General features: G+C 51.2%; 4 protein-coding genes and 1 pseudogene across 9 annotated transcripts in view; 4 read left to right on the top strand and 1 right to left on the bottom strand.

The window, feature by feature from the left end:
* Positions 1-230, bottom strand: part of LOC110595826 — an 8,136-nt pseudogene extending 7,906 nt beyond the window's left edge. The window contains exon 1 of the transcript XR_002482094.1: positions 130-230. The product of XR_002482094.1 is annotated as a 60S ribosomal protein L12 pseudogene (transcript). The remainder of the gene's footprint in view (positions 1-129) is intronic.
* KRT78 (keratin 78) overlaps positions 1-7,797 on the top strand; it is a 74,033-nt gene extending 66,236 nt beyond the window's left edge. For both annotated transcript variants that reach the window (XM_008060391.1, XM_021713550.1), the window contains exons 7-9: positions 6,625-6,845; positions 7,422-7,456; positions 7,538-7,797. In XM_008060391.1, the coding sequence (XP_008058582.1) occupies positions 6,625-6,845; positions 7,422-7,456; positions 7,538-7,797 (516 nt within the window). The remainder of the gene's footprint in view (positions 1-6,624; positions 6,846-7,421; positions 7,457-7,537) is intronic.
* A 7,831-nt stretch (positions 7,798-15,628) lies between these two features.
* Positions 15,629-27,547, top strand: KRT79 (keratin 79). Its single transcript, XM_008060390.2, has 9 exons — positions 15,629-16,144; positions 18,648-18,868; positions 20,181-20,241; positions 20,360-20,455; positions 24,331-24,495; positions 24,702-24,827; positions 25,802-26,022; positions 26,942-26,976; positions 27,247-27,547. Exons 1-9 carry the CDS (start codon positions 15,659-15,661, stop codon positions 27,444-27,446), a joined length of 1,611 nt encoding a protein of 536 aa, XP_008058581.1. The 5' UTR covers positions 15,629-15,658; the 3' UTR covers positions 27,447-27,547.
* A 6,832-nt stretch (positions 27,548-34,379) lies between these two features.
* KRT4 (keratin 4) lies at positions 34,380-40,830 on the top strand. Of its 2 annotated transcripts, XM_021713558.1 has the most exons (10): positions 34,380-34,622; positions 34,680-34,898; positions 36,297-36,511; positions 37,963-38,023; positions 38,391-38,486; positions 38,996-39,160; positions 39,394-39,519; positions 39,937-40,157; positions 40,409-40,443; positions 40,553-40,830. In XM_021713558.1, the coding sequence occupies exons 1-10, from the start codon at positions 34,380-34,382 to the stop codon at positions 40,738-40,740; spliced, it is 1,569 nt and encodes a 522-aa protein (XP_021569233.1). In that variant the 3' UTR covers positions 40,741-40,830. The 2 variants fall into 2 exon arrangements, with proteins under 2 accessions (XP_021569233.1, XP_008058597.1); XM_008060406.2 differs by having other exon boundaries at positions 34,380-34,898.
* A 12,493-nt stretch (positions 40,831-53,323) lies between these two features.
* KRT3 (keratin 3) lies at positions 53,324-59,449 on the top strand. Of its 3 annotated transcripts, none has more exons than XM_021713552.1 (10): positions 53,324-53,734; positions 53,777-54,075; positions 55,052-55,272; positions 55,818-55,878; positions 56,220-56,315; positions 56,591-56,755; positions 57,142-57,267; positions 57,707-57,927; positions 58,281-58,315; positions 59,103-59,449. In XM_021713552.1, exons 1-10 carry the CDS (start codon positions 53,398-53,400, stop codon positions 59,447-59,449), a joined length of 1,908 nt encoding a protein of 635 aa, XP_021569227.1. In that variant the 5' UTR covers positions 53,324-53,397. The 3 variants fall into 3 exon arrangements, with proteins under 3 accessions (XP_021569227.1, XP_008058580.1, XP_008058579.1); XM_008060389.1 differs by having other exon boundaries at positions 53,398-53,734; positions 53,813-54,075; XM_008060388.1 differs by having other exon boundaries at positions 53,398-54,075.
* Positions 59,450-68,604: the final 9,155 nt, after the last annotated feature.

The raw sequence follows: 68,604 nt of genomic DNA, 5'->3' as shown, positions 1-68,604 counted from the left end.
AGGTGACATTGACAAAGTTTTTTCCTCAAGAAGATCTGGTCTTTCTTCAATCATTGAAAAATGACTTTGATTGAAAAACCTTGTGAAACAGTTGACCACCCTGGCAACTTGAATCAGTCTTCTGTTCACCAGTTCTCCTCTCCTTCCATCTCACCTTCTAGAGTACCATGGACTCTATTAAATACATTTGTGACAAAGCATACCAATGCCACTCCTGCCTTGATGACCATTATGAAAATTATATTCATTTTCCTTTGATAGGTATGTGTTGCCATTTGACATTTGACATTTCAGAATCTCATCATTCTCAATATGAGAGATACCTGTTTCATACAGTATCTCTTAGTGTTATTGGACATTACAGTAGGCAAGCATATACCTTCCTAAAGATGCTGTATTATGCCATACTTTTTTTTTTAACAGTGCATTCCTAATTGCCTTAATAAAGAGACTTTAGTTTTGGCTCCTCCAAGAAATATAGATTAATAATGAGCACATGCTATGGAATGAATTGTGTCCCCCACAAACCTCACATGCTGAAATCATAATCTCGAATACTTCAGAATGTGGCTGTATTATTTAATTACCGTCTATTTTTAAGTAATATTATGCCATAGGGTATTTAAAGAGGTAACCAAGTTTAAAATGAGATGGTTAGGGTGGACCAAATTTTAATATTACTGATGCCCTTCTAAAGAGAGGTAATTTGAACATAGATATTTACAAATGGAAAACCATAGAGAAAAGATAGCCATCTTTAAGCCAAGAAAAGAAGCCTCAGGAGAAATCAACTCTTCTAACACCTTCTTGTTGAAATTTTAGCCTCTAGAAATGTGAGAAATAAATTTCTTTTGTTCAAACTTTTCAATCTGTGCTTCTTTCTTACGGTAGCCTAGAAAATAATGACAGGATACATGTTTCAGTTAGAAATCTATTCTAAGGGATTCATGTATATTGCATCTATGCACATTTGACCCCAAATATCTCTTCATTTAGCTCCAGAATCATACACCCAATTGCAAATTCAGTGACTTTTCAGAAGTTTAGTAGTTTCTTAAATTTAACACAGAAAACCTGAGCTCCTTATAGTTCATGAAACTGACATCATTGAAGTCACACAGTCTAAATTATTGACATAACACTTCCAGTTGCTTTACCAAAAATCTCTGTTGTCAAACTTGACTACATTTTGGTTGTAGTAAAGTGAATAACAGGAACTAAAGTCCAAAATGCAGTTGTAGGTTACTGCAAGACTATATCTTGAAATTCATAAGCATGTGTGGTATGACCTGATTTTAATTTTAAGTCAATACATTTTAAGTACATTTATTTAACTGTGTAATTATCACATTTTTTCTGGTTTCAAACTTCTTTTGTTTATCATCCCAGAAAAATGTCAATTAAGTAAAAGTACTATGTTAATCTCCATTTTTCCTTCCCTGCACTTTTTGGCAACCATGAATCTTCTTTCTGTCTCTATGATTTGCCTGATTTCAAATAAAAGAAAACATTCAATTTTTGACTTTTGTTTCAGGCTTCTTCTGCTTAGCAAGTATTTAAAAATATTCCTCCCTGTTTTATAATGCACAAGTACTTCATTCATTATATCTGAATAATATTTATATGTATATATAAATATTACTCTCTGTTTATCTATCCATTCATTCATGGGTTTTTTTTCACTTTCTAGCTGTCATGACTTTTACTGATGTTAACACTGTGAACTAGTATATGATTACCTAGTTTCAATTCTTTGTGAAATCATATGATTATTCTTCATTTTACTTTTTGAGGAATCACAAGTTGTGTTATACAGTGGCCACTCCAGTGGTCATTGGCAGTGGATGAGGGTTTCCATTTCTCCACATCGTCACCAAAACTTGTCCTTTTCATCTTAATTTTTACTATGTCTATCCTAGTGGGTGTAAATAAAAACCATCTTATTTTTTACTATGTCTATCCTGGTGGGTATAAATCAAAACTTCATTGTGGTCTTGATTTACATTTTTCTAATAACCAATGATATTGAGCACCTTTTTAAGTGTTAGTTGTTCATTTGTATGTCTTCTTTAGGAGACTATTCAAGTCCTTTGTCTTGATTTAGGCAAATGTTAGTCTTTCTGTTGTAGAGTTGTAGGGGGTTCTTTATTTTGAATATGAAAGAGTGATCAGAAATATGATCTGTAAATATTTTCTCCTATTCTGAAGGTTTTTCACTACATTGATAATGTCCTTTAATGGCAAAAAATTTTTTTAGTGAAATTCAATTTTTTGTTTTTATTTTTGCTGCTCATGATTTTGTCGAATAATTACTTGACAAATCCAAGTTTATGAACCTTTGCTTCTTTTCTTAAAATAATTTTTGCAGTTGTATTATTATGCTTAGGCTGTTGATCTCGTTAAAATTAATGGTATATATGGAATGAGGTAGTAACTCAGCTTCCTTCTTTTTCCATGTGATTATTCAGTTATGGCAGAAGCACAGTGTTACTCAGTTATAATAATTACTATTACTGAAATTCTGCTTGGTATTACTATTAATTTCTATGATATTAAGAATTAAAATCTGCAACTATAGTTTTGGATTTTTCTGGTATAATTTTGTTGTTTTTACTATATTATTAATAACTCATATTTAGAGTTACTATGATTTCTTGCTAATTTCACCTTTTGTTTATATGTGATATATCTTTTATTCTGATGTCTATTTTGTTTCCTATTAATATAACTACATTAATTTTTTAAAAATTAATGTTGACAAGGTATATCTTTTGTCATTCTTTTATTTTTATCTTTATTTGTCTTTATATTTTAAATGATTCTCAGGTACACAACAAATATTTGTCTTGCTTTGTTTCTAATCTGTCAATAATTTTTTTACTGAAATATTTAAGCCATTTAAACATAATCATGGATATAATTAGTTTCAAATATACTATCTTGCTTGCTGTCTTCTGTGTCTTCTTTGTTTGTGAAGAGTATAAGGTTCAAAAACTAGACTGCATCTTATAAAACCTATATGTTCCCATGTCCTAAAGATTTTAATTTCTTAAGGTTTTTTATTATAATTTGGGAAATAGTGCTAACAATAGTATTTTGATCATATAATTTTTGTAAGAAATTCAATACACATTATTTGTTGAAGGTAACACAATTTCTAGCAAAATATATATGGTAAATATTCATTACATAATTATTATATTGTTCTGATATGATTTAAACAGAACTTATCTACTACTTAAGTAATTTCCTCAAATATGTTTTATATCTTTGAACTTTTCTGGGTTTGGCAAGATTTGGTTTTGCTAACTCATGTTTGATGGGTGGTATATTGAACTTTTTTCTACTGCAGTTAGCTGATAGCTGGTTATTGGATAAAAGAACTTTTGATACAATTTCCTAAAAATAATTTTCTTTTTCTAGCTCCCACGGATGAAGAAAGAAACATAATTCCAGTTAAATTATGTTTTTGTTAGTGTTCGGCTGTTCTTGAAATCTGATTTCTTTTTTGTTTTTGTGGGTTTTTTGGGGTGTTCAGAGAAATAATTCATATGTACCTAAACATGTAACTTTGTGTAATATTTTATTTAATTTTTCTGTTATGCCTATTTGTTTCCAACTATTTCATGACACATTTTCTATTAAATTTTAAAATTTTGTAAGTAGAATTAAGTGGTTACATACACTTTATATGCATAATTAATTTATCAGATACAAGTCATGAAATTAGTTTTCAATGATTTAAGATGGCAACATTAGTGGAGTCATTCTTCTACCAAGTCCATCTTAGGTTATTTATTCTGTAAATAATTATTGATTAACTCTATGTATCAGGCTTTGTGCTAGATGAAGTCTTACGTATTGAAAAATCACAGCCTTCAATAACTGTTAACCTATATGCATACCCATGAGTAGTAGAAGTTGAAGGAAGTAGAAAAAGCAAAGGGATGTAAGTGTGGCTATAATGTGGCTTTAGGAGACCATAGTATTTGTTCACACTATTTTTTATAATGCTTAGTAAAATTTTAAGCATACATCATTCTCTAAATTTAGAGGAAGTTAAGGCTAGGTTGTGTATGTGTGTATGTGATTGTATTCTTGTGTTTGTTGTGCCTTTTGTTCTATGGGTTCTTTTTAAACATGTGAAAAATATTTTGGTACATTTACAACCATTTAACTGCAAATTGTGTAGTTTATAGAAGGTAAGTATAACTCAAAAATATGTGTTCTCTCATTCCTTGATAGATGTGGAGGTATAAAATTTGATAACATAAGATACATCTTTTTATGGCTGGAACAAAAATTCAATTTTACTGGTCAGTGGTACTATTAGCTTATGTTATTGGAAATAGATGCAAATTTAGCTTTCATTCACTTTGACTGCTTTAAACACTACCATACAATTGGATGAGTTACAGTTTTATATTGACTTGTACGTTTTCTAATTTTTTATTGCAAATTATGTTTATAAAAATATATTATGTGTACTAAGCCAATTCGCCTGTAAATTAAGATTAGTAGCAAATAAGTATGATGACAGTAGGTCCTAATTCAAGAAGCATTTCATTTAACACAGTGACTCTTGGCAGGCAACTACATTTAGAATAAGCTATAGAGATTGTTCTAATTTATAACTTATTTATTTTTATTTTGTCATGAAATAATAATCACAGGCATAAGAAGTAATTATTTCCAATTCTGCCATTTCCTGTCTTCTTCCTACAATTCAAAACTAAGTGCAAAACTTAACCACAAACTTGTCCTTCAGTTTGGTTTGTCTATTTCATAATTAACTTTATATTCTTGATCATTCTCAGATCTGTCCAAATATTCCAAGTGATTTATAAAGCTTTTGTGATACATAGTGTATATTGTGTGTGTACACACACACACACACACACACACACACACACACACACACAATTTGAAAATGCATTAACTGATAGTGAAAATATAATATTAAGTATATAAACATTGTTTTATTAAATATAATATTTAAGTTATTTTTTCCAAATATACAAGGTTGGTAAAGCAAGAATAATAATAATGTCAGTTTTGTCATATAAGCTTTAATTCTCCAGCTATAAATTGTTTTTCCTATATTAGATCATGCATTTCACATTGTTTTCTTTTATTCATTACAGGAAAATATATTTGCTAGCTTATTTACACTTGATCAACAATTCTTTTTTGTGTGTGTGTTGGAGTCTCACTCTGTCACACAGGCTGGAGTGCAGTGGCCGCTCCCGACCACTGCAGCCTCGCCTGCTGGGCTCCGGCAATCCTTCCGCCTCAGCCTTCCGAGTAGCCGGAATTGCAGGCGTGCGCGACCACGCCCGGCTGATTTTTTGATTTATTGTAGAGATGAGGTCTCGCTGCCCAGGCGGGTCTCGAACCCGCGGGCTCAGGCAATCCACTCACCTCAGCCTCCCAAAGGCGCGGGATTACAGGCTGAGCCACCGAGCCCGGCCGCGCTTGGTGTTTTAAAGCAACAGACATGCACTCTCTCATGGTTCTAGAGCCTTGAAGTCTGGGATGGAGGTGTAGGCAGGGCACTGCTGGGTTTGAAGGTGGCGGGGAGACCCCCTTGCCTCCTCCTGGTGGTCCCAGGAGTTCCTTGGCCTTCCTTGCCTTGTGGTTGCATCACTGTGATCTCTGCCTCTGCCTTCTCATGGCCTCTTCTCTCTGTCTCTCTGTGTCCTCTCTCCTACTTGTAAGGACACAGTCATTGGGTTCAGGGCTCACCCTAACTGCAGTATGACATCATCAGGAGACCTTTAACTAATTATGTCTGTAAAGACCCTACTCCAAATATCATTCTGAGGTTCTGGGTGGACATGACCGACATGAGGGACACTATGCAACCCACCGTAGAAGGTCAAGAAGCGATGGAGCAAGATCTTCCCTTAGAACGAGAGGCAGGAACCCGTCTGGGCAACAAAACAAGACCCGTTTCTATGAAAAAAAGAAATGAAACTGTGATGCCACGTGCCTGCAGTCCTAACTACTTGGGAGGCTGATGAGGGAGGATCTCTTGAGCCCAGGAGTTCGAGGTAGTGGTGGGCCATGATTTGTGCCACTTTGCTTCAGCCTGGGTGACAGAGTGAGACTCTGACTCGTAAAAACAAAACAAAACAACAACAAAAAAACTGGACGTCGTGGCTCAGCCTGTAATCCCAGCCCTTTGGGAGGCTGAGGCGAGAGGATTGCCTGAGCCCACAGGGTCGAGACCAGCCTAGGCAACTTGGTGAGACCTTGTATTTACAATAAATCACAAAAGCTAGCCGGGCATGGTGGCATGTGTCTGTAGTTCCAGCCACTCGGAAGGCTGAGGAGGATCACCTGAGCCCAGCAGGTCGAGGCTGCAGTGGCTGTGAGCATGCCACTGCACTCCAGCCTGGGCAACAAGAGTAAGACTCCAACTCAAAAAAATAAAATAAAATAAAAGATACTAAAAAATGAATAAGAGGTGTGGTAGGAGGAGGGGAAGCTGGTGGCCATGGATAACTCTGAGCTCATGAGATGATGATCCGCCCCAGCCCTCAAGTGAGAGCCACGGTGAGTGCTTTGAGAGACTGTGCTGGGCTTACAGACACTTTCTCCCTCCTTTCTACCCCCTTCCAGAACGCCAACCTGCAGTCAGCCATTGCAGATGCTGAGCAGCGTGGGGGGCTGGCCCTCAAGGATGCCAAGAACAAGCTGGATGAGCTGGAGGCTGCGCTGAGAGCAGCCAAGCAGGACATGGCGCGGCAGCTGCGTGAGTACCAGGAGCTGATGAGCACCAAGCTGTCCTTGGATGTGGAGATCGCCACCTACCGCAGGCTGCTGGAGGTCGAGGAGTGCAGGTGAGTAGGTTGGAGGGACTGGGAGCATGGAGCTGGGATGGAGAGGGGGATGGGATGCCAACACGGTACTCTCCTTGCTGAAGGGGATTCTGAGGGAGCTTCTGACACTGAGTCACTAAGGGCAACCAACTCTGTAGGGAGGGATTTTAAGTTGGAAATGGTGGATTTTAAAAAAATGTCAGAGTCTCACTGTTGCTCAGGCTGGAGTGCAGTGGCACGCTCACAGCCACCACAGCTTCGACATGCTGGGCCCAGGCAATCCTTCCGCCTCAGCCTTCCAAGTGGCTGGAACCACAGGCATGTGCCACCACACCCAGGTGATTTTTTTGATTTATTGTAGAGATAAGGTCTCGCCATGTTGCTTAGGCTTGTCTCGAACTCCTGAGCTCAGGTCACCCTCTCTCCTCTGCCTCCTTAAGTGCTGGGATTGCAGGTGTGAGCCACCACTCCTGGCTGGGACTGTGGATTTTATCTGCTGAGATTTTACCTGACCCGCTCTGACAGGCAGAAAAGCACATGGGGATGCGTTTTTTGCAGCCTCTTTAGCATGCGCTCCTCCTATTCTTTCTCTTCTAGGATGTCTGGGGAGTGCACCAGCCAGGTCACTATCTGTGAGTACCAGGGCCCTTTGGGAGTGGGTTCGCCACGGGATGCCGAGGACCCTGCTGTGACCCTGGTGTGTTTCTCGGCAGCCACGGTAGGAGGCAGCGCTGTCGTGTCTGGAGGAGTTGATGGAGGCTTGGCGGGCACTTGCGGACTCAGAGGCCGGAAAGGCGGCTTTGGGTCCTGCTGCTCCAGCATCGTGACTGGAGGCTCCAATGTCACCCTGGGATCTGGGAAGGGCCCTGAACTGGGTTCCTGCTCTGTGTCTGGCTCTGGCTCTAGCTCCAGCTGCCATACCATCCTGAAGAAGACGGTTGAGTCAAGTCTGAGGACATCTGTCACGTACTGAGTGACCCAGCACCCACCTGCTTCCTGAGCCCTTTCACTGTTCCTCCCCCTCCCAACCTTTCATCATGACCAAACTTGTGTCCGCTGCCCACAGCCCAACCCAGTCCGCAGGGGATTTTGCAAAGTCAATAAAACTCTCCACCTGATGTTCGCCCCGTGTGGCCTTGCTCTGCATACTGGTGGCATCTCATGTGTTTGCTGCCCACCCCAAGCCAAGTTGCATGGCGTCCCATGCTCCAGCCAGCCAACTTCATTTCTGCCTCTCCACAGCCTGCAGGCTGAACTGGAGAAACTCTTGCTTGGACGTGGCAGACTGCACCCCCATTCCAAATATTGCCCTTTAATGGGAGAGGGGAGAGGCCTGGAGCCCACTGACCAGGTCCTGGATGCTGGGGCCAAGAGCTTTGCCCTCTTCCCTCCTCTCCTTGGGACTTTTTTCTCCAGCTGTGCTGTGAAGTGAAGCTGCACCCAGCTGGTACCCTGGGGTGGGTCTTTCTTCATCTCCTTCCTCCTGCCCCTGCTTTCTCCCTTCTGTCACAAATTTTGTTCAGTGCAAGTCATACTTATCATTTCTATTTAACATAGTACTGGAAGTCCCAGTCACAGCAATCAGGCAGGTGAAGGAAATTAGAGGCATCCAAATAGGAAAAGAGCTTCTTCATCACAGATGATATGATTCTATACCTAGAAAATCCTAGAGAGTTTGTCAAAAACCTTCTTGCACTGATAAACGACTTTTGTAAAATCTCACGATACAAAAATGAATGTGCAAAAATCAGCTGCAATTCTATACATGTACAACAAGCAGGCTAAGAACCAAATAAAAAATACAATCCATTTGCAATAGTCACATATACACAAAAAACTTGGTATTCAGCTAACCAAAGAGGTCAAAGATCTTTACAATGAGAACTACAAAATGCTGCTCAAAAAAATCAAAGACAGCACAAACAAATGGAAGAATATCCTATGTTCATGGATTGGAAGAATCGATATCATCAAGATGTCCATTCTACCCCAATCAACAGATTTAATGCAATCCCTCTCAAACTACTAGCAACATTTTTACAGACCTAGAAAAGAATACTTAAATTCATATGGAAGCAAAAAAGAGCCCGAATAGCTAAAGCAATCCTCAGCGAAAAGAACAAAGCTGGTGGCATCACACTCCCAGACTTCAAACTTTACTACAAGGCTACAGTAACCAAAATAACATGGGACTGGTACAAAAATAGAAACATAGACCAATGGAAAGGCGTAGAGAACCCAGAAATAAAACCACAGACCTTTGATCAACTCATCTTTGAAAACACTGACAAAAACTAGCACTGGGAAAAGGAAGGTATATTTAGCAAATGGTGCTGAGAAAACTGGCTAACCACAAACAGAAGAATGAAATTGGAGCCCTACCTATCACCATATACAAAAACGAACTCAAGATGGATCAAGGACTTAAATGTGAAACCTCAAACTATAAGGATCTTAGAAGAAAACCTGGAAACATCCTCCTGAACATCAGTCTCGGCAATGAATTCATGACCAAGACCTCAAAAGCAAATGCAACAAAAACTAAAATGGAAAGGCAGGACCTTAACAAGCTAAAAAGTTTTTGCACAGAAAAGGAAAACACAAGTAAGGAGACAAACCACATAATGGGGAAAAAAATTTGCAAGCTATGCATCTGACAAAGGCCTAACTCCCAGGATCTATAAGGAACTCAAATAAATTGACAAAGAAAAAAATAACCACATTAAAGAATGGGCAAAGGACATGAACAGACACTTCCCAAGGGAAGACATACAAGCAACCAACAAACATATGAAAAAAATGCTCAAGCATTGTTAATAATCAGAGAAATGCAAATCAAAACTATAGTGAAATAGCATTTAACACTGATCTGGATAGCTATCATTAAAAAGTCAAAAAACAACAGGTGTTGGTGAGGCTGTGGAGAAAAGGGAACATGTGTACACTGTTGGTGGGAATGTAAGCCAGTTCAACCTTTGTGAAAAGCAGTTTGGAGATTTCTCAAAGAACTAAAAATAGAGCTACCACTTGATCCAGCAATTCCACTCCGGGAATATACCCAAAGGAATGCACATCACTCTCTCAATGCAATGAACATACATACCTGTGTACATTCACTGCAGCACTATTCACGATAACAAAAACATGGAACCAACCCAGATGCCCACTGAAGGTGGACTGAATAAAGAAAATGTGATACATATACTTTATGGACTACTACGCAGCCATAAAGAAGAACAAAATCATGTCCTTTGCAGCAACATGGATGCAGCTGGAGACCCTCATTCTAAGTGAATTATCACAGAAACGAAAAAACGAAATGCTTCAGATTCTCACTCATAAGTGGCTACTAAACATAGTGCACACAAGCACAAAGGTGGGTACATAGAAGCTGGGCACTGCTAAAGGAGAGAGAGAGGGGGATAAGTGATGCAAAACCATGCACTGGGTACCATGTCCCCTGTTAGGAGGGGAGCAAGCTCATTAGAAGCCCAAACCTTGCCTTCACACAATATACTTATGTAGCAAATTCTCACATGTACACCATGATTCTAAAATAAAACAATCAAAAAATAAACCCATACTTGAGGCACTGTGCTAGGACAGGGGCTACTCTGGCACTCAGTGGATCCAGCGTCTCTCCTATCCTGTCTCCTTCAGGTGTCTCTAGCATAATCCCTCCAACCTATGAGAGCCAAATTTTCCTTCTTGGAGCCTGCAGCCTCCAAGGCCAGAGGCTGGCCTCCTGTGACTAATGCGGATTGTTGGGAAATGGAGATTTGTGGCAAGGCCCCTTTGTGTCCTGTTCCTTTTTCCAGTCCCACTCCAGTGATGACCTGACTCCAGCTCTATCCAGGGATGCAAGCCTTGTTCTTGTTACCTCCCCCTACCTCTGAGCCTTAACCGGCTCCTTGCACTCCTGGGTAGGGGTGCCCTGGCAGGGTAACAATTGAATAGTGATGTGAAGCAGTAGCCTGGAATATGGGTTCAAAGGACATCTAGTAGAGAGGCTGAAGGGCCGGGGTGGAGGTTCCCTGTGGCTGTGTGCAATTTTTCTGCCACTGCTTCCGGCAATTCCACTCTGCCTCTGGGCTTGCACACCTCACCCAGCAAAGCAAAAGCTGTGCATCTCTCCAGACTCCTGTCATCAGAAGGCAATCTATGGAGTATCTATGGTTGTCCAAGCATGTCCTATGGGCATCTCACCCCACATCCCAATTAGCTTATAAGGGATTCCTTTGAGCCCTCCAGTGTGTTCCTTGGGATGCCTTCCATCTCCTACGTCTCCACTGAGGTTTCAGTCACTCTTGTATCTTTTTTCCTCATCAATTGCCTATTATGAGAGGCTCTAGTCCTGCCCTGGGGTGGCTTCCTTCAGCTGTTTCTACTTTCCAACTCTACTTGAATTTTTTTCCTCCTGGAAGCCTTCCCTAATTCTCCATGTCTGAACCTGCTGAACTCTTCTGGTCCCTGGCACCGTCTAGTTGCACCTGTTGCTGTCCCGGGCTCTGTATCTGTCTGGTTCTGACTGACTGGGGACTCAGTTTCTCTATGAGCCTGGGGCCCTGGGCATGTTCTCCTCCTTCCTCTCCTTCCAGAAACTCAGTAGAAAGCCAGGAGTGTGGGAGTTGGGGCTGGGTGCCAGGAGGGGCTGGGAAGAATGCATTTTCCTCCCACCCCAGCAGCCATATGGGCTCCTGTGGTTGCTCCTCCTCTCTCTCCCTTTCCAGACCCGGGTGGGGATCTGGCTCAGCCCCAAACTCCACAGCCTGGGCTGCAGGAGGTTATGCTCTGCCTCTCCGTGCTTCAGGGGAGGGTGGCCCTTTCCTCAGATCCACAGATCTCTCCACCAACATTAGGTAGAAGAAAACTTTTCAGCCTCCAGAGGAGACAAGAGCAGATAGGACATGGTCCCAGAGCCGGAGCTCTTGAATCCCAGCTCTGCCATGGCCTAGCGGTGTGACCTTGACCAAGCAACTTAACCTCTCTGTGCTTCAATTTTTCCATCCATAAAACAGATGAATAACAAAATATACCTGACAGGGCTGTGTGGTGATGGTGGCATGCGGGATTGAAAAGGAAACTAAATCCATGCAAATTCATTTAATTAAATTGACTGTTAAAAGGTATGATTTCCAGGCCAGGGGAGGTGGCACAAGCCTGTAATCCCAGCACTTTGGGAGGCCGAGGCGAGAGGATTGCCTGAGCCTGGGGGTTTGAGATTGGCCCGGGCAACTTGGTGAGACCTCATTTCTACAATTAATCAAAAAATTAGCCAGGTGTGGTTGCGTGCGCCTGTATTTCCGGCTACTTGGAAGGCTGAGGCAGAAGGATCGCCGGAGCCCAGCAGGTCAAGGCTGCAGTGGCTGTGAGCATGCCACTGTACTCCAGCATGGACAACGGACTGAGACTCCAACTAGGAAAAAAAAAGTATGATTTCCATTTTATTTCTTCCCCAGAGGGTAGTATCTCTCCAGTGCTTAAGGATTCGGCTCCTTACGTGGGCTGTGGTAGAGGTCATGGGCAGCACCCTGAGGTCTCACTGGAGTGGAGGTGTTGGGTTCCTGTGGGCTTCCCTCGATGTCCCACATGCCGTGCTGTGGGTGACATACCTTACGCAGTGAAGCAACCTCACTGATAGCTTTTGAGGCACCCAGATGGCCAAGACACTCGCGGTGGAAGAGTCCCTGACATCTGCAGCCTCTGCCACTATGCTTTGGACGATGAGCCTCTTGATGGCCTCATCTTCGGGCATGCGTGGGGAGCGATTTGTGCTGTGAACAGGCTGCACCCCGCAGCCCTTTCTGCACAACTGGTGTTCCTTCCCTTCTGTGTCATCTTGGAAACGAGGACCCGAGGGCGCTAACTTGACTAGTGAGAGGACTGTGTAGGGCTGAGGAGCACAGGATGGAGAGACCAGAGGTGAGCAGTAGTGGTGGGCAGCCATCCCCACCCTTAGGGCCAGCGCGATCAGTCCTACAGGTTTATCCGGCACTGAGGGGATTTTCAGTGCCGGAACTTTCAGTCCTGGGAGAAGCAGATGGGCTGGTCACTTTTCGGAGAGTTGAAGAGCTAGAGAAGAAGTGGAGTGACCTAATGGCAGAGTTGCTCGTGTCGTGGAGGAGGTCTCCCTAGAAGGAAGCTGTAATCATGGGGGACTGCAGCTGTTGACACAGATGGCCGTCTGAAGTGGTCTGGAGCAGGGAAGAAACACCCGCCCTCTCTCCTTCCTCTGATCTCCAGCTGGCATCTCCCTTTGGTCAACCCAGCTGGAAGCAAGAGAGCAAAGTGACAGCCCACGGGGGTCTGAGGGGAGTGGGGAATGAAGTGGGAACAGGTGGGTGGAGCCTCACCAGCATGGAGATTCCACACGCCGTGGCCTAGAAAGTGCCTAGGCCACCGTCAGCCACATAGTACGTGCTCAATGAATGCTGACCAGGAGAATGCTTATTGTCAGCTTAGAAAGCCCTACCCTCTGTGGGGGTCCTTCCCTTTATGTTTCCTGGTGCTTGGCACCCAGCCCAACCCATCTTAGATGCTCAGTTGATACGCTCAACTGTCTCATGCCCCTCCCTCTGCTCCTGTGTCCTGCCAGCAGGGAGGGATGCCGGGCAGGTCACAGTGGCAGGTAGTAGCTCTCCTTCTCCATGGAGGGCAGGAGGGGAGGGAACTGCCCCCCTTTGGGCTGCAGGAGGAAGGTCTGAGCTCGGATGTCCTGTGTGGAAGTGGAATGGAGAATAAGGCCTGGAGGAGGCAACGTGGCCTCCCTTGCCACTGTCTGGGTAGGGGGAGGCTGTCCAAAAGCAGCAGCTGGAACTCCAAGAGAGAGTGGGCCCCGAGCTGCCCGGGCACCATCACCAGTCCTCAGCACCAAGCCTGGGGCAGACGGCGTGCTCGGTACATCTGCGTGAGAGACTGGCACGCACGAGAGAGCGAGTGTCCGTCTCTGGGGTGGGGTGAAATCTGTGTTTACCGACCGACGCCCACTCCCACCGCCCGTGACTCAGAGGGCTGACATCACTCCCTGCCTAGAGGGCCCACAGCCACATCCTGGCGGCCAGGGCCCACTCATGACCGGCTCCCCTCCCACGCGGCCCCGGGAGAGATAAGGGAGGCTGAGAAAGCGATCACAGCCTGGGGAAAGGAGATAAAGGTCAGTGGGAAGCAGTGGCACGCCCAGGGATGCGGGCTGTCACTTTTCCAAGGGACTTCCAACGAGAGTCCTGCTTATAGGCAGAGCACATCAGGCCCAGGGAGGCTGAGAGTGGCCGAAGGACACACAGCTCATGGGGATACGTTGCTCAGCTCAGCTCCCCAAAATGTCCCATATCCTAATTCCAAGCAGAGAGGAAAGTCTCCTCTTGGGCGTTAAGAGACTTGTTCTGTGAGTGCCCTCACCGGCATCTCTTGTGAGAGCCGGGTTCAAATTCTTCAAGCAGCCAGGAGCCACTGGTAGCTTCCCAGTGACCCTCGGAGGTCCCCACAGCCCCCTGTGGTCCCGGAGTGGACTGTATCTCCACCTGCCTTCTGGAGTTGTGGGGATGATGAGAGGGGGGCCAGGCCTCCTCCAGGCCTCCTCCACACCCTCTCTGCTGGGATCCTGGGAACACAAGCTGGCAGAGGGTCTCCAGCCTGGCGGGGTGTGGGGGCACAACTCTTTCCTTGGGCGCTTCTCTGTCCTCTCTGAGGCACTTTCTTGCTGAGAGGTGACAGGGAGAGCAGGTTCAGTCTCTAAAGTCTCTTCCTCATTCACCCCCTCTGCCCTGACTTTTGAGGTCTTGACGTCTTTGCCTGGGGCTGTGTATGGTCCCAGCAGACTGGAAGAGTAGGAATTGGGGGGGCCATGTGAAATGGGCCTTCTGAATCCAACACTGGGCTCCTGGTGGGCAGGGAGACAGGAGTGACGGGTTGTTGCATGGGTCTCTTGGGGTTTACGGTGCGCCTGCATCTTGGGTCTGAGCATCACCAACCAGGCTGGGCTGTGTCCCCCACCCTCCCCAGCTCCCTCCAGAGTGGCTGGGCCCTTCAGGGAAGGCTCTGCCATGGGGCAGGGGATCCGGGTCTCAGGTGGTGGTTGAAGCCTCAACTGAGCCTCTGAAAGAGTGGGCATGCATTGTCCCCAGGTTTCAGGGCCCAGGCCTTCCCTACCTCCTTGTCGAGGGCCCAGGCTCCACGATTGGGCAGGGACCCTCTTTCTGTCCTTGAATCCTCTGGACTCCACCCAGCAGTCTGCCAGCATGCGACAGAGATGCAGACCACCTCCACCCCACCCTGTCGCCTGTGCCCCCCATCCCGGACCCGTGAGGAGCAGTGAGGCCGTGGGCTGGAGGGTGGAACGGGAGCAGGCCTGGGCACTCGCTCGGGCAGCCCATTGCCCAAGCGCCCTCCTTTGCCACCTGCATAGCCCGGGGCCCTGCGGCCTTGGCTTGCGACAGGGACCTGGGACAAACCCCACAGAACAGAGCCCCATTGACGGTGGCCATCAGGGCCGGGTGGGAGGAGACCCAGTCAGCCATGGGGTGGTGGGGGTAGCCGTGGGAGCCCGTGTCATCTCGTGCCAACGAGGAGAGCCCAGGGTGGGTGGGGGGGAGAAGGTGGCATCCCGCCCCAGACAGGCTCGGCTCAGCCCCAGCTCTGGAGCACAGGTGATAACAGCTCCTCCCTCCTGCTGGGGGAGAGAGCACTCCCCTCCCCTCCCGGGACGAGGAGGCAGGAGTGTGTAGGAGCCCAAGAGCCAGCCCAGTCGGGAGAAGATAAAAAGCCCGCGGTGGCTCTGGGGCTCACTGCACTGGGTCCCGGCCCTCTCAGCCTGCTCTCCCGCCCCTCCGGCAGCCATGAGGTCCTCTGTGTCTCGGCGGACATATGCCACCAAAGGGGGCTTCAGCTCCAACTCCGCCAGCGGAGGGGGCGGGTCCCGGACCCACACCAGTTTCAGCTCCGTGGCAGTGTCCAGGAGCAGTGGCAGCAGCGGGGGGACCCGCGGATGTGGGGTCCGTGGCGGCCCCAGCACGTGTGGCTTTGGCAGCCGGAGCCTTTACAACCTAGGGGGCAGCAAGAGCATCTCGGTCAGCATGGCCGGAGGGGCCTCCTCCGGGCGGGCTCTGGGAGGCTTTGGTGGTGGGGCGTTTGCGGGCCTGGGGGCCGGCCGGCAGATGTTCGGGCCTGCCTGTCCTCCCGGCGGGATCCAGGAGGTCACCATCAATCAGAGCCTGCTGACCCCCCTCAACGTGGAGATCGACCCCGAGATCCAGCGTGTACGCACCCAGGAACGAGAGCAGATCAAGACCCTCAACAATAAGTTTGCCTCCTTTATTGACAAGGTGGGCCATGGGGGAAGGAGTCCGAGTCCCTTGGAGCAGAAGTGGGGCCTTTGCTGGGGGGCTGGGGGAGGGGAGAGGGCTGGGCAAGGACTGGACAGGGGCTGTGCTTTCCTGTGTCCACTGGAGTGGGGTAGATGGACTGATACTGGAGCTCTCCTGGCCCGACACGCGGGGCCATGGGGGGCTGGAGACGGCCTGCCGGGTGCTTACTGTGACTGCAAGAGAGTCTTCCAGCCTCCTCGTGAGGCCCGTTGGCCAAGCCCGCCTTGACTGTCGGGGCCTGTCCTGTGGCCCTCGTTGATATGCTCGCACGGCAGCTGTGTCCCACAGTCCAAAATGGCTTGTCCTCTAGAGGGGAGGCCCTTATTGCCCTTTGCCATTTTACAGCCTGGGAAACGATGACTCAGGGGTCAGACACGCCGTCCAAGGCTGCGGCACGGAGCCCTGTCCGTCCCCTTCTTTCAGGCTTGAAGAAGGCCTAAGTGCAAGATGTGACCAGAACACAGATGGGGGGCGGGGGTGGTGGTCCTAGGGGAAGTCCTGCTTTGGCGTCTCCTTTTCCTCCTTTCTGTCTGAGCCAAGAAGCTCAGTTTGGGGTAGACAAGGAGGAGGGGGGTCACCAGGTCGCCAGGAGATTGACCTGTTGCAGATCAGAGTGTCCTGAATCTTTCTCTTGCCTCCAGGTGGGCTGGGGCAGCTCTCATGCTGTCATTTTCTGGTGTCTTTTGCTGGCCTTGTCCAACTTGGCCCTGAGCCGAGGTCATGATGGCAGACGTGATGGTGGACAAGTGTACCTTCGATCAGCGATCTGTGTTTTTCCACAGAACATTCACATCCCTTTTCTCATGCGATGCCCACAGTGGTTCCATGAGGAGTCAGAGTAGTTGACAGTAGGCCCATTTTTTAGATGAGAAAACCGAGGCTAGAGAGGTCAAGTGATTTGTCAAGGATCATGCAGGTAGCTGGAGGCAGAGGTGGAACTGGGACCAAGGTTCCTGAGCTCTACGTTCCTTGGCACCCAGAAGCATCGTGACTGCTCAGGGGAGGTGCACGGGTTGTGTGGTGCTTCCGGGCCATGTGGGCCCCTGGTGCTGTGGAGGTGGGACCTGGAGACACTGGATGGCGGAGGGTGAAGCAAGCTATCCCGCCCACCTCCTTGTCCTCTCCCCTAGTGACTCCTGCTTTTCTGTGGGACGGTCCCAGGGGTCAAGCAGGCCAAGACTTCTCTCAGGTTCTCAGAAGCACAGCTTGAGGGCTGGGGGTGTCAGGGATTGTTTTGGGACCCTGGCTGCGCACAGAACCCCTGGAGGCCTGTCAGATCTATGCTATGAGCCCTTTTTTTTTTGTCTATAGAGTAGGGCCCGGGCATTGGTATTTAAACAAAAAAAGTTTTTTGGATGAAATGTTGATTTCACAGAAAACTTGCATGAATGATACAACATACTCCTTGTACACGCTTGCACTCAATTCGCCAGTTTTTAACATTCTACCACATTTGCACTTTTCTTCTCTCTTTCTGAGTATGTGTATGTGTATGAATCTGCATTTTATTCACTTATTTATTTTTAGAGACAAGGTCTTGCTCTGTTGTCCAGACTGGAGTGCAGTGGCAGGATCATAGCTCACTGTAGCCTGGAACTCCTGGGGCTCAAGTAACCCTCCCACCTCAGCCTCCTGAGTAGCTGGGAATACAGATGTGTGCCATCACATTTGGCTAATTACTTTTGTAGAGACAGGGTCTTGCTCTGTTGCCCAGGCTAGTCTTGAACTCCTGGTCTCAAGTGATTCCTCCCGCCTCAGACTACCCATAGTGCCAGGATTACAAGTGAGAACCATAACACCTGACCTGAATCCGCATTTTACTTTATTTATTTATTTTTTGAGTTGGGGTCACACTCTGTCACCCAGGCTGGAGTGCAGCAGTGGTGCAATCATGGCTCTCTGTGGCCTCGACCTTCTGGGCTCTGGGGGTCCTCCCACCTCAGCCTCCTGAATAGCTGAGGCAACAGGTGTACGTCACCATGTCTGGTTTATTTTTAAAATTTTTTTTAGAGACAAGGTCTCGCTATGTTGCCCAGGTTGGTCTCAAACTCCTAGGCTCAAGCGATCCTCTTACCTCGGCCTCCCAGAGTGCTGGGATTATAGGCATGAGCCACTGCGCCCTGCCTGTGCATTTTAAACAGTTGATTTTGATGCAGAATTAGGGTTCAGAGACACTGACCGAGTCCAGCCTACCCAGGACAATTGAGAAAGGAAGACTCAGAGAGAAGTGATTCTACCAAGGTCACCAGCTAGTAAATGGTAGACCTGGGGCTTTTGCGTTGGTCACTCTTTGGAGTCCTTTCCATCAGATGGCACTGTCATTCCCAGCAGACTGTTCCCCTCAGGAATGCCTCTCCTCTGTTAGGGAAGTCACCTGGATGGGCAGTGGCCACTGGCCCCATCCTCTGGCCCTCCCATGGCCGGGAGCTGACACCAGCCCGCCTTTCTCACTCTGGTGCAGGTGCGGTTTCTGGAGCAGCAGAACAAGGTGCTGGAGACCAAGTGGGCGCTGTTGCAGGAGCAGGGCCAGAACTCGGGTGTCACCAGGAACAACCTGGAGCCTCTCTTTGAGACCTATCTGAGCAACCTGCGGAGGCAGTTGGATGGCTTCCAGAGTGAGCGGGGGAGGCTGGACTCAGAGTTGAGGAGCGTGCAGGATCTCGTCGAGGACTTCAAGAGCAAGTGAGAGAGCTGGACAGGCTGGGGCCGTGGGGGCCGGGGTGGGGCAGCGTGGACCTGGACCCACCCAGGAGATGTGCATATAGAGCTGATTTCCTCGAGGGCTCAGGTCCATGACCTGCTACTGGCCAGAAAATGGGCAGGTTTCTTTGTGTATTCTTTGTAATTCTAAAAAAGTCTTTTTTTTTTTCTGAGTTAGGGTCTTACTTTTTTGCCCAGGCTGGAGTGCAGTGGCAAAATCACAGCTCATCCAGCCTTGACTTCCTGGACTCAGGCGATCCTTCCACCTCAGCATCCTGAGTAGCTGGGACTACAGGCACACGCCACCATTCCTAGTTAATTTACTTTTATTTTTTGTAGAGGTGAGGTCTCGCTATGTTGCCCAGGCTGGTCTTGAACTCCTGGGCTTAAGTGTTCCTCCTGCCTCGGCCTTCCAAAATGCCGGGAATACAGGTGTGTGCCATCATGCCCGGACTTACAAAAGACTTTATTAGGAAGAGGGAGAATCGTTTGATGAGCCCCCATGCTCCCATCACCAGCTCATGGCCAATCTGGTTTCATCTCTCCTCCGCCCCACTTCCCTTCCTCTCTGTTGTCTTGAAGCAAATCCCAATCACCCTGTCATTTCACGCACAAATATTTTACTAGATATGTTCGTATGGTTCATCTGCATTACCTGACCTAATAAAACATAAACACGATGCCATAGTCACACCTACAATTTTTAAAACAGTAGTTTCTAATATCATCAAATATCTGGCCGGTTTTGAATTTCCAGTTGTCCCGTAAATGTCACAAATTTTAAAAATACAACTTGTTCGATCCAAGCTCCAAATAAGGTTCCTATGCTATGATTGGTTGATACATATATTTATAACTTTAAGGCACCATTTTTTATAACTTCTCCCATAAATGACTCAGGCAATTGCTAAACCTTCAGGTCTCAGCAAAAGTGGGTGGGGAAGAGTTAGTTGTTCTAAGGTACATCTAGTTGTTGAAAGTGAACACAAAGGTTGACCACTGTTGACACAGCTTCACTCTTCCCTGTCAAACTTTCTCAGGGCTTGGATCCAAAGACACAGCTGCTCTCGATTGCCATCTTATTGCACAAATTCTGGGCCTCTTTCCCCAAGAGAGGGTGGGGAGAGAGAATGCTTAAATAAAGGCAGTACCTCACATTTCTTCCCTGGTCATCTGCTTTAAAGAACTGCTTCCCAAAGGTGTTCTTGACCAACGGGGGGGTCTTAGAGCTGAGAGATGGGTCTAAAGCTTGAAAGACGTAGCTGGGCCTGCTTGTGTCTCCCATGTGTAACAGGTACGAGGATGAAATCAACAAGCGTACCGCCGCGGAGAATGAGTTTGTGGTGCTCAAGAAGGTGAGCAGGGGTCAGGGAGTAGGGGGAGGCGGTCCTTCGGCTGAAGGGTGCTGGGCTGACGCAGAGAGAGTGAGATCCCGGGGCTGAGCATCTGCCTTGCTCTCTCCCTCGCCCTCAGGATGTGGACGCCGCGTACATGGGCAGAATGGACCTGCATGGCAGAGTGGACAACTTGACCCAGGAGATTGGCTTCCTGCAGCAACTCTACGAAATGGTGAGGTGACCAAGGGGAGGAATAATTTGCATATATTCACATACGTAAATATTCCATGGAGGTCTGATCTGAATGCACCAGGGCAACCCGGTTGGCAGAAGATGGAAACTTCCATGTAGTAAGGGCTTTTGATGGACCATACTCAGCCCAAGCTTTTTACATAATCTTCTCAACAATCCCACTGTGTAGGTACTATTACTGTCTCCATTTTATAGTCAAGGTTACTGGGGCTCAGAGGACTTGCCCATGGGCACATAGCTAGTAAGAGGCAGTGCCAGAATTCAAACTCGGTGCTTGAACTCCAAAGTCTGACTGTCACCACTATCATGTGGCCATCTTTCAGTTCAGTATATAGTGACACAAGGGATGGGGGAGCAGGGCTGGGCAGAGTAGGGACTGGGATTCCAGGTTGGGGCAAGAGGGAGATGTGGGTACTGGGGAGATCACAGATGCTGGGGCGGGGGGTGGCGGGTCCCAGGAGGCAAAGGGGCTCTGGAGACTTGGGTGAGAGGGTTGCACTTAACAAGAATTGACCACAGAATCAAAGACTCTTAGGATCAGCAGGAACCTCAACGCCAACCTTTCATTCCAATGCCAGAATCCTTTCTATGATACCCTGACAGGGCCATGTGGCTTCTACTTGAATACTTCTAGAAGCAGAGAGCTTACTATGTGGGCACTGGGGGACTTGGTTCTCCTCTCCAGTGTGTTAGTGATGCTCAGCTCTGAGTTACCTGCAGTCCTGACACACTTTCAGTTCTGGTGTTTGATAGCGTTTCAGTGTAAATAATTGACAAACATGTTAAGGCAGTCAGTGCCCGACATAGAGTTCTGTGGGTCTTCAGTGGTGACTTTCCACCATGTGATCACTCCTTTAATCAACAATTTGTAGCTAAAGTGCCTCACCTCCTTTTTTTTTTTTTGAGTTGAGGTCTCACTCCGTGACCCAGACTAGAGAGTGATGACACAATCATGAGTCACAGCAGCCTTCACCCCCTGGGCTCAGGTGACTCTTCCACCTCAACCTCTTGAGTAGCTGGGACTATAGCCACATACTACCATGCTGGGCTAACTACTTTCTTCTTTTTCTTTGTGGAGACAAGTGTCTGGCTATGTTGCCCAGGCCATTCTCGAACTCCTGGGCTCAAGTAGTTCTCCCGCCTTAGCTTCCCAAAGTGCTGGGATTTCAGGCATGAGTCACTGTGCCCAGCTGGCAGCCACTTTAAAATCCACGTAACCATACCATCATGTGGACCACATTTTTCTGCCTTATTTTCAAGAATGCCGTGAAAGACTTGGCCAAGCAGTGTAATCATGAAAGAAAATGAAGTTCACTTGGCTTCACTTTTCCTTGGGGACTCCTGATGGCTGTATGCCTCTCACACACCTTCTAATTCATTCTGTAGCTTTGTAGGTGGTTGACACTGGTTAAGCTTGGGGAATTCCAAGTCTCTCCCTTGGAAGATGAAGCGTTGTTGTGTCTGGAGCTCTGGAACCTTCATATTTCTCAAGGATCACCAGGGTGTTCCTCTCCTCAGCAGTCCCCAGGACCTCTGAGGAAGTGCTCCTGTGGCCTCTACCCTGGGATCTCCAGCAGGGCCAAGGCCCCTCCTATCTTGGGCTCCCACTTCCTCTCGAGTATTTTTCCTACGCTTTTCAGTTTGGTGACTATTCTCCTTGATGACAAAGCCATCGTGCGCTCGACTTTTCCTGGGTCTTCTGCAGGGGTGAGGCTGAGGGGACCTCCCTTTTCTTCTTCCCTGGAGTTTATCTGGCAGCCTCTGGTCCCTGGTCTTGGTATGTCCCCACCTCATCCTTGTCTGCCATGCTCTCCTTCTAGCATCTGGGAGGTATTCTGGGCCACCATGCTGGGTTTTGAGATGCTTCCCCAGTTTCATGTTTACTGGGATCCCTGATGGCCATGCATGGTTTAGGGCTTCCTTGTCCTTTTTAAGGAATGTTTAGCAATTGGCTTTCCTCTCGTCTGAGGCACATGGCTGGCGTATCCAGTTTTCCTTTCCTTTGTGACACTTGTTCATTTAACAGATATTTCCTGAGTACCTTCCATGTAATAATAAAAATGAAGTCCCTGCTCTTGTGGGATCAGGTCATCAGGTGATGAGAGCTGTGCTGGGATCAGGTACATGGGGAGGCTGTGGCAGACCTTTCCAGGCAGGGCTGGGGAGCCTTCGGAGGAGATGATATCTGAGTTGGATCTTTTTTTTTAGTCAGAGCCTCACTCTGTCACTCAGGCTGGAGTGCAGTGGCTCACTCACGGCCACCCCAGTGTCAACCTGCTGGGCTCAGGTGATCCTTCCACCTCAGCCTTCCAAGTAGCCAGAACTATAGGCACATGCTACCATGCTTGGCTAATTTTTTTGATACATTATAGAGATGAGGTCTCACCAAGTTGCCCAGGCTGGTCTTGAACCCCTGGGCTCAGGCAATCCTCTTGCCTCGGACTCCCAAAGTGCTGGGATTACAGGCTTGAGCCACCGCGCTGGCCAGAGTTGGATTTTGAAGGAAGGGTTGGGCTTCTGAAGGAGCAGTGGGAGAGGCCTGCCAGCCTGGGGTCCAGCCTGTGCAGTGCCATGAAGGAGAGCGGTGTGTTTGGGGACCAACAAAGGGCTGGTGGGCTGGGCATCGGGTGTGTGGACAGATTTCCATGAAGAGGTTTGGGGACCGAGCTAGGACCACTTCCTGTCACAGCGCCTCATGGCCCAGCGGTGCCTCCTGGGGTGAGAAGGAAGGCCAGAACAGCTGTTCCCTTGCTGCCTCTTGGTCTGCACCAGTTGTGAGTGCCAATATGGTGCCCAGCAATCCACTCATGGTTTGGATTTGGCCAACCCAGATCGCAGGGCAATCTAGAGGGTGAATCACCCATCACTGGGTGTCTCGGGAAAGGCAGCCTCCGTGACCTCCCTCTGGCTGGACTCCTCCAGCAATACCACTTCTGCCGCTCTGGTCCTCTTCCCCTTGCCTGGACCAGTCCATTGCCTGTCCCCCCTCAGGGTCCCAGGTGTCTAAGGAGACACACGCCTTGGGGATTCTCAGAACTCTTCTCACTCCACTTTCATGGGCTCCGTTTCATGGGGAAGCCTGGGCTTTCTGTCCCTAGCAAGACCACCACCTCACCCACCCCCCTTGTCTTAGGAATTCTGGGTTGATTTTCTTTTCCTTTTTCTTTTTTTTGAGTTGGAGTCTCACTCCGTTGCCCAGGCTGGAACGCAGTGGTACACTCACAGCCACCCCAGTGTTGACCTGCTGGGCTTTGGTGATCCTTCTGCCTCAGCCTTCCAAGTAGCTGGAACTATAAGCATGTGCTACCACGCCCAGCTAATTTTTTACTTTATTGTAGAGACGAGGTCTTGCCAAGTAGCCAGAGCTGGTCTCGAACCTGCGGGCTCAGACAATCCACTCGCCTCGGCCTCCCAAAGTGCTGGGATTATAGGCTGAGCCACTGAACCCAGCTCTGGGTTGACATTTCCCAGGCCCATGCTCCAGCATGGGACTGAAGAGGGACCTTGAGCTGGGGCGGTGGGATGATGCTTCCAGACAATACTGGCAGTTGGTCATGTTGGGGAAGGGGACCGTGCGGTTGTGACAACGTGAGGCCTGCCTCTGGGTGTCCTCAAGATGAGAAGGGCTGGTGTGTGTGTTCACACGGTGCCAGACAAATCCACAAAAGTAAAGGAAGTCCCATTTCACAGCTGGGGAGACTGAGGCCTTTCCTGGCAGTAGGAACTTGGCTTTAGGATGGAGCCTGGGCAAGAGCCCAGGCCTCCTGATCCTCCTAGGGGCCCTGTCCTCTGTCCCCTGCTGCCTCCTGGGACCTGGGGCTGGGGCGCTGGTGGCAGCTGTCTCTGTGTCCTTAGGAGCTGGGCCAAGTGCAGACACATGTGTCTGACACCAATGTCGTCCTGTCCATGGACAACAACCGCAGCCTTGACCTGGACAGCATCATTGCCGAGGTCAAGGCCCAGTATGAGCTGATTGCCCAGAAGAGCCGGGCTGAGGCCGAGACCTGGTACCAGACCAAGGTGAGGAGGACCCTGGCCTGGTATGTGGCTGGGGTGAGATCGACCTTCCCTCATTGTGAGAGGCCCAGGTCCTGGGGATCCTGGAGTCCTGGGAACCAGGCACACTCAGCCTGCCCAGGGGCCTCCAGCGGAGAGGGGGCTCTGGGGCCGAGGGTGACCCTATGGGCGGGGATGTCTGCGAGCACTGCCCCTTCCTTGGCCTGCAGTACGAGGAGCTGCAGGTGACGGCTGGGAAGCATGGGGACAACCTGCGGGACACCAAGAACGAGATCGCCGAGCTCACCCGCACTGTCCAGAGGCTGCAGGGGGAGGTGGATGCAGCCAGGAAGCAGGTGCACCTCTGCCGGGGATTGGGGGTTGGGCCGGGGGATTGGCAGGGCCGGGGTCCCTTTGCGTGTCATCTTGCTCTCCTGCTGATGGGTGGGACACACTCGAATGCCAGGCCATCAGGACCATCAAGTCCTGTTACAGGGGAGGAAACTGAGGCCCAGAGGGGGGATGGGACTTGCCTAAGGTCACACAGCAGATAAGTGATAGAGCAGGTGGGATGGCCTTCTCTCAAGGAAGCTCATCCAGCCTATCTCCTGGAGGTCAGAACAGGAGGCTGAGGGTTCAGGAGTTGGGGTCACTGATGCTAACTCCATCTAGGAATGGCTAGAAAGTGTGGATTCTTCCCCAAGAATGGGGCAGTGGCTTCGTAGTAGGGTTGTATTATTTATTTTATCTCTTCTGAGGCACTGGGTCGAGCTGCAGCAGGAGGGACTCGACTAGCAGGGTTTCAGTAAGGACTTTCCCCGTGGTGATACATGATCCTGCTTATGTAATAGCATCTCTTCTCTCGCAGATTTCCTCTTTCCTTCTTCTTTTTTCTTTGCTTTTATTTTTTGAGTCAAAGCCTCACTCTGTCGCCCAGGCTGGAGTGCAGTGGCACACTCACGGCCCCCGCAGCCTCAACCTGCTGGGCTCAGGCGATCCTTCCGCCTCAGCCTTCCAAGTAGCTGGAACCACAGGCGCATGTCATGACACCTAGCTATTTTTAATTTAATTTAATTTAATCTATTGTAGAGACGAGGTCCTGCCAAGTTGCCCAGGCTGGTCTCAAACCCCTGGGCTCAGGCAGTCCTCTCGCCTCTGCCTCCCAAAGTGCTAGGATTACAGGCTTGAGCCATCGCGCACGGCCTCCCCTTTCTTTCTTTCCTGGTCAGTGGGGGGCGGGGGCGTGGGGATGGCGATGCCTGGCTTGAGGCAGAGAGATGGATGGGGTGACCCCGGAGGGTGTTCCCAACCCCTCGTTCCCTCTGGGCAGTGTCAGCAGCTGCAGACAGGCATCGCGGAAGCAGAGCAGCGTGGGGACCTGGCGCTCAAGGATGCGCAGAAGAAGCTTGGGGATCTGGACGTGGCCCTGCACCAGGCCAAGGAGGACCTGGCCCGGCTGCTGCGCGACTACCAGGCGCTGATGAACGTGAAGCTGGCCCTGGACGTGGAGATCGCCACCTACCGGACCCTCCTGGAGGGCGAGGAGAGCAGGTGGGGTGACCGACTGCCCTAGGGAGAGGCCGAGCTCCAGCCAGCCGGGGCGGGGGATGGACGGGGCTGGGGACCCGGCTTCTAGTCAGCCCCAGAGCTGCGCCCACTGCTCGGCTGCTGCTCTCCTTGCTGGGCACAGCCCTCGAGTAGTCCTCATACTGGCGGGCAGCACAGTAGGGACGAAGCTTCCTCTTCCACCCCCATTTGGGAAAATAATCCCTTGTCTCTGTCCTTGGGGAAGGCAGGAGACAGAGTGGGCAGAAACCGGGCAACTCTGTCTGCTCTTGGGCTTGTCTCCACTGGGGCGGGATGCTGTCCACGGGCCGTACGGGGATGGGGAAAGGAGAGGTTGCGGGACTGGCGGGACTGGCTGGCGCCTCTGTCCCTCTCAGCGCCGGCTTTAGGATCCAGGTGCTGGCACTGGGATTCGCACACTGGCACTGGGACCCAGGCCTTGACTTTGAGACTTGGGCACTGGCACCAGGACCTGGGCACTGGCTGTGGGACCTGGGCACTGGCATTTGGACACGGGCACTGGTTCTGAGATCTGGGCTCTGGCAATAGGACCTGGGTGCTGGCACTCAGACACGGGCACTGGCTCTGAGACCTGGGCGCTGGCACTAGGACCTGGGCGCTAGCACTGAGACCCAGGTGCTGGCTCTCGGACTCAGGGGCTGGCTCTGGGACCCGGGCACTGACTCTGGGACCTGCAACACTCAACTCTATGAGGCAGGCAGCCCGATCTGTTCAGTGGAGAGATCTCAGTTTCAGAAGACTTGGGTTCAAATCCCAGGTCTGCCCACACTTCTCGTGCCTCCAGACCCACCGAGTTAGCCCAGTGTAGAGGCAGAGGGAAGGAGAGGGTCTTCCCTTGGGCCCCTGGAACCAATGATCCTCTCCTGGCCTTTCTGTTTCCCAGGATGTCTGGAGAACATCCCAGCGCAGTCAGCATCTGTGAGTATTTGCCGCCTGGTTCCTGTCCCGCCCCTGGCCTGGCCCCAGTCCCCTGCTCAGTGCCTGTCATGTCCTGGTCCTAAAACACGCTCCCCTCCATCCACGCCCCTGAGACAAGTTCAGAGGGTCCCGGGGGCTCCCTGCACTGGGGTTCTCTGCCCATTTCCTGGGGTCTGCCTTGGCTTTGTCCCAATCCCTCACTGAGTTCTGGGTGCCCCTTGCCCTCCCTGGCCCGGCCACCCTGACTCATCCCAACCTTTTGCCTTGCAGCGGTGACTGGCAATTCCACCACTGTGTGCGGAGGCGGCGTGGCTGGCTTTGGGGGTGGCATCTCCCTGGGCGGGAGTCGGGGGACCGGCAAGAGTGGATCCAGCACGAATGTGGGCTACAGCTCTGTCAAGGGCGGCTCTGGGGGCACCTCCATCCTGAGGAAGACCACCACGGTCAAGACGTCCAGCCGGAGATACTAGCCGCTGAGCCTTGCAAGCTGGGGGCTCTGCAGCCCTCTCCTTCCGACCTCTGCTGCCCCCAGCCCTCTCCTCCGCCCCTCCCCCAGCCTTTTCAGGAGCAGGAACAGCTCAGGGGACCAGGAACACCACAGGGGTATCTTCGTATTGCACTATTTGCAGATGATTTGTGTTCTGGGAAGGGCTCCGACCTACCCAGGTTTTCTCCTTGGTTCTGTGATGGGAGGGGAGGGGAAGGGGGCTTCAGCCACCAGCCCGAGTGATGTGCTGAGTGGTGCAGGGTGAGCTTTTGACCATTGAGAGGAGACTGGGTGTCCCAGGCCATTGGGAGAGAGGGAAGTCTGCAGTGGTCCCCAAAGACCCTCAGATCTCCCCCGTCTCCCAGCAGACCCACCTGCTCCCAGAATCTCCCCACGTTTCCCTTCCCTGTCTGAGTCTCAATAAATGGCGACCACCGCTTGCTGTATGTGGCTGCAGTCTGTCTCCTCCCATGAGCTGGAATTGTCAGTGGATGAGTGCCCTGCTGGTTAAGGTCACAGTAAGCATGCTGTGTCCCAGTCATGTCACCAAGAGCGTATCAGCTCCCTACTGCCACCACCCTGGGGCTCGTGTATATTCACAGGGTGAGACCCAGGCTCAGAGGGGATATGTGCGTGGGACCACTTCCTGAGTGGCTGCTGATTCTCCCTTGTGCCTATTCAGCCTCCCACTGACCCTGTGGGGCAGGCTGCACGGTTTCTTCAGCGGAGAGATTTCAGGCTTCAGAAGCCTTGGGTTCAAATCCCAGTCCTGTCACTTCCTAGCTGTATGACCTTGGGCAAGTGACCTAACCTTTCTGAGCCTCAGTTTCCCCCTTCGTCAAAGCAGGGGTGTCTCACGATAATTGGGTCCCTTGGCCTCCTTGTCCCCTGACTTCTGGCTTCCCAGATCATCCTTTGAGAGTGGGGCAGTTCCCCCTTAGCCGCCCACAGTCAGCCATCAATCAAAGTCTACATTTACCTAGATTTTGTGGTTTGCAAATACAGGAGAGAGGGAAGTCAGGAGCGTCCCCAAAGACCCTCAAACCTCCCCTGTCTCCCAGCAGACCCTCCCGCTCCCTGAATCTACCCACGTTCCCCTTCCCTGTCTGTGTCTCAAACAGCAACCACCTCTTGGTGTGTGTGGCTGTGCACAACAGCCCCAGAGCCAGCAGCAGACACGTGGCACTCCGGTTGACAGGGGAGGCAATTCAGGCTCACAGAAGTGGCCCCTCACACCCCGGCTGTCCAGCAGGCTGGTGGCGGGTCAGGAGTGCCCAGGGCTGTGGCGTCAAGCCCTCTGTGCTGTTCCCACAGAAGCCACCTCCACCCTGCCCCCCGCTTCTGCCTCTCACCACGTCTCATGACTCTTCCCTTCATGGGTCTCTCAGAATCACCTTGTTTCCTCGTCACCTCCATGGCTCTCTACCCCGAGCCAGGACCCCTTCCCACGACTCCCCACCGGCTGACCTCTTGGTCCTGAGCCTCCCAGACCCTCTAAAACCCTGAACCCCGCTACTGAGCCAGTCTGCCGGGTCTGAGGATGTCAGTACACCGCCCCCTCCCTCCTGCCTGCGGGGATCCTGGCTGCTGCTGGACTGAGCCCTGCATTCTTCCAGTCTGGGTCCCCGTGACCTGGGAGCCCACCAGGGCCCCAGGGGATTTTGGGCCAAACCCTAGCCCACAACTGAGAAACACGAGGGCCTAGCAGTGAGAATCAGCTCCACTCACCCACCTGGGCAGTGTCTTATTCTCAGGGGAGGCAGCTAGCCCACCTGACGCATGACCCTCCTAGACCCCCTAGGATTAATGGTGAATGTCCTCTGAGTGCCTGCGGTGTACCAACATGGCCATCAAGCCTTTAACTGAGTCAATCTTCACAACAGCCTGTGATGTAAGTACTGTGATCATCCTCATTCTGCCCATGAGGAAAACAAGGCACAGAATGGTTAAGTAAGTTGTCTAAGGTCACACAGCTACTAAGCAGCAGAACTGGGTATGAAATCCAGGCAACCTGATTCTAAGCTCTTAGCCACTGGGTTATACTACTTATTCAGAAAAGGAATAGAGAGGTGGGGAACACTGGGGCTTGAAGGGGTGTTGGGCACGGGTTAGTCCACACTTTTCATCTTAGAGATAGGAAAAAGTTTTTCCCCTTTTGGAGAATTGTCCAAAAGCCACAATAAACTAATGGCAGATGTGGAAAAAACAAGTTTTATCGAAATTCTATTTAGAGCTTAAAAACTGAATAATAGAGACAGTTTTCATTGTTCTGGAAGACAATTCAAAATTATGTCACGGCTGGGAGGACCCACTAACAATATTGTGTTGATGGATGGGAGTAGTTTCTACACGGAGTTCCCAGAGCCCGAGGATCCCGAGGTCTGCTCCCAGGCGCCAGAGGGGAGGCCAGGAGGTGGGGAGGCTCACAGTTCCCTCCGCTTCTCCAGTGGGAGGGTCTCTCGTCTGTTCCACACTTGGGGTTGTGCGTGTGGCTTTACTGGCAAGGATGGCTTTGTCACCAGAACACGCTGGGAAGCCCCTTTTGCACACGCACAGGTTGGGAGACCAGGAGGGCCTGCTCTGGGGCCCTGGGGGAGCGGAGCCCACCCTGGGGCACCGGCCCCCACGCCTACTTCTGGGGGGGCCCCTTCCTCTTCCTGCCCTCCTTGGTCTCTTCCAGCAGTGCTCACGGCCCCTTTCTGCAGAATCTCTGCAGTCCACTTTGGCCTTGGCTCCCCAAAAGTGATTCAGGCTGGTGGTCCTGTGACCCAGCGGGGGCGAGAGCACCCACCTGGCGGGGGAGGGCTGGAGTACTTTCCCACACCATGAGGCAGGCTTGGGGCTGAGAGTGACAGAAGCCCTCGGGATCCCTTAATCCCAGGGCTGAATGCAAGGGCTTGCCTCCCCCACCCAGAAAGCCCCGAGCAAACACACCCTCCTGCCCGGGCCTCACCCCTGTCAGCGGCTCATCCCTCTGTGACAAGAGAGGGAACGGCTGCCAACCCAGGAAGGGTCACAGAAGGCAAGGGCAAAAACTGTGTGTGGGGTGGGGTAGGAGCCAGCTGTGAACCGTGCTGCTTGCTGGAGGCACTTTGTTCCATCGCTGGACTCTGGCGCGGGTAGAAAGGAGACATCTCACCCCTTTCCAGGGAAAGAAACTCCTCTGGCTGCGCCTCTCACTCTAGGGTGTAAAAGTGCTCTTGTCTAAGAAAGTCCTTCCTCATGTCTGCCTTTGGATGTTCATGCTACACTCTGAGGATTTTGTGAGCTTCTGGCAATTTTGATTTAATAATAAGGATACTGGTTAGGGACCTGGACTAGACCGTGCTTCCTGTTTGGCTTGGGTTTACCACAGGATTTGCAATTAAATTAAATGGGACTTAGTTAATGGGAGGACACAGAACTGGCCCCTCAGGACAGTGTCATAGCTTATTGGGTACTTGTAAGGACAGGGCCACATAAACCAAGCAACCCATCACGTGACAAGAGTAAGGACAGAAGGGAGCTGAGCCGTGTCTATAGAACACGCAGCACGTTGGTCAAGGACCCATTGCTGTTCTGGTGGGCTGTATAAGTTGCTGTGTATTTTTTTTCCCCTGCAGATTCTGTGGGCAGTCACCCATATAAAACATCATCCTGCAGAGGTTAAGGTCAGGGACCGGCTTCCCACCTGCACCATATTCTAGCTGTGTGATCTCAGGCGAGTTACTTAACCTTTCTGAGCCTCAGTGTTTGCAGCTCCAAACCGTGCCTAGCAACAGTTCTTTGGTGGGGCTTTTGTGAGAAACAGAATTGTGATAAGAAAAGCACCCAGTATTCAGCACATTATGGTAGTGCTAAGCGAGTGTCCCGTCTACCTGACAGGCACTGCAGCATGTCCTCTGCGTGACATTTTGTCACAGGGACAGCATAGGGTTCAAGTCTCCAACATGCAAAGTGCCTGACCATGGCGCCATGGCTTGGGTGCCCAAAGGCACCAAATCAAATGGACTTCATATGACGTATCATTTCCCTGGAAACCTCCTCCACCTGGGCTTTTAGACGCTGGACACGCTTCTAGGAACAATGTGCCACGTCCTTTTCTCCTGGTGTTGGAGCATTACCGCCACAGAATAAAAGACTCAGAGGACACATTATGAGCCATCGTGGGCTTCACTTCCGCTGAGGCAAACTCTCTGCCCTGGATCCAACCTTCAGGGGCACCCAGAGATGGGAGTGGTGAGTGGGAGGTGCAGAAATGGAGGTGAGGTCCCTGGAGGAACTGAGCTCCAAGTCCCACTCTGGGGGGGGACCCTGATGACTCCGCCACCTCCTCTCAGAGGTGCTAAGGTCAACCCCCCCCAGAGGGGCAGCTCACAGGTCTCCTCTGCTCCCCCAACTGCAACCCCCAAGAATGGCAGTAATTCCCACCTACCTCCCAGTCACGTCCACTCTTAGGGGCCAGCATGGAAATTGATGGACCCTGGGATGCCAGGCCCCTGGGGTCCCTTTGACCTGAACAGTGACCGATTCTGGATTGTCTGTGACACGAATTAGACAGGTTGACTCCACATCAGGCAGAGCGGTGCAGGTGGGAGGGTAGGGAGTGTAGAGCCTTTGGGAGCAGACTGGCATGGGGTTAGGTCCTGGCTCCACCATGCCCTGCTGTGTGACCCAGGGAGTGACTGTACCTCCCTGAGCTTCCAAGCTGTCATCTATAAGTGGGACTAAAGATGCTGACGGCATAGAGCCTTCAGGAAGATTTGTTGATCGAGTGTTTGTAACGTCCAGCACCAGGCCTGGCACAGAGTCGGCGCCCTGTGAATTCGGGTTGAAGAACGCGTAGAGTCCAGCCCCGTCCCTTCCAAGGGATGGTCCTGACTCCAGAATGCTCACCGACTACGGGCGGACTGATTATCACTCCGGCATCCTCCCGTGGACATTGAATGGGGCCTGGGGCCCTTGTCCTCTCAGGGACCCCACAGCCCTCCCCCACTCCACCTACTTAGTGGCCACCTGGGCAGAGACAGATTACAGGTAGGGGACAGTGGTGGTGGGGGAAAGGTGATGGCCTTCCCTGTGGCCCTGTCCTTAGGCCCGGGTCTGCTGCCCACTGTCTCCTCCCCACACGGGCCTCTTCCTCTCTCTCTGCATGGAGGGGCCGCTCACTGAAGTGGCCGTGGCTGTTCTGCACATGGCTAAGGGCAGCTTGGGTCTGTAGGAATCACCCAGCACTGGTGATGACTGCTCTTCCTCAGGTTTGAGGTCCTCAGGTTCCACAAGGGGCTGAGGGAACACTAATTTGTCTAATATCTCCTCATGAGTGGCAATGGCTAAGCCTGGGCAGGAAGAGAATGAATGCCTACCGGCTTCCCATGGGCCCGGCACCATAGGTCAATGTTTTTTGGCCTGCTAGACAAGTGTCCCATCTTCTAGGTGAGAAGATGGGTTGAGTGGGTTCAGAGAAGTTAGGAGACTTGTCCAAGGCTGCACAGCTAGTTTGTGGCAACAGGGATTTGAACACAGATCTGTTGCACTCAGCGGGGAAGAATTTAAGCAAGGTCTTAAAACTAGGATTTTGCGTAAAAAACATTGCTCTGGCTGGGTATAGTGGCTCATGCCTGTAATACCAGAATTTTGGGAGGCTGAATCAAGGGGATCACTTGAGGCTAGGAGTTTGAGACCAGCCTGGGCAAGATAGTGAGGCCCCATCTCTATAAAGATTTTAAAAGAATTAACTGGGTACGGTGGTGCCTACCTGTAGTCCCAGCTACTTAAGGGGCTGAAGTGGGAAGATTACTTGAGGCCAGGAGGTTGCGGTTGCAGTCAGCTATGATTATGTCACCGCACTCCAGTCTGGGCAACAGAGTGAGACCCTGCCTCTAAAAGGAAGACAAAACAAAACACATTGCTGTGAAGAGGGGTCCATAGGTTTCGCCAGTCTGCTGAAGGGGTCTCCGGCACCCCAAAAGTTAGGAACTCCTGCCCTGAATGCTGAGACCGTTATAGAAACACAGAACGTGCCAGGTGAATGATTGGCAGCAAACACAGCAGCCAAACACCTGCCAGGACTCCGCCAAGGAGACCAATCTGGAGTCACACAAGTGTGGCTGGACCCAGGCCTTGGGAGGCAGTACGGGCCCTGGGCACTCACCTCTGTCTATTCAGTACCCAGCCCCATGCCGGGCAGCTTCTCAGACACAGCCAGTCAAAGGGAGGAGAGCACGGACCCAGGTTTGGAGGCTGTGAGGCTGGAATACAGAACATTGCCCCTTTTCCGGGCACTTGGGCCAAGTGCATGTGGAGGGGCAAGGATGACCGTGACAACAGATGCATGCCATGGCTTCTGCTCGTGCACAGCGTGTCAGCCAGCTCTATCCTGAGCAGTGAGGGAACGTGTGTTAGTTCCAGTCTAAGGGCGAAGCAGCCGAGCCTGGGAGGGTGACCTGCTTGGGTGTGCGGAGTTGGCAGGTGTCAGGCTGTGCCCTTGAACTCAGACCCTCTACTTCCAGATTCTGCAGCGTGAGCAAACAGGCGATGGGGTATCTCGTGTGGAGCAGGGAGCTGCCGTGGGGCTGGTGAGATGGATGCAGTGGGTGGGGGCCCAGCGGGTGGGGTCCGGGCAGGGGCCTTTGCTTTGGGAGGCTTGGAGATATCGGGTAAGGTTCTCCCGGAGGGGAGTGTGATGGGATCCCAGAGGCTGTGCCCTCTGCATGACTCCTGTAGGTGTGTGATTAGTGACATGCTCAGCAGGTGCTAGCAAGATGGGCCTGTGCCAAGGGCCAAGCCCAGAGATGTTTCAGATTTTTCCCTTTATGCCCCTGCAACCAAGCCCTGTCACTTCAGCATATAAGAGACCCAGGCTGAGGGCTCCGGCATTCACCAGCCTGGGCCCTCTCGCTCTGACAGCTCCGAGCGCTCTCTCCTCTCCGCAGCCATGATCGGTAGACAGTACGTCCGAGGCGGGTCCCGGGGCTTCAGCAGTGGCTCGGCTGTCGTCGGGGGAGGCAAGAGAGGTGGGGCCTTTAGCTCCATGTCCGTGTCTGGCTGTGCAGGCCGCAGCTCTTCCGGGGGCTTTGGCAGCAGGAGCCTCTACAACCTCGGGGGTAGCAAGTGCATCTCCATGAGCGTGGCCGGGACCCGACAGGGTGCCTGCTTCGGGGGGGCCGGAGGCGTCGGCATTGGCGCCGGAAGCTTTGGAGCTGGTTTTGGAGCTGGTTTTGGTGCTGGCGGCTACGGCGGCGGCTTTGGCAGCGGCTTCGGGGGCTCCTTCGGTGGTCGTGGTGGTCCTGGCTTCCCTGTCTGCCCCGCTGGGGGGATCCAGGAGGTCACCATCAACCAGAGCCTGCTGACCCCACTCCACGTGGAGATCGATCCCGAGATCCAGAAAGTGCGGACCGAGGAGCGTGAGCAGATCAAGACCCTCAACAACAAGTTTGCCTCTTTCATCGACAAGGTGAGCTGAGTCTTTGGCCAGAGAGGGCTGGGAGAAGTCAGGGTTCCTGGGTCCCGGGATCTTGGGCCTGAGCCTGCCAGGCATGGGAAGACCAAGGAACTTCTCTGGGTTCCGATTTTTCAGCTGTTGAAGGGACACCGAATCTTTCTCTTCTGTCCTGTAGCTGGTGGGCAGGTGGGAAGCTCCAGGCAGTTAAATGTTGGGAGTTCCCTGGACATGCTGTGTGACACTGGGAAAATCCTTTGGCTCTTCTGGCTCTAGTCACCCTGGCTATAAAGCGGGCTCATGAATTCCCTACTTTTTCTCTGATTTTGGTTTTGGAAATGAGGCAGCTAACTCTATGAATCGTGTCACACTGGCCACTTCTGCTCTTGGAGCGGAAGAAAACTGAGCTGATTTTGTGAATGAAAAAAGGACTGACTCCTGGGGCAGATTCTAAATCTCACCAGGACGTTGGGAGGTGACTGTTCTCATTTTCCTGACTCTGGGCAAAGCTGCTCATTTCTGGGTGTGCTTGAAGAGAGGTGGCTCTCTCTTTTGTTCTTTTAGCTCAACTTCCTTGTTCATGCAGGGTCTGCAGGTTCAAGTCTTTTAGGCTCGATGACAGCAGCTTAGATGGATGAAAGCAGGCAGTGAGTCATCAGCAGTTGACAATTGGGCGGGTGAGCCCTGTGGTCCAGGTTGCCAGTTCACCAGGCCCCAGAGTCTTAGGCCTCTTAGACACATGGGGCAAGAATAAAGCGTCTTGCAGTAGATCAACGGGAATATTTGCTCTTCTTGCTAGTTTGAATAAGCCTGTAGTAGCTTAAAGAGGCTTTATTGTAGACTTTATTGCCACATCAAGCTGCTCAAATGGTCTATCTGGCTAGATCTTTACACAGAGGGAGGGGAAGTTCAAGGGAGTCCCTTGCAGAATGGAGTCTAACTGAGACTCAGAATAGACGTAGGACCTTGGCCTTCAATAGCTATACTCAGTCGTGCACAGTTTCACTCCAGGTCCATTGATGAGGAAGCTTATTTTAAAAGTCTTTAGTGAATTTATCTTTCCTTTGCATTGGTTCAGGACCCCTTGGAATGCAAGATCCTCCAAACTGTGGACGCTCCCAATTCTGTCTTATTTTGTTACTTCCTAGAAGCTCGATATCCTTCTCTACTGGCTCTTCCCAGGGCCTCTGGCCTGCTGTGGTTGGGAGATTGCTCTTCTTGTACTGGCCCATTTGCTGCTTTGGGCTCAGGGGTGGGCCATCACATTGACCCTAGAGGATGCTGCTCTGGCGTTGCAACATGGCAGTTCTACTTGGGAGGCTCTTGGATGCACCGGGTTGGTGTTGGCCTAAGCTGGCCCTCCTGCCAGAGCTCCAGGCCCTCATCAGCTGGCCGGTGCCTTTTCCAACACAGGTGCGTTTCCTGGAGCAGCAGAATAAGGTCCTGGAGACCAAATGGAAACTCCTTCAGCGGCAGACGACCACCACGTCCAGCAAGAACCTTGAGCCTCTCTTTGAGGCCTACCTCAGTACCCTGAGGAAGCAGCTGGACACCTTGATCAATGACAAAGGGCGCCTGCAGTCTGAGCTGAAGGCCATGCAGGACAGCGTGGACGACTTCAAGACCAAGTATGTGGCGAGGAAGGAGGGGACGCCATGACACATCTGTCTGACCATGCGCCAGGCTCCCTGGGCTCCTCTCCAGCGGTTTAGAATCTTAGGCTCTGAAGAGATCCCAAGGTGGTCAGGAGGGTCCTCTGGCCTATTTTTCTACATCCACATAGTCAGGTTTTTATTGGGTGAAGTCTGATAACCATAAGTTGCCCCAAACAGAAAATTAGTGATAGATTCAGGGATCTGGGTTTGCCATATTCAAACAAAATCAGAAACTAAACAGGTGAAAAGTAGTATGGCATGGTCAGAGGAATACAGGTTATAGAGGCAAAGGGAGCTGGGCTCAGGGGTGGGCCATCATATTGACCCCTAGTGGATGTTGCCCTCACGTTGCAATATGGCGGCTCTACTTGGGAGGTTCTTGGGCCACCTGGTTGCCTTGGATGGACAAGGTTGGTGTTGGCCTTGGCTGGCCTTCCTGCTTGAATACTGATGCCTCACTTACTAGTTGTATGGCCTTGGGTGAGATGCTTAACCTTTCTGAGCTTCAGTTTTCTTCATCTTTAAGGTGGGGATAATATTCCTACCTCATGGGCTATGAGAATGAAATGAAATTAAATGAGACAGAGAAAGTGCGTGCCATAGTGCAGGACACATAGGGAACAACTGATACACAGTAGCTCTTATTGTGCTCACTGTGGGATCGGACTGACAAAATAAATACCAACCCCCCTCTCTCAACTCACACACCAACAAAGGGAACCAGAGTGCTGGTGATGTTCCTGAGAATTTAGCCTTCTAAAATGGCCAAAAGGACAGCCCTCCCATGGACATAGAATCAGTAGGATCCTTGCTGGGCCTTCTCTTCACATAATGTCTCCTATGAACCATCTTTTTCTTTTTTCTTTATTTTAAAGATGGGGGTACAATTCAGGGTTAGGTATACAAGTGTTCATTATGCAGGTACCCTTGTTGATGAGATGTGTCTCTCCCTCCCCTGGCAGTTTCCCTCAACTGCCAATTCCTTTCTTATAGTATTTTGATAATTGTTCAAGGTCTACTGATGATTGAGAACATAGGGTACTCTGTTCTTTGTTTCTGTGATAGATCACAGAGTAGGATCGACTCTAAATCCATCATAGTTGCTGCGAAGTCCATATGTTTGTCCTTCTTTATGGCTGCATAATATTCCATTGTGTATATGGACCACATTTTTTAAAATCCAGTCCAGCTTCGATGCGAACCATCTTTTTCCAGTCTGGTATTCATGTCTCTGAATAAACCAGGGCTTAGACTGGAATCTCATCTAAGCCCAGTAAATGCAGGTTGAATGCCTACCTGTGTGGACACAAAAAGTGTAGCTTATGACATGTTTATTCCCAAATATGCTTGAAAACGAGCAGCAGAGGCTGGACAGTGCAAGCTCATGGAGGCCTTTGCCTTTTCTTCCCCGTCCCCGTCACCAGGTATGAAGATGAAATCAATAAGCGCACGGCGGCTGAGAATGACTTTGTGGTGCTCAAGAAGGTAAGAGGGGATGATGGAGGGGTGCCTTCGGAGGCCTCTTCCCTTGCAGTGGCCTTTGGCTCGGGTCATGGGTTTGGTCCACCTTGGCCGCATCTTTTCCCCATCTGGTGCTGTCCAGCTCTAGACAGTCCCAGAAAGCGGGTAACTGAACTAGGGCCCAAGGATCCAAGGTCGGAAAGGAAGCCTATCTAGATAACTAGCTTCTGTACCCTTGGGTGGCTTTAGGGGAGCATGGACTCTCACCACCTCACCTGGTGCTATGGAGTCCTTCCTAAATGCTGCTGAGAGCCCCTGCATGTGTCACTTAAGACCCCCGCCCCCATTGGAATTTCTGCTCCTTACCTCTCATTCTCCTTTCTCCCTGCAGGACGTGGACGCTGCCTACATGAACAAGGTGGAGTTGGAGGCCAGGGTGGACAATCTTAATGATGAGATCAGCTTCCTGAGGGTCCTCTACGAAGCGGTGAGGGCTCCCCCCTCTCCTCCCTTCAGGGAAAGGGCATCCCTAAACAGGGAGTCACAGTACTCTGAAAGGCAGCAGGTTCTCAGCAAAGTCCTGGGTAGAAAGATTTGGAGGGAGAAATTCAACGGGGAGGGTCTTAAAACCAGATGTTGTCATAGAAGAAGGGATCCAATGTGAAGATTCATTGCTGTCTAGCATTTTTCCAGTGAAATGGACCCATTCCATTCCCTTCCATCCAACATGGCGCCCACCACAAAAGACATCAAGTGGCTTATGGCTCCCGGGGACCAGTAAAGATGGGAGGCACTGCTTTTCTGTCCTGAGATGTCACCAGCCCCTTGATTTCTGCTGAGAAATTTACCACTCTCTTCCCTTTCTACGTGTTGGGAATGCCAGCTCTGCTTCCATCTGAACCTGCACCATGGCCATTTCCATGACAACAGTAGATTTCTGGTGTCAGGGGTCGGCAAAGATTCTCTTGGGGGGCTGATGTAAGACGTTCCCTGCAGGAGCTGTCCCAGATGCAGACCCAGGTCAGCGACACATCCGTGGTCCTCTCCATGGACAACAACAGGAACCTGGACCTGGACAACATCATTGCCGAGGTCCGCGCCCAGTATGAAGAGATCGCCCTGAAGAGCAAGGCTGAGGCCGAGGCTCTGTACCAGACCAAGGTGGGTGGCACGGCTCTCTCAGGAGATGGCTCTGGGCTCTGCTTTTGATGTCTGAATAGGTGATCATTGGCTCCAGCCCAAGAGAGGTCGGAGATGGACGGATTCTCCTGGGCATCGTTGACTTGGGATGACTTGACATTTTGAGTTCTTCCTGCTGCCTGTGGCTATTCTCCCCGATGGGTCCCACCCAGATACCCCCAACACCTGGTGCCCTGTGTCTCCTTGGATGTTAGGTCCAGCAGCTGCAGCTTTCAGTTGACCAACATGGGGACAACCTGAAGAACACCAAGAGTGAAATCGCAGAACTCAACAGGATGATCCAGAGGCTGCGGGCGGAGATTGAGAACGTCAAGAAGCAGGTGGGTGCCGCCCCTTCTGGGGGGAGCACAGGGCCAGGGCCTTGGGCAGAGAGCCCCAGAGTGGATGGGCAGGTGACGCATCGGGCTGGATGCCCTTGAGCGTGTCTGCAGGGCGCTCACAGCTCTTTGCATGAACCAAACCCAGGTCTTTTGAGCAGTGCCCTAGTCAGCAGGCCATGATAGCCCCGTATGGCGATTTCTTGGCCTTTCTTCACTGGTTTTTCACCCATTTTTATCTAATCAGTCTGGCAGGGGCATCGCCGGACCCTGGCTGGAGTGAATGAAACACATGAGTGAGGGCAAGGGGTTGGGGAAGGACAGACGGAATCCTGACATCTGGCCCAGGAAGGGGTATAGGGGTAGAGAGCTCGAAAGCGGGGGCCCTGTGACCGCCTTTTCCAATGCCCTTGTCCACAGTGCCAGACCCTGCAGACGTCTGTGGCAGACGCCGAGCAGCGTGGTGAGAACGCACTCAAAGATGCCCACAGCAAGCGCACGGAGCTGGAGACCGCCCTGCAGCAGGCCAAGGAGGAGCTGGCACGGATGCTGCGTGAATACCAGGAGCTCATGAGCGTCAAGCTGGCCCTGGACATTGAGATCGCCACCTACCGCAAGCTGCTGGAGGGCGAGGAGTGCAGGTGGGCTGGCAGGGCAGGGCGGGAGCATGGGGGGCAGGAAGAGAGGTCTTGATTGCCAGTGTGTGCCCCTGCTGGGCTGCAGGGGTCAGTGTTCCTCCTAGTGTGTCAGGAACCAAGACAGTGGAGGTGACAGCTCCCATGTGGCCCTCAATATCTGAGGCTGCTCATGGGGGAGGGAGGCTGGAGGCCTGCTCCCTCAATGAAGAATGGCTCTGGGGCTCTCTGTTCACAGTCCTTTCTCTCCCTCACAGGATGTCCGGGGAGTGCCAGAGTGCTGTGAGCATCTGTAAGTAACTTCTGCCCCAGCCCTGGCTGTTCACCCATCCTGGTCTGGGCTGGGACCCCTGGTGGCCGGCCCTGTTGGAATGACTGTGCCCTTGGCCTCTCTCCTGCAGCTGTGGTCAGCGGCAGTGCCAGCGCTGGAAGCATCGGCGGAGGATTCGGCGGCGGCTCTGGGTTTGGCCTGGGTGGTGGCTTGGGCTCCGGTTCCGGAAGTGGCTTTGGGTTTGGAGGCGGTGTCTCTGGCGGTTCCGGCGGCAAGATCATCTCCACCACCACCCTGAGCAAGAGGTCTCACCGATAGAGGAGACGAGGTCCCTGCAGCCTCTGAGCCCATCCTGGTGTCTCTGCGTTTCCTTCCTTACCTCCACCCCCCTTTCTGGGGCTCGTCTTATCCGTGTCACCTCCACTCTCCCCTGGGCTCTCTCTGCCCCAAGGTGATCTTCTGTCCTGGGATGGGGACTCTTGGAGTTTGGTTGCTTCTTCTCGATTTGGGCCTGGTGATGCTTCTGGAATGGGAGCCGTGGCAGCTGACCTCTCACCTCCCATGGACAAAAGAGAAAATGACCAGGAGAATTATCAGGGGCAGCATGTCCCCTCCCAGTTCAGCATCGCCTCCCACTGGATCCCGGGTTATCCGTCTCCATCAGAACCAAACCTTCCACCACCTGGCAGCCCTAGAACCATTCGGCGCCCCATCCGCCTCTTCTCATTCCTTCCTACCCACCTGCAGGCGAATCTTCAATAAAACGCTTCTGTCATTCATCCTGAGCCTCTGTCTTTGTTTTCTGGGAGGAGGTCTCTAGAATCTGGTACAGCCAGATCACTTTGGTGGAAGTGGATGCCGGGGCTCTGAAAGACCTGTCTCTACAGATCAAGGTCGTTCACTAATTTCTCATTTCTCTGCTCTGTGTTCTACATGGCTCAGGTGGAGGGAGTAGAGTTGGGGACAGGGGCCTCAGGCTGTCTGCGGGGCAGGAGCGGCAACCAGCAAGCACACACATGTCGCTCACTGCAGGTGGCCCGGGCAGCGCATCTCAGGGCTGAGCCTGGAGTGAGCCGGAGGGAAGGAGTCAGTCTGCAGGGAGGGGGTGTGTGACAGGTGTGAGGAGAGGCGGGCCAGGGACTCCACTGAATACAGAGCCAGAGGTTACCCAGGGTAGGAGAGGGCTTAGACTCAGCATCCAGCAAGCTTCCCTATTTCCATGAGATTCCATGCATGGGACGAAATCTTACTGGACCAACAAATCTTTAGGAATCTGTTCCAAAAACAAACAAGGTCACGTCGGTTGATGGGAGGAGCCGGGCCTGTTGTTCTCTGAAGTTTCGTGCATCCTCACTCCCTACATCCCACCTCTCGGGGTGCCTGGGTTATGTCTGTGGTGGTGTCTGTGGGAGAATGGCAGAGGTGACACAGGTCTTCTGGGGCAGCAGAGGGGAAGCTGCCTGACTGCAGAAGCTGGGAAGAGACAGCCAGAGGTGGCGGTCTGGGGAGAGCCTTTGGGGGACACCCTATTTCCATCCTGGACCAAATCCAAGATATCTGGAGTGACACCATTTCCCCCTTTCCAGAGAAAGACCGCGCAGCTTCCCATCTGCAGTCTGCCCTAAATCCATTCTGCTGCAGATGCAAAATACACCCTTTCCATCGGCCACCCAGTGAAGCCTCCCTGCTTGACGGCTGGGGCTTGTATTCAGACTCCGCTTTCGCCAGCACTGTGCTCGTGGGGACCTTACCGTGTGTGGACAGACGGGCGCACATTTTGTCCGAGGCCCGTCCCCGCCCATGAGTCCCTCGTGCTGATCCAAGGTAGGCTCAGGGGTGCCCTGCCTCTGGGAAAACAGGGACAGAATGGCAAGGGTTAATCTTGGGCTTGTGCTCTCCGGGTAGGGGCCTTTTGCCAGGAGCAGCCTGGCCCCTGGCTCTGTCCTTCACAAGCCTGCCCCTAATCTCCCCATTGTCTGGGGCTCACTGAGCCCCATGTGTCAGAACAGGAAGTCTCTGCACCCTTCCCCTAGGAAAATTCTGACTGGGCTCTTCCTGCAGGGGGGAGGAGGAAGGAGTTAAGGGTTGGAAGCAGGGGTGGAGCCTCTCCAGGTGGAGCCTCTCAACCTGCAGGCTGCAGGTTGTGATGGCCACACCGGGAGGTGAGGGGGCAGGTGAAGGGGTTTCTCAGAACCCTCCAGGAGAAGCAAGGGAGCAGCGGGCCTGAGCGGCACTGCCAAGTTTCTCAGGGTCCCTCGGTTCAACCCAGCATTGTACGTGTGTGCGTCTATGCGTCTGAGAATAAATGTTTGTATTTGCAGGCAAATGACAGTATAAGTGTGTTACAGGACTCTTATTTTACACAAAAGGGAAGAAAACACTCATGGGGCTTCTATTTCTAGGGGAGTGGATACTGGCCTTAATATGCATGTTTGAAACTGGCTGGTTGAAGGGGATTATCTGGCGGAGTGCACGGCTGAGCTCACGGTACCACGCTTCTTTCAGATCCTTGGGGATCTGGCCAGCTCTTTGTGTTCAGGGGAGCTGGGGAGACCCAGATGGCATTATCTGCCCTGCTGGAGGCCCCATGCTTCCCCTTTTCTTCTAAATGTTTCCCCACTAAGTATGCTGAAATCACGCCTCACATCTGAAGGCCCCAGCCGTGGGCTGGCAAATCCTTAACTCGGTTTGTTTGGTTCGCCTGTCTTGACTTCTCTCGCCAAGCCCTTGGTCCCCAGTCCTGGTTGTGGCCCCATATCAGTTGGGCGCAGGCATCAGTTGGGTCCTAAGCAATTACTACATTTGCATAGATCTCACCCCTTCCCCAAGACCCTTTGCTCTGGATCCACCCTTCTCCATTCCAGAAAATTCTTGCCAACACTTCTGAAGTCTCCCTCCCTTGTTGCTAGTGAAACAAGAAGGATATAGCAAGGAAGGGTTTATTTAATGTTGTCCCACCATGAGATGTTGATTGATTGAGCTCACTGTTGGGGCCCCAGCTTTGGGTTCTAAGACCAGAGGACCTCAGAATTAGGCATGGTTACACACACGTCTTGGGTGGATGTTCAGAGTTGGGTGATATTGCTACCTGGGGATATAATTGAGAAAGCTGTGTCTCCTTTGAGGGCCCTCAGGATATGGTCCTAGTGAGCTAACCCGGGGACAAGGGAAAGAAATAGACTGAAGGGAAGAGGCCATGTTAGCACCAGCTCCTGTTTTCTTACCACATTGAACATTCTGAACAGTCATCTCTTCATTCCACAAAGAGAAGACTGGGAGTGGAGAGCTGCAGCCATGAAGAGTTTTGTTGGAGGTGTGGGCCCCGGGGCTCAGGCTCACTGCTGCCTGTGGTTTTCCTGGTTGACTTTGAAGGGTCAACCATCCACCTATCCATCTACCTATCCAAGATTGTTCTGTATCTGCATTTTTTTTTTTACTTTGAGTGTTGCAGATTTGATCCTCAAGCATTTAAAGAAGGTGGGTTAGGCATGGTGGTGTACACCTGTAATCCCAGCACTTTGGGGGGTGAGGCGGGAGGAATGCTTGAGCTCAGGACTTTGAGACTAGCCTGGGCAAGATCGTGAAATTTTGTCTCTACAAAAAATAAAAAAATTAGCCAGACATGGTGGCTCATGCCTGTAGGCTCAGCTGCTTGGGTAGTTGAGATAGAAGGATCACCTGAGCCCAGGAGGTCAAGGTTGCATGAGCTGTGATCATGCCACTGTACTCTAGTATGTGTGACAGGGTAGACCCCAACTCAGAAGAAGAAATTAAAGAAGATGGATGAGAAATTAGATGAGCCAGGAAGAAGTTTTCTGGAGAAAAGGTTTTGATTGTCGTTTGCCACTGACCCATCCAACCAGCTCCCCATCCATTCATCCATCAACCCATCCATCCATCACCCATTCATCTATTCACCATTCATCCATCATCCATCATTCACCCATCTAGCCCTCCATCTATCCATTCATCTACCTATCCATCCCCCATTGCCCATCCATCTACATCAATCAGCCATCCATCCATCCATCCATCCATCCATCCATCCATCCATCCATCCATCCATCATCATCCATTAATCTATCCACTAAGCAGGAGGCTGAGCAGGAGTTGGAGGCTACAGTGAACTATGACTGCATCAGTGCAATCCAGCCTAGGCAACAGAGTGAGACCCTCTCTCCTAAAACAATTTTTAAAAAAATAATAAATTTTTAGTTAGTTTGAGCCGGGAAGCAAGGAAAGTGGGTGGGGCTCACCTCATCCCCTTTGACCCTACAGTCTATTTACCAGCAGCCAGATGGATCCTTTTAAAAGTCAGCTCATGTCTCACCTTCGCTCAAAGCCTTCCATGGCTTACCCCCATCCCCCCTTCCCCAGAGTAAAAACTGGCTGTATTCAGCGGCTGTGCGACCTGTCTCCCAGTCATGACAGACCTCACTCATTACTGCATTGACCACACTGGTCCTTGCTGATTCTCAATTACTGCATTGAACACACTGGTCCTTGCTGATTCTCAATTATTCCCCACTCTCCTGACTTAGGGCCTTTGCACCTGTGGTTTCCTTTGCCTGGGATACCCTCTGCCCAGCTGACTGGGTGCACGACTGTTCCTTCACCGTATTCAGGTGTCTGCTCAGGCACTTAGACCCTTCCTATGAAACAGCAGCCCCTATCATGCCTGTCTCCCTTTTGCTGCATTTCTCTCATAGCCTCTTTCACTGTGTGTGTTTCATGGTTTCTTTTCTTTTTTTCCTTGCACAATGGATTGTTTTATTTTGGTGTGCATCCACACATCAGCATTGAGTGGTCCTGAACAGAAAGTGGGGACACAGGCTGTGCGAAGTCGAGTCCGCCAGTCTCAGCCTGCTGTGCACACGTGTCCATTCTCCTCCTTGCTGAGGCTCGCGAGAAGTGGCAGCACCAAGACTCCGGTGAGCACTGCAGTCAAGGTTCTCCTGTTCCAGTTGTCAGAGTCCAAGCTAGACCCCAGTGGGTGGTAAGACTGATTGGGCGGGAGCCCTGTTGAAAACTTCTGCCATTTTTAAAAGCAAAGGAGCTGGATGAGATGGCTCACACTTGTACTCCCAGCACTTTGGATGGTTGAGGTGAGAGAACTTCCTGAGCTCGGGGATTTGAGACCAGCCTGGACAACTTGGCAAGACCTTGTCTCTACAATAAATAAGAAAGTTAGCCCGGTGTGGTGGTGGACACCTGTAGTTTCAGTTACTTGGAAGGCTGAGGTGGAAGAATCGCCTGAGCCCAGCAGGTTGAGGCTGTGGTGGCTGTGAGCGTGCCACTGCACTCCAGCCTGGGTGATAGAATGAGACTCTGACTCAAGCAAGCAAGCAAACAAACAAACAAACAAACAAACAAAAGCAATTACAGGAAAAGAAAACAATTCAGAAGGATGGTGTGTGCTTCCAAGTGTCTTTATGCGTGCTCTCTCTGAGTCTATCCACCAACGACTCTGGAAGCTGGTGGGTCTGAGGAACCCCAGGCACTGTTCTTTTCCCTTGTCAAAACCTGAGCTGAAAAATGCATCAGCTGGCAGGGCTTGGTGGCTCAGTCCATAATCCAGCACTTTGGAAAGTCAAGGCAAGAGGATTGCCTGAGCCCACAGGTTCAAGACCTGCCCGGGCAACTTGGTAAGACCTCGTTTCTACAATAAATAAAAAGTTAGCCGGATGTGGTAGTGCACAGCTGTAGTTCCGGCTACTTGGAAGGCTGAGGTGGAAGGATTGCTGGAGCCCAGCAGGTCGATGCAGGGGTGGCCATGAGTGTACCACTGCACTCCAACCTGGGCCACAGAGTGAGACTCCAACTCAAAAAAAGGAAAAAAGATAAACACATCAACTGATGACAGTGGACGGTAGGTGGAGAGTGCACAGATGCAGTTTCAGAACTAAACAAAGTAGGTCAGTCTTTCCAGTCTTACCTGATGGCTTCTGGCCACAACCAGGAAGTCTCATGGTAAGTGTTGGGTGGTGATGGTGCAGAAAGAGACTTGCGGAGAAGTAGGGGGAGAGAGCAGCACCCCTAGAAAGGTGGGAGAGAGATGTGGGAAGCCCTGAATTCCTCACTGAAGGACAATCTTAGGGGAGTGGTGGGGTTACAATCTATACTTCAGCCAAGGGCAGGGATTGGGGGGAGCGTGGGTCCAGGATGATGGCTTGGAAGGGTCATCATTTAAGACTTAGAGAAGGAAACCAGGGGCGCAGGCAAAGCACCCCACATCCAGCAGTAGTCCCACAGTCTACGAACTGAAACCTTCCACATCTGCCCTAATAAGCCCCCGAACTTGGGTCCACTGTGGGAGGGCAGGAGGTAGCAGAGTGGCAGAGACCCCAGGCCGTGTAATCAGTAGCAAGGTGATTGTGTGATGTGTCGTGTCACAGTTGAGTTAGATGTGCCCCACCAGTGGGAATGGGAATCAATTTAAATAAACTCTCTTGATCCCAGAAGTTCAACTACAGAGACAGGGGTTACACTGGACAGGGTGATTGTTATAGCACTTATATATTTCAAATGGACAAAATATTAGTATCATTTACAGTGTTTTAAGATAAATTGTCTTTGAATGGGAGCTTCCTTTCTAGTGCTTTGAGGTCTACAAGACGTATCTAGAAAAGTCACTACTGTGGAAAATGAAGACTGCGTCAATAGAACGGGGAGGTGGGGCCCGCGGTTCGCTATGACAAGTTGCTGTGACACTGCCTCTCGGGCAGCTGGGGGAGCTTCATGTTGTCCTGGGACATCATGAGGCATCACAGCTCCTGCAGGACAACCTTGATGCTATACGAGTTCTGCCACTTTGCTAGCACTGAAGTGGCTCTGGGGTCCACCACTCCATTAGACCTATTAACTCCATTCATGTTAATTTCTGTTACAAATTTTGCAAAGGGGTAGGTGCTTCTGGGTATGTAGGTCCACATTCTGTTTTAAGGCTGTATATTCGGTTTTCGTAAATTGTTCTTGGAGGGCCAATTCCTGTCCGTCTTGTAAGGGTCATGTCTTACAGACCCCCGCTAACTGTGCCATCGCCTACTCCTTTCTGGCCTTCTCTGAGGTCTTCCGATACTCAGAAATTGCGTGGGACTTTTACTACTGAGCCCATGGTGGCTGCCGTCTTGCGTCGCAGTGGGTTTCTTTTTTATCATCTGTTCCCTACTGATAAGTGAGTGCCACACTAGCATGGTTCCATCTGTTTAGTCCACTACCGTATTCCCGGTGCCTAAACAGTATTTGGTAAGCAGTAAGGTCTCAGTAAGTGTTCATGGCATGGACGGAGAGAGGCGAAAGACAAAGGACACTGAGTACAAAATAGGAAGAAAATAGGGTGCTTGGTTTTTCATCGGAAGAATTAACTCATTGCATTAGTCTTCAGCCTCGCCAGAGCAATAGAAGAGGCCCCATTCTCATTTAGTAGAGAAGCACATTCCTAAGTGACACAAAATGACAAACACGAAACAACATGCTGTGTCTAGGCAGCATCCTTCATGTTTACCCTATGTTATCTAATTTAATTCTCACAAGAGCTGTGGAAGATTTATCTGCTATTAGTTCCATTTTGCAGATGAAAAAATTTAGGCTTGAGAAGTTTAGGAACTTGCCTGCAGTTGCACAGTAAGTAAAAAGCAGAGTCAGGATTCAAACCCAGGACTGCCTGATTTCAAAGCTCATGTCTCATCCTCTATCTATTGCCCAGTCAGAATTGGTATGAGCCAACAGTTAAAGAACAGGATAGAATCTTGACCTCCGGCTGGGCTTGGTGGCTCAGCCTGTAATCTCAGCACTTTGGTAGGCCGAGGCGAGTGGATTGTCTGAGCTCACGGGTTTGAGACTGGCCTGGGCAACTTGGTAAGACTTCATCTCTACAATTAAAAAAAGTTAAAAAAATGAGCCGGGCATGGTAGTACATGCCTGTAGTTCCAGCTACTTGGAAGGCCGAGGTGGAAGGATCACTGGAGCCCAGCAGGTTGATGCTGGGGTGGCTGTGAGTATGCCTCTGTACTCCAGCCTGGGCGACAGAGTGAGACTACAACTCAAAAAATAAAAGGCCAGGCTTGGTGGCTCAGCCTGTAATTCCAGATTTTGGGAGGCCGAGGTGAGTGGATTCCCTGAGCCTGTGGTTTCGAGACCCGCCCGGGCCACGTAGTGAGACGTCATCTCTACTATAATTCAAAAATAAGCCAGGCGTGGTAGTGCACACCTGTAGTTCCAGCTACTTGGAAGGCTGAGGCGGAAGGATCACTGGAGCCCAGCAGGTTGAGGCTGCGGTGCCAGGAGTGCGCCACTGCACTCCAGTCGGGGCAATGAAGTGAGACTCCAACTCAAAAAATAAAAAAATAAAATAAAAAAGGAATCTTAATCTGCATTGAAAGAAGCACAGTGTCCCCATCACAGGCAGTAGGGACTTCCTACGAGTTTTGGTGTACATTAAAACACTCTTTGAGTATTATATCTATTATATCACAGGCTAGGTGCTATGAGTTTATTTTAATTTTAATTGTTTTAGAGACAAGGTCTTGCAATGTTGCCCAGGCTGGTCTCAAACTCCTGGGTTCAAGCAATCCTCCCACCTTGACCTCCCAAAGTGCTGGGATGACAAGCATGAGCCACTTCACCCATCACTGTGATATTAAGTGTTATGAATCTAGTATTCAGAGTATTTTCTAACATTGAAAGGACTGTCATATATGAGCTAGGGAAGTTTATGTGTATTACAAGAGCAAGTTCATCTCAGTTCAGTCCTAGCTACTGAAGGTCTGCCAGGGCCAGAGGCTGATGGATGGAAAGGCAAGGAAGACAGGGGTCGACAGCACTCAGCGGGGAATCTCAGTGGGGTCAGCAGCCCTCTGTCCGGCAGTAGAAGGGACCAGTCAGCAGGAGTTTGAGACCTGAGGCTGAGAAGCCCCCACCCGGGCATTGCTGATGTGTAAGAGACTGGGCGGTTCTGAGAACCCATTTGGGCACGGGTGTCTGTAGGCTGAACGAATAGCATGCCTTTTTACATCCATGTGTTACTGTTTCCAAATGCATGTGATTGTGAGTTGTGATTTTATTTAAGAGTCTTGCTGAATTCATAGTAAAAGCGTATGTTTTCAAAGAATACCGAAAGTATAAGTTCTGACATGTGCGAGGGTCGACACATTTATTTATTTATTTATTGGCATTAAAACATGCCTTGGGGCCCAAAGAGATGGGGGTGCCATCCGATGACGGACAGGCGAGCGAGGCCCCTGCCCACCGCAGCTTCACTGATCGCTTGAAGCGGAGCCACACTCCCTCCTGATGGAGCAGAGGGCATTCGGGCTGGATCCACAGAGAACTTCCTTGGGTCAGGGTGGTGCCTTGCTGGCCTGGGCAAGTCCGGAGACTTGACGAATCACCCTCCATGGGGAACTTGAGAAGAAGGTGAGGCCGGGCGGATGTCTGCCTCCAGGAGGAGGAGTGGGCGGGAGAGCCTCCTGCAGCAGCACCTGCCAGTCTCCAATTTTACACCTGGCGAGCTGGTGACTCACTCTGATCTCCAGGCAGAAAGCACTCGGGATCCTTAGTTAATAAACCGCAGATAATCCAGGCATTGAGGGTGAGTGTACGCCAAACTCTGTTTTCTCAAAATGTTTATCAGGTGCTCCAAGTCCAGGGGCCTGGGCCCAACCAATCAGAACTTCAACTCTCTGCTCGCCTCCTCCCCTTCCCTGGTTTCCTTCACGCATGATGCTGATTAGCATGGATGTCCCAGTCTTGCTCGCGGGTTCCCGGCCTTTATTTTGCTCCTTGTACCCTCCAGGACCAACCACGTCTTCTCTGCTATCCCGAACCCCGCCACTCCTCCAGAATAAATATAGATCATGCCCTTCTTCTCTCTCCTTCCACCAGTTGCTGAGGAGGGCCCAGACCTGGGACTAGCTGATGACAACAGCGGTCGTGACTCGGTTTCTCAAAGATTCTTCTCCAAGTTAATCGATTACCTCCAAAGGAATGACAAGCATGGTTCAGAATGAGTGGTGCTGCGACCCCCTCCCCCAATGGGGGACACCAAAGTACCCTGATTCCCTACTGGTTGAAGAATTCCTAGAGGACCCACTGACCAGAGCATCAGGTCTCACACTTGGCCCTGCAGCAACCTTGTTTCTGTCTGGCATAAAGGCAGACCCCCCACCCTGCGCTCTCCAATATTAAAAGGAAAAACATGGCCCAATTTTTTGACATGTTTCTTGAAACATTGACAGCGATTCCGTCTGTCTAGCTATGTGCCTGTGAGAGTCAGAGAGACAGGGGAGATTGTCTTTAACAGTTAATGATGCTGAAATGCAGGGAAATGAAATAGCCTTGGTCACGGTTAGCCAAGCGGAGGACCTGGTCCAGCCCTGGGTCAGGTTCATTTTCTCTGAGGGAGCAGAGGAGAGGGGTCTGCGTGGCCACCTTCCAGGCCTGGCTGACTTCACCTTCCATGAGCAGCCCCTGTGGGAGGTCAGGGATGGAAGGCAGAGATGCCAGACATGGGAACTCAGCAACAGATGGGGGTAGGTGATGAGACCTCAAATGACCAGTCAACCTCCATTTGCTTCTGTGATTGATCCATTCTTGGTCGATAGGTTCTTGGTTCTGTGATTCTACACTTCTTTTCCACTGGGGAAGAGGTGGTACACATTTTACATGCACATTTTTCTAAATACGAACCACACATTTGGGAAGTCGGAGTCCTCATAAATGATCTCAGTTAGCTTGGGCTACCTCATGCAATGGGAGTTGAACCAGCTTTCAACCAATTTTACCTGGATTACAAGGGTTTGCATTCATTCATTATAATTGATTGAATGTCTCATTCATTCATTCAATGGACCAACCTTTATGATCGTCTGTGATTGGCAAAGCACCCTGCTTGGGTCCCAGGGACCTAGTACACTAACCCGACTGTGAGCTCATGGAAAGCTTATGGTTCTATACTGGGGAGGGACTGGGGCGTTGCATGGCTTAGGGGTAACATGCGGGAGAGAGAAGGGCAAAATGAGAGAGCCAGGCTACTGGAGAGAACTTCCTTTGCACTTGGGCCACCTGCATAGCCCTACCCAGTGAGTGTGAAGTCCCTGTCCTTTCCTCCTTTCTCCCAATTCTGAGGAGGATCCTCCCAAGGCCACACCAGCCACACCCTTGGCAGGGCCCCACATGCAGCACAGAATGAAAAAAGGCCTGTCCTGGAGCGATAAGCAGTGAGCTTGGCAGGTTCCAGAGACAGGCATGACGGTTTCCTCCTGCAGCGGTACCCAACCTTTTGGGCATCAGGGACCGCTTTCGTGGAAGATAACTTTTACACTGTTGGTGGGGCGGGGGGAGGAGAAGATGGGAGGATGGAGGGTTTGGAAAGGAGGGAGGGCGTGGGATGGGGAATCATCAGGCATTACATTCTCATAAGGGGCACGAAACCTCGCTCCCGCATATGTGCAGTTTGCAATAGGGTTTGTGCTCATTTGAGAACCTAATGCCGCTGCTGATGTGACAGAAGGCAGAGCTTGGCTTGTCCACCGCTCACCTGCTGGTCTGCTCACCTCCTGCTCTGTGGCCTTTGGACCTATACTGGTACTCAGCCCAGGGATTAGGGGCCTCTGTCCTCCTGGACAGACCGAATCCAGTCCTAAGCCTCTGAGCAACACTGGGCTGGCAGGATCTCAGGCTTCTGGAGTTGGACATGTTCAGTCATGCAGCCGGCTCAGATTGATCTGATCTCTCGGGACTGGGGTAGGGGGCCCTCAGGAGCACATTCCTCAACCAGGAAACAATCCCACAGGGGCCCGGGTGTCTTGTCCATAATGAGGTCTCCAGGACCTTGCACAGGGCCTGGTGCACATTGGGCAATGTGTAAATATCTGCTGAATTTGCTGTTGAATTGATGCTCGAGTTTCCTATTCCCTGGGGCTTGGGCTGCAACCGGAGAAATGCCAAAACATGGGGAGCAAGAAAGGAAGCCACAGGGAAGCCTCAAGATGAGTGAAAGTGTATAGCTTCTCCGGGAAGTGTTCAAAACCAGCAAGTACCTTGGCATGCTGGATTTTGCCAGTGCCTGATCCGTGTGCATAGATGTTAATTTCACTTTTTTCTCAGAAGGTGGCTGTAAGCTCAAAAGCCATCACCTCCTGAACTAAAGCTTGGGATAGAGGGAGAGCCCAAGAGGCAGACTTGCAATAGTTCTGGGCTTTGTTTCCAGGCAGGGAGCGGGAGAAGTCAGTACTTTGTTCCTAAACCCAACACAGAGCCCAGCACATGGTGGGTACTCAATAACCGTGTGTTGTCTGGGTGTGGTGGCTCATGCCTGTAATCCCAAACTCTGGGAGGCTGAGGCAAGAAGATCACTTGAGGCCAGGAGTTTGAGACTGACCTGGGCAGCATAGCAAGATCCCGTCTCTGTAAAAAAGAGAAAAGAGCCAAACCACATTCTGACTATGCAGTGGTTGTCTCCCCCTTCTATTAAGACACTTGCCCAGAGTTGTGGGTGGGCTTCACCATCTCCGCCACTCAGAGAACCAGAACTCTCCTTCTTCACTTTCCACCCCATCCTTTCCAGAGCTGAGCACAGCTCCACAGGATCTGGGGCAGCTGGCAGGCAGAGGGACAGCTGCTGGGGACCTGACCCAGGTCACCTGCCGGACGAGGCTGGGAGGTGGCCACGCCCAGGCACGGGGCAATGTCAGGTACCACACCTGGCTGGGCAAGCCTGCTACCTTTAGCACTTTCACCTTTTCGGATTATTTTCAAGGTGTGTTTGGTAGACTGGAACAAACTTATTGCCTCGGAGGCAAACTCCACCCATGAATATCTGGGATTAATTATCTCTCCTTCGCTGGAGCCCAGCAAGCTCCTCGAATGTATATAAAGGGATTTATTCCGCACGGGCCCTCAGTTCCCTTCTTCTGCCTCTAACACTCCGGGTCCCTGCTTGACGCTCCCACTCTCGCCTTCGCCAAGCTCCTCACCATGAGCAGACAAGTCAGCAAGATGTCCGGCGGAGGGAGCCAGGGATTCTCGGGTCGCTCTGCTGTGGTCTCGGGCAGCAGCAGGATGAGCAGTGTAGCCCGCTCCGGGGGAGCTAGCGGAGGGGCCTGTGGTTTCCGTGGTGGAGCGGGCGGCTTTGGCAGCCGCAGCCTCTACAACCTGGGCGGCAGCAAGAGCATCTCCATCAGCGTGGCAGCTGGTGGCTCCCGGGCTGGCGGCTTTGGAGGGCGGAGCAGCTGTGGCTTTGGGGGCAGCTATGGAGGTGGCTTTGGGGGCGGCAGTGGTATGGGTGGTGGCTTTGGAGGGGCTGGTGGCTTTGGTGGAGCTGGCGGCTTTGGAGGGGCTGGTGGCTTTGGTGGAGCTGGTGGCTTTGGAGGGGCTGGTGGCTTTGGTGGAGCTGGTGGCTTTGGAGGGGCTGGTGGCTTTGGTGGAGCGGGTGGCTTTGGTGGTCCTAGTGGCTTTGGTGGGCCTGGAGGCTTTGGTGGGCCTGGTGGCTTTGGCCCTGGTGGCTTCCCTGGCGGAATCCAGGAAGTGACTGTCAACCAGAGCCTCCTGCAGCCCCTCAATGTGGAGATCGACCCCCAGATTGGGCAAGTAAAGACCCAGGAGCGAGAGCAGATCAAGACCCTCAACAACAAGTTCGCTTCCTTCATTGACAAGGTGATAAAGCAGTAGGCTGTGGACTTTGAACTTGACCTTCGGACCATGTTTAAATGTGTACTGGATGGGCCAGAATTCGGCGGAACTCTAGGGTCTGGGAAGGTATTCAGAGTTGAGGAGTTTGCCCCTGTGGCCAGTGAGGGAAGGTGTGCAAAGACTACTGGGACCCGAACACCATAAGTCCTGCTTGTCTGAACCTCTGCTCAAGTCTCATACCTGTTGCTGTATTTAGGTCCAGTCTGGCAGAGTAGGCAGCCCAAGGCAGGGCTTCCCTTCCAGACAGGGCAGGGTCTATATCTAGACCTGGGGCTTTTTGACACATGCTGTCCCCTGAGGCTTTCCAGGAGGCCTTTTCCCTACTGTCACTGTGCCGCAGTTGCTCTGGAGGAGGGATTCAGGAAGTCAGTGGAACCTTAGCCCGAGGGTGTGTTGAGGAGTGGGTGACTTCCTTTGCACCCTGCTCAATCTAGGATGAGCTTCTCCAGGCAGGACAACTCACATGGGGCTGCCCTTTCCAGGTTCCATAGTGGTGTAGTCAAGCTAACCTACAGCATATCAGCCAGTGTCACTTCCCAGTGGGTCACAGCCTTGGAAGGGCTGGTGCATCAACAAGGTCTCAGGTAGACATGATACTGGGAGGTCTGTTTGTGTTTCTGCAGAGTGTACTGTAGTTTTGAAGGTTGGGGTAGAATCATGGAGTCCCCAGGAGCTCCAAGGGGTCATCTTTACAATTCTCTTGTGCTCAGGCAGGGGCTACGTCCACTCTCCCCTTCCCATCTCTTTCTCTTTATTGCAGCGTCCCTAGTGTCTTGAATATTCAACCATCTGACCATATTTTTCCAGCTACAGTAGGGGCCTATCTTTGCCTCTGTTCTAAGCCTTTGTGCTGGAGGACTCGGAGATGCAGACGCCTGGTCCTACCTGAGCTAAGGCCCCTGACGGTGGGGTCTCACATTACTTCCCCAATTCATTGCAGGTACGGTTTCTGGAGCAGCAGAACAAAGTCCTGGAGACCAAGTGGAGCCTGCTCCAGCAGCAGGGCACCAATTCCATCACAGGCACCAACAACCTCGAGCCTCTTTTCGAGAACCACATCAACTACTTGAGGAGTTACCTGGATGGTATTCTTGGGGAGAGAGGCCGTCTGGACTCGGAACTGAGGAACATGCAGGACCTGGTGGAGGACTTCAAGAAGAAGTGAGTGACGGGGTAGGGGTGGGAAAATGCCGGGGCCATTCTGTTTCTGAGGTCCGGCCCTTCTGCATGCCTCCTAAATGCTGGGCAGTGGGGGGTCTCCTGGCTGGTTTCCCTTACAGCTCAGTCCCTTTGGCTCCTCCCACCTTCCTGCTCCAAGCACAGGGCTTTACAAATAAATTCGTGGCCAGAGGTATGGGTTTAGAGGTGGGGACACACCTCCTCTTGAGCCAGGCTGGGGATGACCTTGGCTCTAGGATCTGAATTCTGGGCATCTCATGCTGTGGTGACCAATAATCCTGGAGGTTTGCCTGAGTCAGAAGGATTTCCTGGGATGCAGAATTTTTAGTGCTAAAACCAGGATAGTTTGGGTAAACTGGGACGGCTGGTCCCCTTAACTGACAGGAAGATAGCAAAGAGAACATATTCATTGTAGAGGGGTAGGATGGGGCAGAAGGAGGGGAGAGATGAACGTTCAGATTTTGGGAAACAGCAGTGTTTAGGACCACCTCAAAACCCATCAGCGATCTCCTTCTTCACTCTCACAGATATGAGGATGAAATCAATAAACGCACGGTGGCTGAGAACGAGTTTGTGACCCTGAAGAAGGTAAGGGCAGTGCATGAGGTTTCTGGGGATGGGAGCTTTGGGTTTCTGGCTGGGGAGGTTCTCCTCACTCCCCTCAGAGCTGCCAAGCTCAGGCCGTCAGAGCAATAAACAGAAGCCAGGTGCATCTTAGTCTGGAAGATCCCCTCAAAGAGGCTCATCGACCTTTAGTTTTTGAGTTGACTGAACGTAGACCACCTGGCGGAGGTGTGTGTCTCCCTTTCTTGAGGAGACTGGTCCCGGGTGAGGACCATCCTGGCACTGGTTCCCGGCTCTCTTGCTGCAGTTGCAGGTTGCTGTTTCCTCCCTGGGGGAATAAGACCTTTCTGCTCCTGTCCCCTCAGGACGTGGACACCGCCTACATGAACAAGCTCGAGCTTCAGGCCAAGGTGGACGCCCTGGTGGACGAGATCAACTTCCTGAGGACCCTCTATGATGCGGTGAGGATGCTGCCTCTTGGTGGGGGAAGGGCGGGCTGTTTCCAGATTTGAGGCTGGCGCATTTTGGCATCTAGGGGAGGATGAGGCCCCTTGGAAGGCATCCCGTGGGATGGGCTGCCGATGTGGGGTTCTCTGAGGCCGGGGGTGGGTGGGGCGGGTGCACGTTTGGGGCTAGGAGTCAGTGAATGAGGCTGCTGGCCAGGAGTGTGTCTCTAGGCCCTGGTGAGCTTGTTGCAGAGACCTTGAAAGTGAACAGGCTCTCCCTGTGCTGGCAGGAGTTGTCCCAGATGCAGAGTCACGTCAGCGACACATCTGTGGTGCTGTCCATGGACAATAACCGCTCCCTGGACCTGGACAGCATCATCACTGAGGTCCGTGCCCAGTACGAGGACATTGCCCAGAGAAGCAAGGCTGAGGCTGAGGCGCTGTACCAGACCAAGGTGGGTGCTGGGCACCCCTGAGGGGGCCACTGGAGGTCTCAGAGGGGCTGTGACTGGTGGGATGGCTGGGCGCTGAGTTCCCAGTGGTCACTGTGTGAACCCTCTGGAGATCTCCCTCTTTGAAGGGTCATTCAGTTGCAGAAAGTCTCACCTTTGCAGGTGTGAGAGGGGTGTCTGCCATGGGACCGACTCTAGCTTGCTCAGGGACAGCGGGAGGGAACAATCTTCTACCATAGCCACCCAGATGTTCTCCTCCCTGCCTCCCTGGAGGTGCCTCTGCCCAAGGTCTTTTTGGAAAGTGCTGACTGAGCTTCTGAGATCTGGAGGGTGGGGCTGGGGGTATAGAAACAATCGGGCAAAGCCACGTCTTCCCTTCTGTTCTCTAGTTGGGGGAGCTGCAGACCACGGCTGGCAGGCATGGGGATGACCTGAGAAGCACCAAGAGCGAGATCGTCGAGCTCAACAGGATGATCCAGAGGCTGCGGGCGGAGATTGAGAACGTCAAGAAGCAGGTGGGGTGGCCATGGGTGCGGTGCCCTGGCTGGCCAGTGAGGGGTGGGGGCTGGGATCCCAGGACTCCTATCTGGGAATGGACTGGCATCTCAGGCAACATCAGCCTCCAGGGAGTCCAAAAAAGCAAGTCTGCCTCGATGTTAATTCACATGGCCATATCTCCATGGATGGAGACAAGATGGGGGTGCAGGGGGAGGTGGGTGCTCCCTGACTTCGAGATGGGGTAATCCTGGCCGGGTGTGGCGGTTCATGCCTGTAGTCCCAGGACTTCGGGAGGCCGAGGCGGGAGGATCGCTTGAAACTAGGAGTTCGAGACCAGCCTAGGTAACAAAGCAAGACCCCATCTCTTTAAAAAAAAAAAGACAGGGTAATCTGTTGTAATACACAGAGGGCCTGGGACCCTCTTCCTGGGCTCACCCCTTCTATCTCTGCCACCAGAATGCCAACCTGCAGACAGCCATTGTGGAAGCCGAGCAGCGTGGGGAGTTGGCCCTCAAGGACGCCAACACCAAGCTCCAAGAGCTGCAGACCGCCCTGCAGCATGCCAAGGATGACCTGGCCCGGCTGCTGCGTGACTACCAGGAGCTGATGAATGTCAAACTGGCCCTGGACGTGGAGATCGCCACCTACCGCAAGCTGCTGGAGGGCGAGGAATACAGGTGGGCCTCCAGTCCCACTTCCCCATGCCCCCTGACTGGAGTCCCATGTCGAGGGCCCAAAAAGTGACCGAGTGAATGGGGATGGAGGCCAGCTGTGGAGAGAGAGGCCCCATCTTCAGAGGCCTTGCCGAGAAGCACCTGTCTCTCCCAGCCCATACCCTTCAAGGTCACCCAAGCATGTGTGCAGCCAGTGCTCACAGGGCCTTCTCGTCACGGCCCCTGGCAGGGTGGAGAAAGCTCCCTGACCGGCCAAGCCCCAGGGTTCTGTTCCGGTTGCTCTTCCCTGTCTTGGCTCATAGACTTGGAGAATTGCTTTGTGACGGGGACCATCTTTCTCTTGCTTTCTCAAACAGGATGTCTGGAGAGTGCCCGAGTGCTGTTAGCATCTGTAAGTACCCAAGATAGTGGCGATGATGAGAGTTAATTCTGAAATATCTGCACTAAGACAGGGAAGCGACTGATTAAAAAAATCCCTATGGGAGTGGGGAGGGGCTTCCTGGGAGTGGAGGGAGCAGCGGATTGGCTTTTGCGATTGTTCTGGGTCCAGGGCACTTTTCATAGGTCTAGATGGCCCGTGGGGACTATCTGATAGGGGCCTGTTAATGAGAGGAGAGATTGAGCTGGATGACCTCCAGGGGTCATCAAAAGCTGACCATCAGCCGGGCTCGGTGGCTCAGCCTGTAATCCCGTGCCTTTGGGAGGCTGAGGTGAGTGGATTGCCTGAGCCCACAGGTTCGAGACCCGCCTGGGCAGCGAGAGCTCATCTCTACAATAAATCAAAAAAATCAGCCGGGCATGGTAGCGCATGCCTGTAATTCTGGCTCCTTGGAAGGCTGAGGCGGAAGGATCGCCGGAGCCCAGCAGGCGAGGCTGCGGTGGCCGAGAGCAGCCACTGCACTCCAGTCTGGGCGACAGAGTGAGACTCCAACTCAAAAAAAAAAAAACAACAAAAAAAGAGCTGACCGTCCATAGGAGGAACCACTGGAAAAATTCACAATGATGTAACAGCATGAGTGTGAATAGCTTATGACCCTGGAGTGACTTGTGGTGACCATCAGGTGCAAAGCTGCCTTGATCAGCTCCCAGTCACCTTGGGCCCAGTGGATTATTAAGAAGTTACAACACAGTGATGTGGGTGCCGAGTGCTGACTACTGTCCTGTCCTCTCCCCTACAGCCGTGGTCAGCAGCAGCAGCATGACTTCAGCCTCCGCGGGGGGTTATAGCGGTGGCCTTGGTGGTGGCTTTGGCGGTGGCCTCGGCAGTGGCTCTGGTGGTGGCTTCGGTGGTGGCTTTGGCATGGGCAGCGCTGCCGGCAGCGGCTTTGCTCGGGGAGGTGGTGGTGGCATCGGCGGTGGCAGCGGGTTCAGCGGCAGCAGTGGTTTTAGCAGTGGCAGTGGCTTTGGTTCCGGCTCCGGGGGCCGCTATGGAGTCAGTGGCGGAGGCTTCAGCTCGGTCAGCAGCCGGGGCGGCAGCATTAAGTTCTCGCAGTCATCCCAGTCTTCTCAGCGCTATTCTAGATAAAGGATGCATGCTGGTGTGGCAGCCACCCCAGCGCCTTCCCTCCACTCCCTGCCATCAGCAGTATCCCCAGCCAACCCTCTGCCCCCTGAGGGAGCAGCTCTCTGGCGCTGGAAGGCTGGGCCTCTTGCTCTTCCATCGAGATCTCTGGCCAAGCCCAACCATGAGAATTCCAGACCCCCCTCTCTCTGGCTCCAGCCTGTGCCTGTGATTGTCCAGGTGTGGCCTCCGCTGCCACCTTCTGCTGCCCTTGGGGTCCCCTCCCTGGTGGGATGGTCCCCACAGTTCTGATGTATATAACATGCAGCCCTCTCTGCCCATTTGTTCTGTCGCCAATAAAGTGTACTGTTTCACACCAGGCTTCAGGGCATCCCTCCTTGTTGCTCCCCTGTGGACTGACTTCTCTGGTCCTCTCCTTGTTGGTCCTGCCTCTGGCCTCTCCCATGTGGGCTCTGTAGTCTCAGAACAACTGGAGAATGGTTCTCTGAGACCAAGGCTGTTCGTCCCCACCGTCCACTCTATGGGATTGAAATGGGCAAGATCTGGTTAATTCCTGGAGGGGGGGAGGGTGAGGGGCCACTCTAAGGGGCCGTGCAGCCTCATCGTCCTTAAGGGGGAGGCTGGGCCATGCAGGCATCCATCTCCTCCCTGCTTTCTCTCATTTGTGGGGAATGAAGGGGGCCTTGGAGACAGGGATTTTCTTCCCTTGGTGCTGGTTCTCACTCCAGCTGACATCATGAGAGCTTCCCCCAATCAAGGTGCACAGTTGTAGGCTGTTAGAACCCTGGCTGGAGGGATTTCCCGACAGCAGCCTGGCCCACAAACACCCATCCACTGAGACACTCTGCAATAAAGGGTCCCCCACCCATGAAACCATCTCTCTTTGGAGCACATAGTAGTAGAGTTTCTGAGATGTTCTGTAGCAAAGAAAACCTGTTGGTTTTCTTTAATACAGAATTTTCCACAGCTTGCACCCCTCCCTCTGCCACTCTCCCCAAAACAACTCTTAACAGCCCTCAGAAAACACCCTGCACATAAGTGCCATCTGCAAGCACTCTGGGCCTCCAGGTGTGCACACTGGCCACGAAAGCTCCGTCATTCTGCCTCCACCCTGCACCCAGAAGCCCTGATGATGGGTCAGTTGGCCCTGGGGGTTCTGACCAGAAAGTCAGTGCTGGAAAGGTCTCAGGAGCAGGATTCCAAGGACTTCATTTGCAAATGAGAAGACTAGAACTCGGAGAGGTCAAGTGATTTTTGTAGGTTCTCACAGCATGAGAAGGCCTGAGCTGAGACCGAACCCAGGTATCCTGAGTCTAGAGCTCTTTCCTGACTTCCCCATGCCGTCTCTGAAGCTGCAGTGCTGCCTCCCAGGCATGCCAGGGTGGCATCCGGAGAGAACACTTGGGCTGTGGGACAGAAGCGTTTAGGCAGGTCAGGCCAGGGAAGCAGTAATTCCATCCTAGGCTGAGTTGAATTTACTTCAGAGACGGGGAGGAAACCTGTAGCTGGGGGCTGAGATTTGCCGTGGAAATCGAGCTACCGGTTCTACTTTCTGAAGGAGGCGGGCCTCATTTTGGGCAGGAAGGTGCCTTTTCTGGTTGGTATCCCTCTGTGGAAAAGAGGTAGGAGACACAGGTGGGAAGACTCAGTGCTGAACTCAGTTCAGAGGAGACCGGCCCGACAGGTAGGTGCCAGGCCAGTCGCCATCAGCTGCTTCTCCCAGACAACGTCATTAGCAATGAATTCCTTCCTTTACCGGTCCAACCAGCACTCATCAAGCATTTATTCTCTGTCTGGTTAAAGTCTGGAGATAAATCGGTGAACAAAAACCAGGTGTTGATCCCACTCCTATTTTAGTAAGAAGCCCAACAAGAAAGTAAACAAACAGCTCAATGACCTACTCTTAAGTGGTGGTAAGTCTACGATGAAAGGAGACCAGGGCTGAGTTGGAGAAAGGATGGGATTTGTTAATGAATTGGACTGGGGCAGGGGTTGAGCGAAATGGACGGTTCAACTGCCATCCTGGTTTCCCAGGGCGAGCGACGGTGGCGTCATTTATCAAGAAGGAGGCTGGGAGGCTGGGATGGATGGGGGAGAGCTTCTGGCGCTCTGCTTGAGACAGTCTGGAGCTGCTCAAGAGAGAGTAGGGCCAGACTGTAGGTGGAGAGGGCAGCGTGCAGGGAGTGTGCAGGTGGAGAGGGGAGTGTGGAGTCAGGTGGGGGTCTCACTGGGGCTGGAGACTCACATCTGGACACCATCGCCATAAGGATGCTTGGGGTGGATTTTACTCATTACGTTCCATGGGAACGGATGGTTCTTCCGGAGAGAGGGACGGGGAGAGTGTCCAGGCTGAGAACCAGGAAAGGAGCACAGTCCACTGAGCAGTAAAACCTGATCCAGGTTTTCCAGAAAGCCTCTACCTGGGAAGTGTTTCTAAATTAGCTCCAAGGAAAGCCCAGAGCAGACCCAGCCATCCCGGGAACAATGTCCCTTGGTCTCAAGTCTCACATTCAGACAGTGGCCTCTCCTTTGCTGCTCCTCCCTGGACTCTGTGTCCAGTGGCCCTTGTTCATTCTGTGGGGCTTACAGAAGCACCCACCATCTAAATGGCCCCGTGGTGGCAGGATGGAGGGCGGGGCTCTAGGCGGCTTCTTAAAGGAGAGCCTGGTTCGTGACCAGTGGGATGATGGGGAGGGCTATTTCTCGGAGGTGTCATTGTTCCAGAGGTGCAGCCAGGACAGGTGACCTTGGTGCCAGGATCTGAAACTAAAGGAGCTAAATCCCTGCTTGGCTGGATATTCTTAGCCCTGCCTGCTCCTGATCCAGGCCAACCCTTTCCAGGGACCTTCCCCTGACTGCAGTGCTCCTCCCCTTCCTTCTTCCTCAGCATTTACACAGGCTCTTTGTGCAATTTGATGCTGCTTTTTCTTTTTCTTTTTTTTTTTTTTGAGTTGGAGTCTCACTCTGTCGCCCAGACTGGAGTGCAGTGGCACGCTCCCGGTCATCACAGCCTCAACCTGCTGGGCTCCGGTGATCCTTCCACCTCAGTCTTCCGAGTAGCTGGAACTACAGGCACACGCTACCACACCTCGCTAATTTTTTGATTTATTGTAGAGATGAGGTCTCGCCAAGTTGCCCAGGCGGGTCTCGAACCCACGGGCTCAGGCAATTCACTCACCTCAGCCTCCCAAGGCACGGGATTACAGGCTGAGCCACCGAGCCCAACTTTGATGCTGCTTTTTCAAGTGCTCTAGTGCAGGGTGTCCAACCTTTTGGCTTCCCTGGGCTGCATCAAGTAAAGAGGAATTGTCTTGGGCCTGACATCAATGATATAATACAGTTAGCATATATACATAAACGGATAGGCTCACAAATAAAGTAAGCGCTAAAAACACATGATGTTAAAAGATTTTATGGGGCCACACTACTAGCTGCCCTGGGGCCACACACGGCCTGCAGTCTGTGGGTTGGGCATGCCTGCTCAGAAGTTTGCATTCTTGTACTTGACTGGACCTTTGATTCCTCGAGTAGGTAGTCGGTGGGTCCTGTGTTATCAGTCTTTTTCCTGTCCTCTAAGGCATTAGGGGGTAGAACTTGGTGACTGTTGAATAATGCTTGTAGGCCTGGATCCTAAACTGAGACACGAGGTCAATGGTCAAGAACTGCTTTGCTTGCTCTTCCTTGGGTGTGGAGAGGTGTACCTGCTTGCAGAAACTCTGAGGAAACACTTTCCAGCCCCCACCCCACTGCTGGCTCCCCTCCTTTCCTGTGGACTCACCAGCTCACACATCCCTTGACGTGAAAGAGACCAAGCTGTGTTTTTAAATGTCAGGCCATTTTCTTCCGTCTCTTTCTGGACACAGGCTACAGATCAGAGCAAGTATCAGTGGTGACGGTGACACACCCATAAAAGGCCCAGTTAAGAGAATCAGGGGGTTGTTTCCTACAAGAATCTGAAAGTTTCTGCCCATTGAAGCTGCACTGGATTAAAAAAATGTGGTATGTATACACAATGGAATATTATGCAGACATAAAGAAGGACAAACATATGGACTTCACAGCAACTTGGATGGATGTAGAGTCGATCATTCTTAGTGATCTATCATAGAAACAAAGAACAGAGTACCATATGTTCTTACTCATAAGCGGACCTTGAACAATTATCAAAATACTGTAAGAAAGGGATTGGCAGTAGTGGGAAACTGCCAGGGCAGGGGGAGTGGGATTGACAGTTGAGGGAAACTGCCGGGGAGGGAGGGGTACACCTCATCAACAGGGGTACATGCATAATGAACATCTGTATACCTAACCCTGAATTGTACCCTACATCTTTAAAGTAAAAAAAAAAAAAAAGAATCTGAAAGTAGTTCAGCACCTCTCTGGATGCTGCAGACCTGACTGTTGACAATCCAACCGTGTGTGTCAAGTTTTGGGCAATTTGAAGGTCCATCTCTACACAACTTCTCTGTTTTGCCTGAGCTGGATGGCCAGCTCAGTTTTTTGTTAGCCAAGACTCAAGGATCTCACCTTCTCGGGTCTGGACTGCCCCTCCTCTCTCCTCTCAGCCCCTTAGCTCTGATGTATTCTCCCTCTGCCCACAAAGACAAGGGAGGCAGACACCCTGGCAATAATCTTGGGGTGACTAGGGGCAACTCACTTAAGTTCTAGAAACATTTCCCACATTTTATCTACCTCTCACCTATACCCCCCACAAGTCTTCTGGCAGGCAAACTGCCCAACGCACATCTCTGCTGTGACTGAGATCAAGCTTGTGACCACCAACACTTCCAACCTAGGCTGCGTACTGAGGGCGAGTTGGTTCTTCCAGGAAACCAAGGATGGAGCTGTGTGGCAGAAGCCGTCTGATACGCTTGAAGTCCGTGATGATGTGATCGAATGGGGACAGCTCCATTAATCCCTGGAGGAGATGGGGCAGGAGAAAACAGCTCTACTTGGCAATAAAGATGTGGTTCTCAGTAAGGGTGGTTTTGCTACCCAGGGAACACATGACAACATCTGGTGACATTTTTGTTGCCACGATTGGAAAAGCGCTAATGGCATTGAGAGGGCAGAGGCCAGGAAGCTACTAAACATCCCACACTGCACAGGTCAGCCCCTCCACAAAGAGATAGCCAGCCCCAAATGTCCACAGTGCCCCTGCAGAGAAACCTGCACCAGAGTGAAGGTCTTGAGCCAAAGCAATAGTGGTTACAACTGAGCTGGGTGGGGAGCTTTCTGGATTGGAGAGAAGTCTACATTGTTAGAATTTTGTCAGTCAGGTGTGGGGGCTCATGCCTGTCATCCCAGCACTGTGGGAGGCTGAGGCAGGAGGATTGTTTAAGCCCAGGAGTTTGAGAGCATCCTAGGCAACATAGGAAGACCTTGTCTCTACAAAAATTAAGAAAAAAATAGCTGGGCTTGGTGGTGCATTCCTCATCTTCATGCTCTTTGATGACCAGTGCAATGGCTGGCACAAGGCAGGCACTGTGAACCTCTCTGAGCCAATGAGATTTTGAAAAGGGTAGGGTAGACTCTTACACGCGATTGCTGTCCTGACATATTTAGCAAAAACAACAGGATTGAATGAACTTTTGTTACTGGAGCAAGTCACGCACCAGGAGGTTTGCATATGTCACCCCATCTAATCCTTACAATCACCTTGGGAGGCAGGCAGTAATTATTCTCATTTTCTAGATGAGGATACTGGAACTTAGAGAGGCAGAGTGACATGTCTGACAGGAAGTGGCAACCTTGGCCTCAAATCAAAATCTTACACCTGTAACCACTGTGCTGTGCTGAGGGATGGGGCTGGCTAGTGTTTTGTATGTGTGCTGTCCCTGGCATGTGGTGCTAAGAATTCTCTGGTATCTTCAAGAGTCAGACACCAAATCTGAAGTTCAGACGCCAGCAGGAGAGGTTTCTGTAGTTGCGGCCTTCGAGGTGCACGGGCCACCTTCAATTCAGGCAACTTCTGACCTCCAGCCAGAGAAGCCATAGAAATTGATTGAGGGAAATACCTTGATCATGATGGGTATTTCTCTTTGCTGCCAAAGAGGATAAAGAAAGTTTAAAGCTATTTTCAGCAGCACAAACTGATACTTCAGCATATCTGTCTGTTGTACTCTATGAGTGGGTACTTTAAATGTCAAAGTGGGGTTTTCACACTGGGATGGTGTCATTTGACCTGCTGAAGCCCACATAGGGGAAAAAAAAGAATCCATGAATTTGGCTTTGGAGTTGGAAAGTCTTATTGGAATCCGAGCTCAGTAAGCTAACTGACTTGGGGCAGGTGAATTAACCTTATGTCCTTGTCTATAAAATGCAAATGAAAATTCCAAGCTTGCAACTAGAAATGATACTTGTAAACAACCTAAGTCAGTGCCTTGAATATGACAGACATTTCATCAATGTCAGCTATTTTTATACTCTTTTTGTAGGTGATAGGAGTAAAGATGTGAAAGAGGAGATTATTTTCACTAAAACACAGTCCCCACACTTTAGGGAAGAACACAGTAACTCAATAAATATTTGTTGATGGATGGATTGCATGACTGGTGAGCCCCTGCTTGGCCAGGCATGGAAAAATGGCTTTTACGTAATTGCCAGCACAGACGCTATGATTCCTTGTGACTTGTTGCAAAACCCATCACACACTTCGATGTTGCCTTGACCCTAAATTGGGTTTATTCCTCACAGCTCCTCCTTCCTTCGGCCTCCAAGCTGACATCTTCTAGAAGGGCACCACATGCCAGCATCATCATCACAAGGGCTGATATGGGCTAAGGCTCCTGCCTGGCAAAGGGTTTTTCAACATTACCTTCAGCCAGGCATGGTGGCTCATGCCAGTAATCCCAGCACTTCGGGAGGCTGAGGTGGGAGGATTGCTTGAGGCTAGGAGTTTGAGATCAGCCTGGCAATGTAACAAGACCTCATCTCTACTAATACAAGATTTAGTGGCGTGTGGTGGTGCATACCTGTAGTCCCAGCCACTTGGGAGGCTGAGGCAGAAGGATCGCCTGAGCCCAAGAAGTTAAGGTTGTGGTGAGCTGTGATTGTGGCACTGTACCGCAGCCTGGGCAACAGAGTGAGACCCTGACTCAACAAACAAACAAACAACAGCAAACATTATCTCTTGCAGTCCCCACTGCAACCCAGGAGGTGTGCTAACTTCGATTTATAGAATGGACAACTGAGACCCAAAGGGTAAAACCAGTGCCTAATACCATGCAACAGAAGAGAAGTGGGGCTGGGACTTCAATACAGGCCTGCCTATATCCAAGGCCTCCATGTTTCCACTCCTTCAAGCCACAAGGGAAGAGAAGAAGGAGATGCAGGCATCTGAGCTCCAGAAGACCCAGTATGCCAAAGAAAGATGGATGAAAGACCTGGCCAAATCCATTCTGGGGAGGAGTAAGCATTGACAGGACAATTGGTGGGAGAGACCCTGTCCAGTGTCCCATGTCCTGGTGCCCTTCTCCCTGCCTCTCAAGCCCAAGCCTCCGTTGGCCCTCAGCTTTCTTCTGTCTCACTCGGAGCAGGTGCTTTCTCTTCGGGGCAGAGGCCAGTCTCCTCAGCCTCAGCCCTAACCCCTGACCAGTCTATCTATACATTTCCATTCAGTCTGATGGGTAGTTGGACTTGTGTTTCCCAAGTATGTTCAACAGCACGTTCATGTGTGTCAAGATAGAAAGATTTTGCTGTTGAGTCTGGGAAGCTCTGACTAAATCAAGGGAGAAAGGTGATTTTCTTTTTTTTTTTTTTTTTTGAGTTGGAGTCTCACTCTGTCGCCCAGACTGGAGTGCAGTGGCCGCTCCCGGCCACCGCAGCCTCTACCTGCTGATCCTTCCACCTCAGCCTTCCAAGTAGCTGGAACTACAGGCGCATGCTACCACGCCCGGCTAATTTTTGATTTATTGTAGAGATGAGGTCTTGCCAAGTTGCCCAGGCGGGTCTCGAAACTGCGGGCTCAGGCAATCCACTCACCTCAGCCTCCCAAAGATGCGGGATTACAGGCTGAGCCACTGAGCCCGGCTGAAAAAGGTGATTTTTAACAGGACTTCTCAGGGCTTGTCGTGTGCTATAGAGTCTTCTTAAAATCCCAAGAAAGAGCCATAGACTTTTCATTTCCTCGATTTATTTAATCACAAAACTTTTCATCAAGGTTATCTTGAGGGATAGACTCTTACCCTGGATAAGTAATCAGATAAAGATTTTGAGGTGAGTAGAAGCACTGTTTAGTCACGTGTACCCAAAAGATCAGAATAGAACAAACCGTGATCGCTAATAGCTAAGACTTAGTAACACAGGATTTAGTTGTACTTAGACATTTACTTGTTAATAAAACATTAGCTATGAAGCAAGCTTGCTCTATCTGTGCTAATGCATTTCTACTGTTCATTGATGATTTTTACTTACTCTAGGTGTGTTTTAAGTAATACTTAAGTATTAAGTATTCTAATGACATTATATGGTTATTATTTTACTGTTCACTGGTTAACATCATTTCAGTAGTGATCAGCTTTTATTTCAACAAGAATGTGAATTCTTAGTTCAGGGGCTGCATCCCCAGAATGAGTGTTCATTTTTCATTTTATTTATTTATGAGAACAAATTAGTGATGACCTTGAAAATGGGATCTGTGAACCCCGCATGGATAAAGAGGCAGCAGCGCTCATGGCCACGTCCTTAGCAGCTGCTGGGTGGGGGTGGAGGGATGTCTGCTCACCCTGGTCTAGAGGTCATGGCTAGTGTCCCATGATTCACTCCTCACTCTCAAGTATGTTAGAGGCGACTTGCACCTTCTCCCTGCAGTTGGCTACCAGAGAGCAATTTGACTAGAGGGAATGACTCTGCCTCCTATTTTATAGGTAGGGAAAGAAGACTCCAAGCTGGGGGTGGTGGCTCACACCTGTAATCCCAGCACTTTGGGAGGCTGAGGCGAAAGGATTGCCTGAGCCCACAGGTTCGAGACTAGCCTGGGTAATATGGTGAGACCTTGTCTCTACGATAAATCAAAAAAATTAGGTGGACCTGGTGGCACAACACCTGTAGTTCTAGCTACTTGGAAGGCCGAAGTGGAAGGATCGCCGGAGCCCAGCAGGTCGAGGCTGTAGTGGCCGTGAGTGTGCCACTGCACTCCAGCCTGGGCGACAGAGTGA

This window comes from Carlito syrichta, unplaced genomic scaffold (assembly GCF_000164805.1).
Source record: "Carlito syrichta isolate Samal-C Ts95f unplaced genomic scaffold, Tarsius_syrichta-2.0.1 Scaffold304602, whole genome shotgun sequence".
NCBI classification, from domain to species: domain Eukaryota; kingdom Metazoa; phylum Chordata; class Mammalia; order Primates; family Tarsiidae; genus Carlito; species Carlito syrichta.
This window is presented reverse-complemented; position numbering and strand designations above follow the sequence as displayed.

What these genes read in the sequence shown, in the direction of transcription:
- KRT79 (XM_008060390.2), top strand. Translation starts at nt 15,659, where the DNA reads ATGAGGTCCTCTGTGTCTCGGCGGACATATGCCACCAAAGGGGGCTTC. An exon ending in AGTTTGTGGTGCTCAAGAAG is followed by an intron (nt 20,242 to 20,359) that starts GTGAGCAGGGGT and finishes CCTCGCCCTCAG; the next exon opens with GATGTGGACGCCGCGTACAT. An exon ending in TGGATGCAGCCAGGAAGCAG is followed by an intron (nt 24,828 to 25,801) that starts GTGCACCTCTGC and finishes CCCTCTGGGCAG; the next exon opens with TGTCAGCAGCTGCAGACAGG.
- KRT4 (XM_008060406.2), top strand. Translation starts at nt 34,380, where the DNA reads ATGATCGGTAGACAGTACGTCCGAGGCGGGTCCCGGGGCTTCAGCAGT. An exon ending in TGAGGGTCCTCTACGAAGCG is followed by an intron (nt 38,487 to 38,995) that starts GTGAGGGCTCCC and finishes CGTTCCCTGCAG; the next exon opens with GAGCTGTCCCAGATGCAGAC. An exon ending in CTGGAGGGCGAGGAGTGCAG is followed by an intron (nt 40,158 to 40,408) that starts GTGGGCTGGCAG and finishes TCTCCCTCACAG; the next exon opens with GATGTCCGGGGAGTGCCAGA.
- KRT3 (XM_008060388.1), top strand. Translation starts at nt 53,398, where the DNA reads ATGAGCAGACAAGTCAGCAAGATGTCCGGCGGAGGGAGCCAGGGATTC. An exon ending in TGAGGACCCTCTATGATGCG is followed by an intron (nt 56,316 to 56,590) that starts GTGAGGATGCTG and finishes CTGTGCTGGCAG; the next exon opens with GAGTTGTCCCAGATGCAGAG. An exon ending in TTGAGAACGTCAAGAAGCAG is followed by an intron (nt 57,268 to 57,706) that starts GTGGGGTGGCCA and finishes CTCTGCCACCAG; the next exon opens with AATGCCAACCTGCAGACAGC.